Source organism: Rana temporaria, chromosome 1 (assembly GCF_905171775.1).
Source record: "Rana temporaria chromosome 1, aRanTem1.1, whole genome shotgun sequence".
Lineage (NCBI taxonomy): Eukaryota > Metazoa > Chordata > Amphibia > Anura > Ranidae > Rana > Rana temporaria.
In genome coordinates, this window is record NC_053489.1 from 533629100 (window position 1) to 533692010 (window position 62911).

At 42.5% G+C, this 62911-nt stretch overlaps 1 protein-coding gene and 1 non-coding gene across 2 annotated transcripts; both read left to right on the top strand.

Moving 5' to 3' along the window:
- Positions 1-2743: 2743 nt before the first annotated feature.
- On the top strand, positions 2744-42106 carry LOC120920312 (WAP four-disulfide core domain protein 3-like). The gene is made up of 5 exons (XM_040332323.1): positions 2744-2897; positions 9454-9594; positions 13544-13690; positions 37619-37738; positions 41885-42106. The coding sequence occupies exons 1-5, from the start codon at positions 2813-2815 to the stop codon at positions 41908-41910; spliced, it is 519 nt and encodes a 172-aa protein (XP_040188257.1). The 5' UTR covers positions 2744-2812; the 3' UTR covers positions 41911-42106.
- LOC120925130 lies at positions 37977-38169 on the top strand. Its single transcript, XR_005746550.1, has one exon. It is a non-coding gene; the product is annotated as a U2 spliceosomal RNA (small nuclear RNA).
- Positions 42107-62911: the final 20805 nt, after the last annotated feature.

Genomic DNA, 62911 nt, shown 5'->3' on the forward strand with positions numbered 1-62911 from the left:
AGTTAAAAGTGGAACTTCCACTTATCTGCTTCCTCCCTCCTGTCTTTGACAGGTATCCTTTCCCACTTCTGGGAGTCTGGGCCGCGGCCTGTGACGTCACCGCGGGGCTCCCTCCTCCTCCCCCGGCCGCGGGCCAATAGAGCAGTGGGGCCTCTGTCATGCGCAGTAGGGTTCCTGGCGTGAAGCTGAAAGGCAACACTGTCGGGTTCCCTTACCCGCAATGGCGGCGGCAGCTCCCGACAGCTGATGGAAGCCAGCAGCTGCTGGCTTTTAATTATTTTTTTAGGCAGGACAATGCAAGTTCCACTTTATTTATTTTTTACATTTATATATTTTTTTAATTAAGTAAAGAATTCAGGTTTGACAATGAAATACATATATGACTGCAGTGTGCACCATATCAGTATATGGAATTCATATTTTAAATAAAACTATTAAATAAACAAATAAAAATACCGTAACATAGAAAATCAGTAATAAGTTACATGAAATAGAAAGGAAAAACCAAATTCACTTCCTTTGCATTTGTTCCTAAAATGTGTAAATAAAGAAAACAAAAGGGAAAAAAGGGGAATGTAGGTTAGGGTATGGGGGTAAGGGACAAGAAATTAGTGAACAACCAGAATGTCATAAATCAACTGCTAGTTACGAGTAATGTTTTTCCCTCATCTGAATATTTAAAAGCATTCCATAGAAGCCATGTTTTATTGTAATTTCCCATGTAGATTGTGTAAGGAGAGGACTAGGTTTTCCATTTCATTAATATTTTCAATTTTGGAAAACCATTTTTTTGGGAAATCCTCTGTATTTCTCCCCAGAATTGTGTACGTTTTGAACAAGCCCAAAAAATATATGTAAAAGGTCTCCCCTGTTCTCCCGGGACCTCCAACATCGATCTGAAGTAGAAGCAATGAAAGTATGAAGAATTAATGGAGTTCGGTAGTTCCATTTTAACATTTTGCAGATTTATTTTGAAGAGAAAAGGCAATACATGACAGTATGCTGCCTTGGGAATGGCATAGATAGATAAATATATTTTTAACAGAGAGATTTAAGACATTTACTGCAAAGCGTGGCACGGCATCCAATAGTATTTGAGCAAAAAACATAAAAAATAAAATATGGGCCAGATTCACAGAAAAAGTACGCCGGAGTATCTGCTGATACTCCGGCGTACTTTCAAATTTGCCACGTTGTATCTTTATTTGTAATTCACAAAAAAGATACGACGGCTTTTGGCTAAGATCCGACAGGCGTACGGCTTCGGATCGTAGGTGTAATTTCCCGGCGGCCACTGGGTGGAGTTCGCGTTGTTTTCCAGCGTCGGGTATGCAAATTAGCTGATTACGGCGATCCACGAAGGTAAGCGCGTTCGCCGCATTCTCTTACGTCGTCGCTAGTCGGTTTTTCCCTTTTGCAAACTTAGGCCTGCTTTTTCATGGCTTAGATTTAGAACAGCCATGTTAAAGTATGGCCGTCGTTCCAGCGTCTAATTAAATGTTTTTTTTTTTTGCGTAAGACGTCCGGGAATACGAAAGGACGTAACGCACGTCGCCGTTCAAAAAATACGTTGGGGCGCCGTAATTTCACGCAAAGCACGGCAGGAAATTTTCACACGGAGCATGCGCAGAACGTTCGGCGCTGGAGCGCACCTAATTTAAATGACACATGCCCCATTTAAATTAGGCGGGCTTGCGCCGGACGGCTTTACGTTACACCGCCGTAAGTTTACACGCAAGTGCTTGGTGAATCAGGCACTTGCGCTAAAAACTTGCGGCGGTGTAACGTAAAGACGATATGTTACGCCGCCGCAGATCTCTGTGAATCTGGCCCTATATTTTTAAAGGGGTGTTAAAGGTTTGTTATTTATTTTCTAAATAGGTTCCTTTAAGCTAGTGCATTGTTGGTTCACTTACCTTTTCCTTCAATTTCCCTTCTAAATGTTTTTTTTTCATGCTGACTAACCCCCAGTCAGAACGGCTCGGATGATGGGGGAAAGCTTACTGAGGAGGAACATGATGTGAGAAATTCAGACAAAGAAAACAAAACATTTAGAAGGGAAATTGAAGGAAAGGGTGAGGCCCCGTACACACGAGTGGATCCATCCGCTGGAATTGATCCACGGACCGGCTCCAGCGGATAGATCCCCTGGTGTGTACAATCCAGCGGATCTGTTTCCGCAGATTTTTATCCCCTGGGATGGATTTCCAGCGGATAAAAATTTGAAGACAAGCTTTCAAATCTATCCGCTTGAATCCATCCCAACGGATTGATCCGCTGGTCTGTACAGACTCACCGGATCAATCATCGCGATGGGATTTCGGCGCGGATTTCGATCCGATGGTGAGTACACTCCATCGGATCAAAATCCTCGCAAATCCTCGAGAGGATTTATCCGTGGAAACGGTCCGGTGGACCGTATCCGCGGATAAATCCTCTCGTGTGTACGGGGGCTTAAGTGAACCAACAATGCACTAGCTTAAAGGAACCTATTTAGAAAATAAAAAAACAAACCTTTGCAACCCCTTTAACTCTAGCATTTATATTATATATATTATAATATACAATATATTAATATAGTATATTACTCAAGCATACAGTATGTACTATGACTGTAAATGTGTGCAATTATTCCCAGCCTTCTTTAGGATGGGAGGGATAACATGTATATGCTGAATTATAGGTTGTAAATCTAGAAATATGGGATGTGTCTCTATAATATATAAGGTGTGTTTATCCCTTCCTGAAAGCTGACATTGTTTCATCTTACTGGAAAGCAGTTCTTACAGAAAGTCCAGTGCGGGAAACCAAAATGAGACCATATCATTGTCTTTTCATGTTTGCTTTGTTGCTTCTTTGGGTGGAAGTGAAATGTATGACTACAAAAAGCAAGATGAGTAAGTAAAATGACAAACTACTTTTTAGATTATGAAACTGGGATGAGTATCAGATTTAACATTTATTTTAGTAAGGTTTTTTAATTTGTCATCTCTGTAAAGGTTTCTTCTATTTATATGCACATCAATGATAAATAAACATTGTTTTAGAAATAAAAAAAATAATATAATAATAATAATAATAATAATATTAAATTAATCTTAGACGCATTCTAAATACATATAATGTCATAAAAAAGCTTCTATTTCTAGCTCTGCAATATTAGCATTGCTGTTGCTTTTATGACAAAGATATATGAAGCAGCCTAACGTGAGGTTTATAAATTTATAAATAGAAATAATAAAAAAAAAACAATCATTCTGTTAACTGATTTAAAATAAAGTTACCATATTGAAACGTCAGTGATAAAGCAATGTTGTGATAAGAGGATTGAAACATCTGCAGTTGGTAGGAACCATTGACCTGTAATTTGTTGCTTTTCAGAAGACGTTCATAGTTTAGAATTTCAAGACGGATGGCAGAAGCATAACAACAAGGATCATTTTACATATATACTGTATGTTTGATTTGTACATCCAGCAATATACATTAGCAGAGAGGTTATGCATCACCACCATTTCTAAGAATAGGTTTTGTAAACAGGAGCTTGGTGGAAGTAATGTAGAGAGAGTTATCAGCTGGGGCCTTTGTGACACTGGAAGTCTTTTTTTCCAGAATTATTATTACTTTAAAAGGATTGCATTAGTCTGTTGTTGCTTTTACATACGGTAAAAAAATGATAAATGCAATTACTATATAAGAGAAACATCCATCTTTATACAGTAAGTAGAAAAATAACAAAGAACAAATGAAGAATATAATGTTTTAACAGCTATTTTCTGTGTGTAAATAATCATGTACACAATGCAAACTACAGCTAAAGCGATATTAATCCCAAAACAAAACATGTAATATATTGTAGCTTACCAATCCTATATCCATGTATGTGTGGTGGCTGCATTCGTTTTCTGTTTTAAGGCTTATTCCCCTCTTGTTTTTACCTTGTGATCTGGCCACCTCCTGTATTAGAGTGCAACACTGTTGGACAGCAGCATTGTCAGTCTGAGGAGAGGGATGTGTTATCTGTACTAGAAGATTTAAATACACTAACAAATTGAAGGAAAACTTTAGGCCACACTGCAGTTACAGCACCATTTTTTTTTCTTTTAGGATAAGGGTTTTTTGCATGAATAAATAAAAGCTGGTCATTTTAAGCACCCCTGTCAGTGGTAAATGGTTTCGTCTGAACTCTGTAACTGATACATTTGCATGAGAGCTTGTTCTGCTAAAAAAACAACAGACTTACTGGTAGACATGTGCGGTTCGTTTTGTACGACTTTCTGAAAATTCGTACATTCTGAAGCATCCGAAATCCGAATTGCTATTCTTCCGAATTTTTAGAAATATACGAAATTTCGTTGACGAATTTCGGATCCGAATTTCTTACAGAAAGGGTCAAATGTTTGTTAACTTTTCATAACAATTGCGAACATTCATTATGATGAATAAGCAAACCCAGGAAGTCAGCACAGCACAGGAATGGTGGGAGCCCCTCATAATGAGCACAGCACAGGAATGGTGGGAGCCCCTCATAATGAGCACAGCCCAGGAATGGTGGGAGCCCCTCATAATGAGCACAGCACAGGGATGGTGGGAGCCCCTCATAATGAGCACAGCACAGGGATGGTGGGAGCCCCTCATAATGAGCACAGCACAGGAATGGTGGGAGTCCTTCATAATGAGCACAGCACAGGGATGGTGGGAGCCCCTCATAATAAGCACAGCAGGGGCACAGCCTCAGGAGGAAGTCAGCAAAGCACAGGGATGGTGGGAGCCCCTCATAATGAGCATAATAAGTCAACGACAGCCATTGGATTGAATACGAATTTTCGTTTAATGTTCGTTAACTTTATTATGAGGGGCTACCACCATCCCTGTGCTGTACTGACTTTCTGGGTTTGCTTATTCATCATAACGAATGTTCGTAATTGTTATGAAAAGTTAACGAACATTCGTTTTGATGAATAAGCAAACCCAGGAAGTCAGCACAGCACAAGTTAACGAACATTCGATGAAAGTTTGCATTCAATCCAATGGCTGTCGTTGACTCATTATGCTCATTATGAGGGGCTCCCACCATCCCTGTGTTGTGCTGACTTCATCCTGGGGCTGTGCCCCTGCTGTGCCTATTATGAGGGGCTCCCACTATCCCTGTGCTGTGATCATTTTTAGGGGCACCCACTATTCCTGTGCTGTGCTCATTGTGAGGGGCTCCCACCATACCTGTGCTGTGCTCATTATGAGGGGCTCCCACCATCCCTGTGCTGTGCTCATTGTGAGGGGCTCCCATCATACCTGTGCTGTGCTCATTATGAGGGGCTCCCACCATACCTGTGCTGTGCTCATTATGAGGGGCTCCCACCATCCCTGTGCTGTGTTAACTTCCTCCTGGGGCTGTGCCCCTCTTTGCTCATTATGAGAGGCTCCCACCATCCCTGTGCTGTGCCAATTATGAGGGGCTCCCACCATCCCTGTGCTGTGCTCATTATGAGGGGCTCCCACATCCCTGTCCTGTGCTCATTATGAGGGGCTTCCACCATCCCTGTGCTGTGCTCATTATGAGGGGCTCCTACCATCCCTGTCCTGTGCTCATTATGAGGGGATCCCACCATCCCTGTGATGTGCTGACTTCCTCCAGTGGGCTTTACCACTGCTGTAATCATTATGAGGGGCTCCCACCATCCCTGTTCTGTGCTGAGTTCCTGCTGGGTTTGTTTGTAGCCCGTTAGTTCAAAATTCATGTCTAAAATTCAATTTGGATTAAATACGAATTTTCGTTAGGTTTGTTAACTTTTCCTAACAATTACAAACATTCGTTATGATGAATTTAAAAAGCAAACCCAGGAAGTCAGCAGCACTGTTGATTTCTTGGGTTTGCTTTTTAAATTCATCATAACGAATGTTCGTAATTTTAAGTTCTAACGAAAATGCAAAAATGCGAAAATGCAAAAATACGAATTTTCGACCAATACGAAACGGAACGGAACGAAACAAAACAAATTTATTGACGGCGCACATGTCTACTCACTGGGTGGATTACCAGATGAAAGGGAACGAAAACATAAAAAAGAAAACAAATTCAGCCACCAAATCTAAAATTTGTTTAAGATGCAATATAATGCATTTTTTCTTTTGGGTTTAATACCACTTTCTTGTTCAAATTGTTAGTATAACACAGGTAAAAAAATAAATGGTTCAGGTATAGGCCCTTATGTAAGACATGAAATATTATCATATAACTGTACAGGGTTGGATGAACAGCCATGAAGCAAACATACCTAGTAACATCACAAGTCCCTCACAGCAGTCAGCGGAGGGCTGAGGGTAATGTATGCCTTTAGGTGAGTTTAGGTCAGTAGTTTGCCTAGAGATTTAAGGACTGGACAATTGTTCACTCTCAACTGATAAAGCAATGTAACGAGAAGAGTATAGGAGAGAAGGGGGAGACCAGAATGTCTACCCATGGCTGTACCTGTAGAAGGGCCAAATTGGTATCAAGGAAATAGCTTCAGCATAGATCAGAAGGGTATCATCAAATTGAAGGAGAAGAAAATGGTGCACCCAGGGTTGTCATAATTTGGTATAATGTTCGACTCTGTCTCATATAGCCTCCTCCAGTTTAGCATGCATTATAGCCTTAGTGCCGGTTCACACTACCACGACTTGGGATCCGACTTGTGTCACCTCAAGTCGCGCGACATGAGAAATTCAATTGAAGTGAATGAGAGCGTCTTAATGTACACTACTGAAGTCGCTCTGACTTCAGAAAAGGTTCCTGTACTACTTCAAGGCGACTTCTAGGCAACTTGTAGGCAACTTGTACCCATAGATTTCAGTGGAATTTGCCTCCAAAGTCGGATCACTGTCTTAACTGAAGCAACTTTACAGGAAGAGAAAATAGTTTACTCAGGCAAACCCCTCCCTCCCACAGAGCTGATTATTCTGTGATTGGCCACAGCCAAAGTTGCCTGTCCTGGAGGCAACTTTAAGTCACTTTGTAAGTTGCTCCAAGTGACACTGAAGTCGCACTGAAGTCGCGCTGAAGTTGCCTTGCAAAGTCGGGTTGCCCCTGTGTGAACCGGCTCTTAGTGACTTTGTTTTTTTGTTTTCCTTATGTTAAGAGTACTAGTCTTCCAGGCTTTTGCAATAGTTTTTTTGGCAGCTGTGGTCACTTGGAGAAGTAGTTTGTGATCAACTTGTGCTAAACTAAAAGGTTGTATGTTCAATAGGGCTGAGAGAGGATCTGGGGGCAGCTTAGCTGTCATTAACATGGAGTTGTTCCTGTACACATCAGCCTAGAAGTGCTGTACTCTGGGACAGGTTCACCATATGTGAAGGTGGGTGCATATTTCATCGCAGCCTTGAAAGCATTTGGAAGAATCGTTTGGTACATATTTAGCAAGCCTAGGGGGGAATAGATACCAATAGGTAAAGATTTTGTAGTTAGCTTCTAGTGCTGCTATGTTCCGAACTGAAGACTTGGTGGCCGCCTAAACCTCTGGCCATGCTATGTGTTCTGAGAAGATCTCCAGGTCTCCCTCCCAGTGGGATGTATATGAGGGTGGACGGAAATCTGGCTTGTTCAGCAATTGGTGATAGAGTTGGGAGATGAGGCCTGGGGCATGGGGGTCCTTCTTACAGGCCCTTTTGAAGAAAGTGAGGTGAAGGTAGAGAGTAGACAGGGCAAAAAGGGGGAGGAAGTGTCTTATTTGTAAGTAACGGAATATAACCAAGTTAGACAGGCCATGTATTTCCTGCAGGGTGAAAAAGGTTTTGAAGGCAGAGTTAGTAGTCAAATGGTAGAAACGCAGAAGACCAGCAGAGCACAAGGCCTGAAACCAGGAAGGGGTGGCAATGGATGGGTAAAAATGCTCCATGCAGCTGAGAACAGAGGGAATGTGATCGCATATAAAAAAGGGAAAAAGGGAATTTATAATGTTTTTTTTATATCTATATAAAAATGTTTTGTGTTTCATTTCTATTTTAAGCTGAATGGGTTGTTTTACAAGTTGATCGTTTACAGTCACTTTAAAAAATCACCTTTAGTTCCTGGCACAGGGTATGCCAGTATCTTTAAATCAATGTAGCTTTTGGCTGTGGACTGGAAATTGAAAAACAGGTTGCCAAGACTTTGAAAGCCAAGTACTACTATTTTCAATAACAGCAATTTGGACTAAATATTTTCAATAACAGTATTTGGACTAAAAGTACATTTTTCAGGACCCCGTTGTACTGTTAGCCCAAATACAGCCCGTGTCACTGAAATTTGCAGTACTTAATGTTTTGTTATATACCACTGCTCTGTTTCTAATGCCTTGTACACACGATTGGTAAACCGAGAACAGTAGCTTTTTCCCCCTACACACGGCTGGGTTTCCCGACAGGAAAACTGCCATGAGAGCTTTTGGTTAAGAAACCCTGCTGTGTGTATGCTCCACCACAGGTTTTTCCCATAGGCAAACTGCTGGCTTAAAAACCGCTGGGAATCCCGGCGGGAAAAAAGAGAACATGTTTTGTTTTTTCCTGCCACTATTCCTGGTGGTTTTCCTGTCAGGAAAACTGCAATGGAGCATACACACGGCCAGGATTCCTGGCCAAAAGCTCTCATGGCAGTTTTCCTGCCAGGAAAACGGGTCGTTTCTACGAGGTACTAGCCCCATACACACTATCAGTTTTCCTACAGGTTTTTCTCTTCAGGTTTACCAAAACCATTTAATATGAGGTCAAACCTTAAGAGTTTTAATTCGTATGAAATCAGGCAGGCCTTTGCACTACATGGTTTTGGTAAACCTGAAGAGAAAAACCTGCAGGAAAACTGATAGGCCTCAGAGTTTCTCGGCAGAATTCGGCGAGAAACTCGGTCAGAGCCTGATTCTGCCGAGAAACTCTGTCGTGTGTACACTTTCGGCCCGATGGAGCCGCCGAGGAACTCGTCGAAAAAATAGAGAACATGTTCTCTATTTTCTCGTTGTTCTATGGGAGCTCTCGGCCCGCCGAGCTCCTCGGCGGCTTCAGGGCTGAACTGGCCGAGGAACTCGATGTGTTTGGCACGTCGAGTTCCTCGGCCGTGTGTACGAGGCCATAGTGTGTATGGGGCTTGAGACTTTTCTGTTTCTACTGATTACTTAGAAACAAAGCAGCATGGATCTTTTAAAGATTTCCAGATTACTTCTGACTTTTTTACAACACTGTGGTCTAGTCTCACGTGTGACAAGATTTGTTTTAAATGTTTTCTACAAACTATTAAACTCAGGAGATAACACAATATTACTACACATCGGAGGAAGCAAAAACACAGCTTCATAAAATAATAAATTGTACAAAGTTATTATTCCTGTCTTGCCTCTCCTGGTACAAATGTGATGTATTATCCTGTACACTGAGTGCTGATTTATAACAATTGTAAAAAAAAAATCTGAATTTGAGTATGTTTTCTCTCTTTATTTTTATCTGCAGATAAACAAGGCTTATGTCCAAAGCCAGCTGCAATAAGAGATTTTACAACACCCTGTAATAATAATTGTTCCAGTGATAGTGATTGCCCAGGGAAATTGAGATGCTGTGATACAGGATGTGGACACCAATGTGTCTATGGAGGTACAGTCCCAGTCACTTACCGTACTGTTTCTCCCAGTGTTAGCAATTATGTGTGTCTCATTTAAGAGTAATGTTTTGTTTATGCGTGTAACAAGTAATACTAGAAGGTTCACTGTGCTAATTAATAGTAACAAGAAATACTTGTATTTCTACATGAGCCAACATGATGCAAAGAGATAATAATGAACTGAATGGAGGGTTGATTTTATTGTTTCCTTCTTTGTTTCACATATAATAAATATCAAGTAGATTAGTAGGTCAGTACATATACCAGTTGTATCTCAAACTAAAAATTGTGAGCTTGGTAATAACGTGAAATTACGTGAGCTTATCCATATTTTAAATCAAGCAGTAATAAATACATTAGTACTGTATAGTATATAAGTACTGTGTAAAAGTGACAATTAAAAAATACTATTATTCTGCTTGTGTATGGTGTGGCATTGAGGAAAATAAAAACCCAAGTGGTAGATGCATTTACAATGAGTTGCACTAGTCAAAAACTGTATTTTAGGGCATGGCAGCCCTCTTTTTTTAAAGGGATATTAAAGGCAATGTTTTTTGTTTGAAAGTAACAAACATGTCCAACTTACCTGCTCTGTGCATTGGTTTTGTACAGAGCAGCCCTGATACTCCTCTTCTTGGGTCTCTCATTAGCGCTCCTGGCCCCTCCCTCCTGCCTAGTATCCCCATAGCAAGCAGCTTTCTATGAGGGCCCCCGAGCCGCTGCTCTGTGTGTCCATTAACCACTTGCTTACTGGGCACATATACCCCCTTCCTGCCCAGTCGAAATTTCAGCTTTCAGCACTGCGCCGCTTTAACTGACAATTGCACAGTCGTGCGACATGGCTCCCAAACAAGTTGGCGTCCTTTTTTTCCCACAAATGGAGCTTTCTTTTGGTGGTATTTGATCACCTCTGTGGTTTTTATTGTTTGCGTTATAAACAAAAAAAGAGCGACAATTTTGAAAAAAACACAATATTTTTTACTTTTTGCTATAATAAATATCCAATAAAAAAAATTATAATTTTGGGAAAAAAGGACGTCAATTTTGTTTGGGAGCCACGTCGCACGACCGCGCAATTGTCTATTCAAAGCGTGACAGTGCTGAAAGCTTAAATTTCACCTGGGTAGGAAGGTGGTATATGTGCCCAGTAAGCAAGTGGTTAAGACAGCCCTGGAACACAAACTCCTGCGCACGGGTGGGATGTTCAACACTCGGTCAATAGTCTGCATGCAGATTTCCTCAAAAGTCAAAAGTAGTGGTAACACAAGCCTTGCTGCCCTTCATGGATGGGGAAATCCTGGCAGAAAACACAAAGGGAGAAAGAAAGGCACACCAGCCTCGTGTACTACCATTTGACAATTTATTGAATAAAAAATGATATTAAAAACTACTCGCAAACAAATGGTGATAAAAGGCTTGTCACAAACAATGAAATAAAATACCCCTCGAACACACTCCGGAATGTAGGGGGGGTTTCGAGGTACGTCACTGCTGGCTTACGCGTTTCGAGGCGTCAAGGGCCTCTTCCTCAGAGCCCAGCAGTACAGACCCTTCCACAGACACAGCTTAAATACAAGTGCACATAGGCACAGGTACAGCCCACCACAGGGACCCTCCCAGGGGCCATCCAGACTCCTCCCAACTTAATGAATGGTCAATAATTAGGGTACTAGATGTTATATGTTAATTGTTGATGATAATACTAATACTGCTCAAAATGATGGTACTAATAGTGATGAAAAAAAAAATTGTCTTAAACCATCACTGATGAAAATAGTTCTAAAATTAAACATAAAAATAATAATAATAAAAATAATAATAATAAAAATAATAATGATGATAGTATCACGGATTGGGGAAGGTGTACTGCAGAACCAAACATATGAGTTGCAGTGGTAATCACAGTGTCCCCTACATGCCTTAACCCATCCATGCAAATGTATATATGCATCCATGGATGGCAAGAAGGATGGATGGCCAGCAGTGACGTACCTCAAAACCCCCCCCCCCCCTACATTCCGGAGTGTGTTCGAGGGGTATTTTATTTCATCGTTTGTGACAAGCCTTTTATCACCATTTGTTTGTGAGTAGTTTTTAATATCATTTTTTATTCAATAAATTGTCAAATGGTAGTACACGAGGCTGGTGCGCCTTTCTTTCTCCCTTTGTGTTAAGACAGCCCTGCCTAAGGTCACTTATGGGTTTGTGTTGCTGGATACAGTCACTAATATCACAACATTTATGTTTTAAAGTATGAACCAATATTTTTTATAGTTAATTTTATTGCGTATGCTATTGTTGTGCTTATAGTCACTTATCACATCACTATTGCTAGCACTTTCTGTGTCAACATTTGTGACCTTATTTGCGACTTCATATCACATGAGGTCCTCCTCATACAATCATTGTGTGATATGTATAGATTGTACTCTTTATTATGAGAGATAGATTTTTTCACATCTTATTATTTTAATTATTCTACCTTGTTTAAGGTCTTGCTAGGTTGACTTACCTTGTACACTTTCAGCGCTACACTTTTTATTTATACACTTGTTCAGAATTAGTCTTATTGTTGTGTTGGCTGCTCACATTTGGGGTTGGCGCAGTATTTTACTATATTTATTCCTTTCAATGTCTATAGCAGTGTGTAGCTTTTGGGAGACATGTAGGGGTGAAGGTATTGTATCCACAGGGTCCAGGTTTTTAGGAAATTCGTGTGTGTGTGTCTAGGAGAATGCTAGTAAGGTTTTATTTGAAAAATTGTCTATGGGACAATGAACTTTCGTCTTCCGTGAAGGAAACAAACTGTGGTTTACAATCTTTTGCGATAGTTTGTTTTGCTGCTAGTATAACATAGGTGGCCAACTTAAATTGGGATCTCATGAGGTCTGGAGGTTTTAAATGAAAAGAGGCCTATCAAGGGTCTCTGGGAAAGGGGCAGATTAGCCACGTTTGTAACATTTTTAGGACATTCATGCTAAATCTTGAGGTAGTTAAAGTGCATGTAAAACCAAAACTTTTTTTGGATAGTGTAGGAAATGTTTTTTAAAGGGCATTTTTATCAGAAAACATCTCTTCATCTGCTGGATCTCTAACAACTCTGTTTTCCCCATGACTTTTTGTATAACATAAAGTTGCTAGCAGGACAACAGTAGGAAGAGGGGGCAGGGGGATTCTCCCAGTGGGGACACAACAACAAAATAAATCTAACAGAGGTTTTTCCTCACTGTAGCCAACATTTAAAAGTTTTGGTTTTCCATAGACTTTCATCTTCTGCTGTATTTTTTAGCACCACCTAGAAGACTGCTCTTAGAGTTGCCTCTGATCATTGTGTATTAAAATATAGTATTGGATATAAGCAGCACTCACTTTGCGTATTTCTACAAGGCCATGTCTTGATTAAGACAAGCACAAAAATAAATAAAATCAAAAGCCTTTTTTTCATTCAACCCAGCTGGCTGAAGGAAAATAAAAACCTGAAAGATGGCTGTACTAACACAAGCGATGTTAGTGTGGAAATCTACCTCACTGTGCCTTTGTGTTCTGACAGAGGGGCTACCCCCCTGCCAGAACACACTGATCACACAGCCATTGTCTGCCAGAGCTTATAGGATGCGCGTCGGATGCTGGTGTTCCAGCATGCCTGTTTGTCAGAAGCCGGTCGTGAGACCAGCTTCTGTAGAACAGACAGCTGTACGCACTGGCCAAAAGTGAGTTGGAAATTGACCAATTCCGGACGATTTCTGGAACGTCTGTACAAAGCTTTCATTCCATAATTGTCCTCAACTACTAGAATAAGACCCTACCTAATAGCTACATAACAAAAAAAACAGACAAACACTTAATTTTACTGTGAAGGCAAGTAAACAATGAATTCTGTACAAAAAAAAATATTTGGATATATTCTGTGAAATATTAAAATTTTAATATACTTAATTTTAGTACGAACAGGCTTCTGTCCAAACAGTGATATACCAGATAAAGGAGATAAAGAAGAACAACCAAAATGTGCTAGTGACTTTGATTGCATTAAACCTGCTAAGTGCTGTGATCGAGGCTCATCAAAAGACTGCCTGCCTGCATCAAGAGGTTAGTATAATTTTGTATATTTGACTCTTTTCATTAAGTAGCTTTTTTCTTGATTTTTTACATTAATTTAATGCCTTATATAATTTTTACTTTTATATCATTATAATTTTATATACAATTCTTTAAACATGAAGTTCAAAGAAATGCTGCAACCCATAGCAGCCAACCACAAATTAGATTTCATAATAATAACTACTAAATTAATGCAAGCTGAAATTTGTTTAATCGTAACAGCAGAGTTATAGCGTTTGAAGCTCTTTGCATTGCCTAAACCCTGGGTTGTAGTTACAGTTGTATTCAAAATTATTCAACCCCCACTGAAATTGATTGTTTTGCCCAGTTTGACACTGATTTTGATCATCCTGTCATCCTGCTTACAATTAAATCAAAGAGGCACGTGTAGGTCAGACAAATATAACATAACATTTATAATGAAATAACCACAAATGTCTTTTCTGTGCTCACATCATTATCAGTTTTATTCAACCCCCAATTGACATTCAATCTTAGTACTTAGTACAACATCCTTTTACAGTTATAACAGCTTTTAAACTTGAAGCATAGCTTGACACAAGTGTCTTGCAGCGATCTACGGGTATCTTCGCCCATTCGTCATGGGCAAAAGCCTCCAGTTCAGTCACATTCTTAGGCTTGCGCACTGCAACTGCTTTCTTTAAGTCCCACCAGAGGTTCTCAATCGGATTTAAGTCTGGTGACTGCGATGGCCACTCCCAAATATTCCAGCCTTTAATCTGCAACCATGCTCTAGTGGACTTGGAGGTATGCTTGGGATCATTGTCCTGTTGAAAGGTCCAACGTCTCCCAAGCCTCAGGTTTGTGACGGACTGCATCACATTGTTATCCACTATCTCCTGTTACTGAAGAGAATTCATGGTACCTTGCAGACGCTGAAGCTTCCCTGTACCTGCAGAAGCAAAACAGCCCCAAAGCATGATTGACCCCCCGCCATGCTTCACAGTAGGCAGGTGTTCTTTTCATCATAGGCCTTGTTCTTCCTCCTCCAAACATAGCGTTGATCCATGGGCCCAAACACTTCTAATTTTGTTTCATCAGTCCAGAGAACACAATCCCAAAACTTCTGTGGTTTGTCCACATGATTTTTGCATACTGCAGTCGAATCTTCTTATTCTTTGGAGACAGCAAGGGGGTGCGCCTGGGAGTTCTGGCATGGAGGCCTTCATTACGCAGTGTGCGCCGTATTGTCTTAGCAGAAACTTCAGTACCCACATCTGACAAATCTTTTCTCAGTTCCTCAGCAGTCACAAGGGGACTTTTCTCCACTCTACGCTTCAGGTAGCGCACAGCAGTCGAAGTCAGCATCTTCTTTCTGCCACGACCAGGTAGCGTTTCAACAGTGCCCTTTGCCTTTAATTTGCGAATGATGCGTCCTATGGTGTCTCTTGGTATGTTTAACATCTTTGCAATCTTCTTATAGCCATTGCCCTTCCTGTGAAGAGTAATCACCTCTTCTCTTGTCTTCCCGGACCATTCCCTTGACTTCACCATGTTTGTAACCACACTAGTAAATGTCTAGAAGGAGCCGAGTATCAAAGTCATTTGAAAGCTGCCTGATTGGTGCTTATTAGGCTTTATTGCTGCTCCCTGACATCCACAGGTGTTTTCAATACCTGATTGAAAACACTTCAATGAACCTCTGTTCTTCAGAGTAGTAGTCTTTAAGGGGTTGAATAATTGTGTAAATGAAGAATTCACAAAAGAAACATTTACTACTGTATTACAAAACCAATTGATGTCATGTTAGTTGCATATGGTTCTTTAAGAAGTCCTTGTAGGATTTCATTCTGAATACAATTACAAATGTACACTAAATTCACTAAAACCCTTTACAGCATTGGGGGGTTGAATAATTTTCAACACAACTGTATGTTGTAGTTAAAATAGTCATGAGGCCCATGTTTGAAATAGTCAATCCAAAAAGAGTGACTAATTAAAAACATGATTAACTGGCCAATAATCTCTTGGAGGTCCATAGATATAAGAATTCTTTATTGAAACCTCTGTAGTACAGTATATGCTTGCTGGAATAATAGACCTTATTGTCTTTAGTCTATTTGTCTTATTGTGTGGTTTAAAGATCCACACAATATCTCAAATCTGGGGATCTCCTTTCTTATCTCAAATCTGGGGATCCTATATTATACCTGCTGGTGTGATGCCACAACACCCTCCTTGCTTTCACACGCCGAAAACCTGGTCCAAGTATTACCAAATGCTTCTAAGGCCTCGTACACACGATAGGTTAACAAGAGGACAACGGTCTGGCAGACCGTTTTCATCGGTTAAAACCGATCGTGTGTGGGCCCCATAGGTTATTTAACCATTGGTTAAAAAAAAAAAACGTATGTTTATGTTTTATGTCATTGATTTGTTCAATCTCTATGATTGTTCTGGAGAGCTTATAGGCTATCTAAGGATGTTTTTCTATTTTGAGTTTTCTGTTATCTTTGGACAAGTATTATGTTATGAATTGCTACACTGTACTGTACACCCTTTTGTTTTCTATTTTACTTCAATAAAACTATTTCAAGTAAAAAAAAAAAAAAGCAAACTTGCTTTAAAATTTAACCGATGGATTGCTAACCGATAGGTCAAAATCGATCGTTAGTATGCAAAACCATTGGTTAAAAACCCACGCATGCTCAGAATCAAGTCGACGCATGCTTGGAAGCATTGAACTTCGTTTTTTTCAGCACGTCGTTGTGTTTTACGTCACCGCGTTCTGACACGATCGGTTATTTAACCTATGGTGTGTAGGCATGACGAACCATCAGTCAGCTTCATCGGTTGCTTTTTTTTAACCGAAGGTTAAATAACCTATGGGGCCCACAAACGATCGGTTTTGACCGATGAAAACGGTCCGTCAGACCGTTGTCCTCTGGTGAACCTATCGTGTGTACGAGGCTTTACTGTCTTCAGGCTAAGTTCACTTTTTCAGACAGAATTTCACTTTTTAGAAAAAATTGAATCCTTTTGTAAATGATAATGATATCGTGATATAATTTCTGCCCCAGACATTCCATTTTTCTTATCTCTCACTTACCTTGTCCACAGAATGTTTGAAATGTAAATGTTTCTGTCTTAGTTGTAAAAAATAATTTTTACTTGCATCACTTCCTGTAGTTAATCTCCCATTATTCACCGTATTGTTGCATCATAAAAAAGGGTGTACTGGGGCATGTATTATCCATCTGGACTACACCTCTCTCGTTACTATACCACCACCACTTGTTTAATGTCTACTACCTAATTTCACTTTCTGGTGGGTGGGTTTTTGGTGGGTTGCACTGTGCATTTTGCTGAGTTTGTCGCTTGTTTATTTCATTTGCCAAATTGTGTTTTTCGGATATAAATAACAATTAATGCAAATAAATGATGTGGCGCTTACTCAATATCAATAAGAATGAACTTCCAAAGTACTAATCCGATAATGTGCAATAAGTGCAAATAGCATTCCATATCTGGTAACCCAAAAATTCCAAAAATATGAAAAAGTCACAGAATGTTAATAAACGTGCTGGTGCAGAAAACAATCAATTACTAATAACCAGAAGAAGTGCAAATATATCAAAAAACATTCATGAAAGTGCCTGTGCAAAAAAACTCTGTACAAAAAAATTGTTCATACAGTGAAGTCACCATCCATAGTGCAAATACATTTTGGTTCTTTCAAGTGATGACCTTTCACCATCCGTGACAATAGTGTGCCCAGGCTCTCACATCAAGTAAAGACCCATGCAGGTCTAATTGCGCTTCTGGTATAGATCTCTTGGATATCCACAGTAGCATGTTTTTTTTCCTTGAAGGATCCAGCCAGATAAAACAAATCTCAATATGGGAAAGGAAACTCCACTGAACGTGTTATTCTCCTCAATCTCCTCCACTCCTCCAATAATTAACTCACATCTAAAAACGAAGTGTTCCACCTCACATAAATCAAGGACTTCTGATCTCGGCCGCGACCGGAAGTGACGTCACCCCGGCTCCTCCAGACACAGTGTATCACAGTAAAAATATTTACCAGCACACCATGGAATGATGAAAATAGCGTCCAAATGGATGATTTATTGCATGATCACAACACAAAGAGAGTGCAACGTTTCGGAGCCACGCAGGGCCCCTTCATCAGGCAGTATCCAGCTGGTTGTTGCTACGAGCACCCAAACCCAAGAGTGTATCCAGGAATATGTGCGATGGGAATATGAAGTATGACGTATCACAGATCACATGACTTTATCAAGTGGAACACTTCATTTTTAGATGTGAGTTACTACTTTTTTAATAAATATTTTTACTGGAGTGGAAAAGATTGAGGAGAATAACTCGTTCAGTGGAGTTTCCTTTTCCACATTGAGATTTGTTTGATCTGGCTGGACCCTTCAAGGAAAAAGAGCCTTCTACTGTGGATATTCAAGAGATCTATACCAGAAGCATGACTAGACCTGCAGGGGTCTTTACTTGAGGTGAGAGGCTGGGGCACACTATTGTCATGGATGGTGAAAGTTCCTCACTTGAAAGAACCAAAATGTATTTGCACTATGGACTTTTCGCACAGGTACTTTTATGAACGTTTTCTGATATATTTGCCCCTTTCCTGATTATTATTTATTTATTTATTCATATTTTTTGAGTTTTTTGGTTACCAGATATTGAATGCTATTTGCCCTTATTGCACATTATCGCATTAGCATTTTGGAAGTTCATTCTTATCGAATTTGAGTAAGCACCACATCATTTACTTGTATTTATATATTTATATTGTCACTGTGTGGGAACACGTATTCATGTTGGCTGCCACTCTTTGATCCTTACTTATTTGGTTTGTGCATTAGTATTTAAAACAAGAGGTGATGTTCCAGAATGTATGGGATATAAGCATTAGTCAAACCACATCCCTAAATACAGAATATAGATATACACCCCGAAGAGTGTGTTTTCTCAGTGGGACTTTAATTGGAATGACTAAGTGGCTGAGTAACCAGGTAGAAATCACTAAAGTTCAAAAAGCATAATTTATTAGAAAAAGGACTAGATTGATATATATATGAACGGCCAATCTCATAATCCAAAACACATCCGAACAAATGTGGGAAACAAAATGAGAAAAAGCATCGGCAAGGAAGATGACAAAAAAACAGATAGCAAACATAAAATGACAATAATAATGCAGGACCCAATACTGTCTATGGGGTGAGACAGAAAAACCCAATGTTTCAAAGGCTTATTTTGTTTGTAGAACCTCATCTTTAGGAGTGGGATATTGTATATAGAAAACTGTATAAAAATATCTACATATATATCCATTAGCTATCAGAAATACTGACCATTCCACATAAATAGAAAATATATGGGGTAACCCGCGCTTAGGATGAAGATGTTAAAATTATAATAAATACATAAGACTGCAGACCCCCCTATTATGTATCCCCAAAGGGGATACAGAAAATTAGGAAAATTGGGGTGTGGGGGTGGTGGCGCTGTCTCTACAATTCCCTATTTATATAAGGAAGGGGAATGAATACATAGATCAAATCCCTACTATGTAAATATATGTTGCCAACAAAATGGTGTAAATGTGTATTAGACCACCAAAGCCTAGATACTAGGTATATACCTCGACGGGGAGTGCTAATAACCTTTAAAGGAGAATGAGACAAAACTAAATACGTTTAAGAAAAAACTGGTGAACAGCATATAAGTATATGTGAACCACTAGGTTATGACACTAATGTGAAAACTGTGCTACTCATACCCGTACAATACTAAATAAATATGAATATGCGCACATATATATGCAATAAAAGGTACAAAATAAACCACCAAGGTGAAAAAATGATGAAGTAAAAAATAAAAAATCCACTAGAAAATCCAATAAAGAATCCAATGAAAAATCCGACTCAATAAAGTCCAGTGTTGAATACTAAATACCCAACTGAAATGGTTAATATAAAGTGCAAAGGTAATCAAAAAATCAAAAGTATATAATAAGATGACAATAATGTAAAAATTAGGTGATGAATCCACACCAGTTATTTAAACTTCAACGTGAGTGCAGTAGTCCATTCCAAAGTGCTTCTTGCTGTGCTGAGTGATCACACTATGCAGTATGTGTTAGCACAGTGGTTCCGGTGCTCCCCCACTTAGGTCCCCACTCACAAGAAGCGCTCACCCCTGCAGGGGTAAAGTGCATAAACGTGTACGTTGTGATGCCTCTCCGCTACGATTCTCCCTTCCTTGAGCTTTCTGGGATCGATCTCCAGCAAATGACAGGAATCCTCCTAGATGTCCAGGCTCTATGGCTGTAAACCAGATAAGGGATGTCGACTATGCTTGAAAACAGGCTCAATAGCGTATGATGAAGTAGGAACCGAGGGATAATGACGAGATGTGCATTAGTATACAACCACTGTTTACAATAATAATTAATGGACCTGAAAGTCCAACTTTTAGGTGTATAATGGTGGCCATACAATATACAATTTGATTTGTACAATGTCTGTGTGATCTACTTTTGAGTTACCAAAACTATATAATTGGAGGGCACACCATCTATCCAATCACTCTCTATCCATCTCTTCCACAATCAGATTGTAGAGTGTATGGTGGGATTTATAGAACCCAGGACGTACTTCTCCTGTTTTCAATACTACAGCTCTATCCCCATAGGCTATCATCTGATCACTTAGCTCCTGCACACTCTGCCAAATGAACAATCACTGCCTGTTTATTTAGTGAGGACAGTATTCACTGATTGCATTGAAAAAACATGCACCTGAGGAGGTGAGTGGTAGTGGTCTGGGGGGTGGAAAGGCAGATGCAGGGTATGTGTTCATCAGGTCAGCTGGTGAACTCCCAAGGTCTGTCCAGGAAGTACTGGAGAAGTGATGGAAAAGTTTTTTTTATACAGTCATTTGGACACTGAGGTAAGGGCTGCGTAGGATAAATTAAAAGCTTTTCTATTTCTGAAAAAATAAGTACATTAATGGTATATTGGTATATAGGGGAGCCGACGTTTAGGGGAAAAAAGGGGATTTTTAATAACAGCTTACCTGAAAAAACCTTTTCTTGTAGTACATCACGGGACACAGAGCAGCATAGCCATTACATATGGGTTATATAGTGTACCTTCAGGTGATGGACACTGGCACTCTCCGACAGGAAGTTCCCTCCCTATATAACCCCCACCCATAGTGGGAGTACCTCAGTTTTGTAGCAAGCAATATGCATCCCAAAATTCCCCATAAGAGGGGTGGGAGCTCTGTGTCCCCTGATGTACTACAAGAAAAGGATTTTTCAGGTAAGCTGTTATTAAAAATCCCCTTTTCTTTATCGTACATCACGGGACACAGAGCAGCATAGCCATTACATATGGGATGTCCCCAAGCAATGCTTCATGAGGGGAGGGAAACAACCAGAAAAAAACAAACAGGAGGTGCCACCGGACAGGAGGAGGTTAAATTGCGGCCTGGAGGACCGCCTGCCCAAAAGCTGAATCAGCGTTCCTCCTAACGTCCATTTGATAAAACTTTGCAAATGTGTGGACAGACGACCAGGTCGCTGCCCTGCAGACCTGAGCCATAGGGACCTGGTGATACGCTGCCCAAGAGGCACTCACAGCTCTAGTGGAATGAGCCTTAACCGATAAGGGTGGACTTTTCCCCTTCAGGCCATAGGCCTGTATAATTGTCTGCCTAATCCACTTAGAAATAGTGGCTTTAGACGCTGCCTGGCCCTTCTTGGGCCCTTCTGGCAGAATGAATAAGACGTCAGTCTTACGAATCTGGGCTGTAGCTTCCAAGTAAATCTTTACAGCTCTAACTACATCCAAGGAATGTAGTAACCTCTCTTCCTTAGAAGAAGGCTTTGGAAAAAATTATGGAAGAATCACATCTTGATTAAGGTGAAAATTAGACACCACCTTAGGCAGGAAGGACGGAAGCGGCCGCAAAACGACCCTGTCCTTATGCAGTAATAAATAAGGTGCCTTACATGACAAGGCTGCCAACTCCGACACTCTTCTGGCGGATGCCATGGCCACCAGAAACACTAGTTTCCTAGTCAAAAGGACCAAAGGGATCGCGGACAAGGGCTCAAAAGGCTGCCTTTGCAAGGCCGATAGAACCAAATTTAGATCCCAAGGATACAGGGGAGCTTTAATCGGGGGATTCACCCGAATGACACCTTGTAAAAAGGATTTCATTAAAGAATGGGCAGCCAAAGGTCTCTGGAAGAAGACCGACAAGGCAGACACCTGCCCCTTGATTGTGCTGACCGCCAAACCTTTTTCCACTCCCAATTGTAAAAACTCCAGGATTCTCCCAATGCTATATTTGCGGGGATCCCATTTCCTGGTCTCACACCAGGTAATATAGGCCTTCCACACCCTATAGTATATTAACCTGGAAACTGGTTTCCTTGCGCTTATAAGGGTGGAAATGACCTGCCCTGAAAGGCCTCTGTTTCTGAGAATCAGGGACTCAGCCGCCAGGCCGTTAAATTTAGGGCCTGTAAGGCAGGATGGTAGAATGGCCCTTGTGAGAGGAGGTCCGGACGTAGAGGGAGGACCCAAGGCTCCTCTACCGTCATCCTTTTTATCAAGGAGTACCAAGGTCTTCGGGGCCACGCTGGGGCCACTAGAATCGCTGGCTTGCGTTCCCTTTGAATTCTGTGAAGAAGACGGGGTAGCATCCGTATTGGAGGGAAGGCATAGATTAGCGCAAACTGATGCCAAGGGCACACCAAGGCATCCGTCCCGCAGGCCAATGGATCCCTCGTTCGAGAGACAAACTTTGCTACTTTGGCATTGAATCTGGACGCCATAACGTCCACCTCCGGAGTACCCCACTTCCGGCAAATGTCCTGGAACACTTCGGGGTGGAGGGACCATTCCCCTGGGGACATCTGTTGGCGGCTGAGGAAGTCCGCCTGCCAATTGTCCACCCCGGGGATAAAGATAGCTGAGATGCAGGGGACATGGGCTTCTGCCCATGAAAAAATCCGATCTACCTCCCTCTGGGCTGCCTGACTCCTGGTGCCGCCCTGGTGGTTTATATAAGCCACGGCAGTGGCATTGTCGGATTGTACCCTTACTGGGGAGCCCTGCAGAATCTCCGTCCAGCCCAAAAGAGCCAACCGAGCTGCTCGGATCTCTAAGACATTTATGGGTAGGGCTGATTCTGCCCTTGACCATTTCCCCTGTAGGGTTAAATCGTCTAGGACTGCACCCCAGCCCGATAGGCTGGCATTCGTGGTTATTATCCTCCAAGAGGGGGGACTGAACGATCTTCCTTTCAGAAGATTTTTTGTGACTAGCCACCAACACAGACTCTGCCTTACCGCATAGGGAAGGGAAATGGGAAGATCCAAGGCCTGGAGTCTTTTGTCCCAGGCCGTGAGAATTGCTCTCTGTAGCCTTCGAGAATGGATCTGGGCATAGGGCACTGCCTCGAAGGTGGCCACTAGCTTTCCCAACAGGCGCATGCAGAGGCGTATAGATGGCCTTGTGCTGCTTAAGACTACCTGGATTAATTCCCTTATCGAGTCTACTTTGGACTGGGGCAGGAAGATCCGTTGTCGTCTTGTATCTAAAATTAGACCTAGATACTCCAACCTTCTTGTGGGCTGTAAGGCCGATTTGTCTCGGTTTAGAACCCAACCCAGGGACTCTAGGCAGTTTACTACTAGCAACACTGCCTGATTTAAGCCGGCCGCTGAGTGGTCGACTACCAGAAGATCGTCTAAGTAGGCCATGACCAGAATGCCCTGTTCCCTTAGGATGGCCAACACAGGGGCCAGGATTTTCGTAAAAACCCGAGGGGCCGTGGCTAGTCCGAACGGAAGGGCCACGAACTGATAATGCCGATAGTTTAGGGCAAAACGCAGAAACCTGTAATGGCCTGGGAAAATCGGAGCGTGCAGGTACGCGTCCTTTATATCGATGGAGGCCAAGAACTCCCTTCCTTGAAGGGCGGCCACCACCGAGCGAATGGACTCCATTCGAAAGGACCGGACTCTTAAAAAGCGGTTTAATGACTTTAGGTCCAGTATAGGCCTGACGTCGCCGTTTGGCTTTGGGACAATGAAGAGGTTTGAGTAAAACCCTTGTCCTTGCTCCCCTGCTGGTACTTCCATAATCACTCCTTGAGATAGGAGTCGCTCTAGGGCGGACAGAAGTGATGCCTGCTTTTGAGGGTCGCCTGGAAGTCTTGACGCTTGAAAGTGAGGAGGGGGGAACTCCCGAAACTCCAGCTTGTACCCCTGAGTCACTGAGGACAGAACCCATTGGTCGGTAACTTTGGCCCCCCACAACTCCGAGAAGAACCGGAGTCTTCCCCCCACCCGAGAGAGTGGGGGCGCCCCTTCACAAGGCTGCCTTAGGGGCAGCCTTAACCGGCTTACGGTTCCATGGTCTCTTGTTCCCTGCAGCTTGCCCCTGTGGCCTGTTTGCAGCTGCGCGTCCAGGAGGCCGTCGATACTGTCTAGAGAATGAGAGCCCTGGGACTGGAGAGGTTGGACGCTTAAAAGAGGGACCCCGGAACCTTTTCTTAACCGGCAAGAGGGTGCTCTTACCACTAGAGATCTTTTGTATATATTTGTCAAGATCTTCTCCAAACAATCTTTCTCCCTGAAAGGAGAATCCAGTAAGGAGTTTCTTGCAGGGGGTTTCTGCAGACCAGTTTTTCAACCAAAGCAATCTCCTCATATGAACCAAAAATAGGGATAAGCGAGAAGCTTGTTGGATCGAATCCTTGATTGCGTCTACCGCGAAACATAAGGCCCTAGGTAGGTCAGCCAGATCCTGAGCTTGTTGGGCTGGGAGGTCCTTTAGGGCCTGCTTTGCTTGGTCTTTTAAAGCCTGGCAGACGCCAATGGCGGCTACAGCCGGCTGGACCACTGCCCCCGCTGTGGCAAAGGATGCCTTCAATAAGGTCTCAAGCCTTTTATCCACAGGGTCTTTAAACATGTGGATATTGTCTACTGGACACGTTAAAGACTTATTGACACATGAGATGGCTGCGTCCACAGTAGGGACAGCCCATTTCTTTAAAAAATCTTCCTCTAAGGGGTACATGACTGCGAACCTTTTGGGAGGCAGAAAAATCCTGTCCGGCTTAGCCCAGTCCTGAAAAATCAGGTCCTTTAACAAAGGATGTACCGGGAATACCAAATTGGCTTGGGGCGCTTTCAGGGAGCCCAATGAGGATACCGCGGAGGCCAGAGGCTGAGGCACAGGTATCTTAAAAGCCAACCGCACCATATCCGTTAGGGACTGAACCCACAGTCTTTCTGCGTGAGAAGCTGAAAAAGGTTCCTCTATTGTAGAATCCTCAGAACCTAAATGGTCAAGGTGATCCTGAGTCTGGTCTCCTTGATCTTCCAATTCGTCAGCGGAGAGGATATCCTCCTCCAGAGACTCAGACCTGAGAGACGGGGATCTAACCCGCTTCTTCCCTGCCAAAGATGCCGTAATTAGAGCGGCCATCCTCCTTTCCAATCCACCCAAGGTGGAGGCTAACATCTCTTCCGTCACATAGGAAGGAGCTGGTTGAGTAGGGCCAGCCGTAGCACCTAGCAACCCTGATGGCTCACCTAGGACAACAACTTCCGGGCATTCCGGAGTAGTAGGGGCCGCTGGATTTTGGATATCCTCAGAGCCTGATGGAGAACCCTTTGGTTTTTTAACCGTCTTAGCGTTTTTAGCGCCACCTGCACCCTTAGGAGCCATAATATACAAATTCTGAGGCACTCCGCTAGTATATAACTGACTGTAATAGCTGGAGGAAATACACATATAATCAAATAAATGTGAAAAAATAGGATAGGGTAATGTTAGAGGGACTCCAAACCTCCCATAACCTATAAAAAAGGAAAATCAATACTGAGCCCCAAGGGCTTCAACTACCAGTCTGGTATTGACCCCCTAATGCTGGGCTAGGTGAGCACCCCTAAGTGTTCAAAGGCGCTGCTTAGTACACAGGCTTTGAATGCAAACTTTTAAGCCAGAGGCTCCTTTAGTAAGGTGTACTTCCAACAACTGCCACCGGGTGTCACTGTGCCAGAAAGCTCTGTCAAACCTTCCTATGCTGTAGCCAGCATCGCTGCTCCGTGTCCCTTCACAGCCTTCACAGACTGAACAGCCCTCCAGGATTTATCCTCCCTGTGTGCAGGGAGGAGGAGCCGTCCGGCGTCAACCGCCCCCTCCCCGCGTCGTCGCGCACAGATAAGTAAAGCGCGCGCATGCGCGCCAAACGCCAAACGCCATCGGGGGAAGCAGGAAGCCATGTGGAGAGGAGCATCAGGACCTGAAACGCTGGAGCAGCAGACACAGGTAAAAGGAAGCTTTCAACTGTCTCCCTAATGGTATGGTTCCCTCTCTGTGGAACACCCTGCCCAAAAAAAGGCCCTCCTTGTGACAGAAGCAGCAGCAGCCTACTAGCCCAGCCAGGGGAACTATACCTGGGTGCTTTGAGCCATCCCGTTTGAAAACTTTGTGGTTCTCCTTTGCCCATGCACAGAGGCATAAATAGGCTGCCCAAGAATCCCCTGTAGGAAGCCTACTGACAAACCAAGTTCCGTAGGCCCCCTGCTTACCTTTCCACGCCGCAGGGTATTGCTCTGCAAGAGGCCCAATCTTCCCCCTTCACCGTGGGTATGGTCATAGACCTTCAGGGACCGGGGTCTTAAAAGAACACCACACACCTGGACCTATACAGCACCACTGGCAACAGGTATTCTCTAGGTATAGAAACCAGACCTGGAACCCAGGGTCCAGCCCTCCATGGAGAGGCATTATAGGCAAAACCCCATCCACGAATTGGGGCCCGGGTACCGTCCACTTTGGCTATGAAGCACCTTGGACGGATCCGGTCAGCTGGCCCTGGTCCCAAGGACTACTACAGGCACAGCCTCAACGTGCACCAACACCTAAGACACTGGCAAAAAAACTGAGGTACTCCCACTATGGGTGGGGGTTATATAGGGAGGGAACTTCCTGTCGGAGAGTGCCAGTGTCCATCACCTGAAGGTACACTATATAACCCATATGTAATGGCTATGCTGCTCTGTGTCCCGTGATGTACGATAAAGAAAAAGGTAAACTTAGCCTTTTAACCCAATTCAAACCTGCCTTGAGTATTTCACTGTGAAAGTGAGAGAGAGTAAATTACGCAAGGCAGGCTTCAGAAAGTGCATATCTATTATCAGTGCTGGGACAAGGTCATCTAGAGCCCAGGGTGAACATGCCAAACTGTGCCCCCCCTTTCAAGATGTAAGAGCATTATGCGTCAACAAAAGTCCCCCACAAAAACTCAATGCATTAATCTACATGTTTACCCCTAAGCATAAATTCTCTCTCCTCCCAGTACAAATCTGCCCCTACTCAACCCCCCTCTCAGCACAAATCTCCCCCCCCCAATTTCCCAAATCCCTCCAGCTCAAATCCCCCCCCCAAAAAAACACACCCCTTCTAGCACGAATGCTCTACCACTATAATTTCCCCTCCTAGCACACATCTTCTCTCCCCACTTCAAATCCTCCCCTCCCAGCACAAAGTCCTCCTTAATCTCCCCTCCTAGCACAAATCTTTTATCCTTCCCCTTTCCCCCTCTCAACATAAAATCCCCCTAAATCACCTCTCTTGGCACATCCCCTCCCCAGAAATGTCCCCTCCTAAAGCCATACATACCCCCTACCACCACCCAATTCCCCCTTCCAACACAAATCTCCTCCCCTCAATCTGCGTGTGCCCCCCCCCCCCCGACCTCACATGATGTCACAGTGCCTAGGTCAACGGCCCCTTCTGCCTACCCCTTGGAACCTTGTCCCGGCCCTGCCTATTACCCTCCAGTAAACTTGGTCTGGGTGCGTCAACTATTCTGCAAGGAGATACACAGTGTGCATATTAAAGCTTTAGGACATACTGTACATTGAATATACTAGAGCCTTTCCATGCAGAGCCCACATAGATTTGACAGCTGAGTTTCTTTTCCCATGTACAAGAACTGCTATCACCAGCTCTTTTAGCATTGGTCCTCAGAAACAATTCTACTTAGTGCTTTTAAAATTGAAACAAACATTGATAAATTGTAGCAGTCCAGTTTTTTCATTGGAGAGTCTGAAGCGAATCATATAAAATAATAATGTTTTTCACACTAAGTACTTTTCAATAAAAACTCTTCTTGTTCAATCTAATAACCCCCCGTTTATCCGCAGCTCTAATTTCCCACTTCCCCTTAGCTTTGTACATTGAGGGGTCCCAGGGATTCCCCACGGTTCCCGAGGCTCCCACAGAGAGAGATGGGCAGGGAGGACTATACCGGTACGGTAAAAATTTGGTTGTGAAACAACCAGGATAAGTCACATTAGTTAAATTGTAAAAAATAAATATTCACATAAATACATTGAACAGAATAAAAAAACAAAACATTAAAACAACAATACAGACATGTTTGACCACAATCCGGTCACCGGTTGTGCAATCCCTTATGAACAGGCAAGAGGGGGTCACCGTGACCCCCTCTTGCCTGTTCATAAGGGATTGCACAACCGGTGACCGGATTGTGGGAGCCTCGGGAACCGTGGGGAACCGTGGGGAATCCCTGGGACCCCTCATTCTTTATTTGAATATTTAGGACGATGGTACATCCCTTATCCAATTATATTATTCTAATGATAAAAGGTTAAATTATATTTTAGCTTTGTACATTGTTCATATGAATTTATTTTGTGTTTTTAATAATTTAGTTTGTTCTTTTTGTTTAGCACAAGCATTAAGGAAACAAATACTGCAATTTAAAAAAAATGCAGAAAACCACTTTAATTTAATTTGTAAATAATGCTTTTTTCTAGAATCATAATTTTGGTGCCATGATAAAATGGGTAAAATTCAGAAAAAAATAAGAACTTTAATATCTATATTATAATGTGTTATTGAATATATACAATCTATAATATCATAAGATTATCACAAGCTAAACTGGTTAATATTGTGTATTTTTTATATATAAATTTAAATGGGACTTTGCATACAATTCCACTAAAAGAAAGCCCCCCCCAAGAAAACAATTTATGCCTTATTTGTCACACATATGTTAAATCTAAGATATAACATTAGCAGCGCTTAATGAATATTTAACCCTATGTGTCTATATTCTCATATGTTACAAATGTCCATAGTTCAATTAGAGAACATAAAACAGTCCATCCATCCATTCTGCTGGGGAGTTTTCCCAAAACCAGGATCTCTGTTTTATTAGGAGGACAACATTGGCCAGCGTGGATTAATGACTTCAACCGCACAAGACCCCCTCCATGGATAACAACAGGCTCCCCATTATTCATGATAGAAAGAATTGTCAAGCCTACATACCTCTCATGCCCCCTTCTCTGACCCTTAGCCTTTCATATACACAAGAAGCTCTACAAGTTTAAAAGCCATTAATAATTGTGTTTGGGAAATGCTGATTTGTAATTTCTAAGTTATAATCTCTCATGTTGCAGTCTTGACTCTAACCTTAGGCTTCAATGAAATGTACTAGTAAATATGCCACCCAATTGTATTGTACTGTTCAGTGTTATCAGTTACATCAGAAAGGACCGACTGCCCATTACTCATTTGTTGCAAGAATTTCTGTTCATGAGATGGTTGTAATGTTCACTTTGTATGAACTGTTTACCCATCTACCAAGCCAAATAAAATTAGTTTTTGGGAAAAAAAACAAAACAAAAGAACAGTCCATCCATGTGGTTCATTTACAGCATAAATCCAATTAGGGTTCCCATCACCACACCTTGTGAGACCTCTCCCCTATGGCAGTGAACTCACCATAAATCCTAAGACAATGCGCCTGTATTACAATCTGTGCTTTGCATCGGGAGGCGTCCTTCCATCTAATTGTCGCTCATAAATGAAGATGATAAAACAGGCATTTCACAGGAGAAATTATATCCAGGAGATGTCAGTGGGTGTAGGGGCTTCATAAGCCTGAGCTTCACCTCCACTTGTAGGGCTCTTCCAGCCGAATGTATGGTCAGGTATGGGAAAAGATCAAAGCGAGGGCTAGAGTTCCATCTTGTTATGGAGTTGTAACTGTCATCTAAATATGCTTCTGTGTTGTCATCTTATTACATGCACTGCTAGCTGAGACTAAAGCTGGCCCTAGACACGTAGCTGGCTGAACAAAACAAACAGATTCCTCCTTCTACACAAACAGGGTGAATGGAGGAACTCCCTTTGCCAAGATATAGTATTCTGACAGTAGAACCTGCTGATCAGCAGCTGTGACCACTGATCGACAAATGTTTTCCAGCATGTTTGATTGACATCTGTTGAGCAGGGAATTCTGAGATGGGAATGAGGGAAACCTATTAGCAGTGCATTATATATACAACTATATAGATCGGAAATTAGGGATAAATGAGGAGAGAGAGACAGAGGGACTTTGTTCCAAATCAGGGACAGTCCCTAGAAATCAGGAACAGTTGGGAGCTATGTCCATTTTAATATTCATAACAATCATTTAAACATTTTAATAGCAAATATTTCTGCATTTAAGAACTATACTGGAAACAGGTATTAAAACTATTTCATCAACCGCTTAGACCTTTTTATGTAAAGGTGTCTTTCAGAACAATATGAAAAAAGAGGGGTGTACTGCGCTAATTGGTAAAGCGGCAACTAAAAATGTTATACAACACTAATAATAATGTTCAAAGGAAGAGCTACGCTGTTGTAGGCTAAAATGTGACACTAGTGACAATGAAGTGCTAGATAAATATTAATTCGAGATTTTCCTAGCTTGTGACGGAAAATATTAATTATATGAAGACAGGAGGCGAGTATCTTATGCATTATCTTTCTTTAATAATGCCCATAGCAGAAATACAGTAAACATTTATTGTAACTTAAAAAATTCAAAGAACTACCCTTCCCAGCAGTCCCTGGGCCAGTGTAGCCCCTCCCAGACCGTAGCCTATATAAGGGACTGTCTGAGGTAACCTATTCCTCTTTCTTCATGCAAATTAGTGTAAACAGGAACCGAAAGTCCAATTAGACATCTCCGCGGCTGCCGGGAACCTTCCAACCGGAACACAACATCCGAAATCTGGAGGAAACGAAAGGGCAAGGCCAACACGGACCAACTTCATCCGGACCAACTTCATCCCAACGGGGACTATAGGAAACCCAAACCATTCGGAGCCGACCGGTCAGTTGTCCTCAGGAACATGGACCAACGGATTCAGTCAACGGCATCCCGACTCCGGATCTGGAACGCAGTAGGAACCTCCATCTGCGGTGAACTAAACCCATGGATCGAAACGGACAGCAATCCCAACGGGGATAGTGAAAACGAACTCCCGGGGCGTACCAGCCTCCGACTTGCAGGGTGCGTAGTTCATCAGTCTAGAACGAGAGAGAGACAACCTCGTGACAGGGTTGGGTTGGGAGGGAAGATACTCGCCTCCTGTCTTCATATAATTAATATTTTCCGTCACAAGCTAGGAAAATCTCGAATTATACATCAGACAGGAGGCTCATATCTTATGCAAGTTCAAAGCTATAACAATGCATATGACCAATAACAATCAAAATAATCCACAACACTGACATAGATATGTGTACCTCCTGTTCGAAGCGGGATTGGCGGAAAAGCGGTCGCTGACAACAGTCCGCCGCTATAGTAAGTCACAGAGGAAACCGGGAAGAGAGGATTAACGTAGGAAACGAGGAGTTGAAAGACTTGCGAAGATCGCAGCGAGGCTGTCAAGGACATATAAGTCTGTAGACAGCGGACCACATACAGTTGTGGATGTGCGGGGAAGAACGGGTAGAAAACCGATCGAAGTACCGTCTGGTCCAACGCACGACGGAAAAAGACTTGAGTCTCTGAGGCGAGGAATGACGCCTGGATATGTCCAAAGCCTTGACGTCTGACCCACGATGATGGAAATCAGACACAAGAAGACAGTAAGCTCGAAAGACAGTAACCTCAAAACAGAGTGTCAACGTCCCCCAGCCCGAGAACATGATCATGACCTTGGAAAAATACCAAGTGTGCTGGTACATTGGGCGATTTAAACTTAACGCCTTCAAAATTGACACACCAACGGATCCAAAGAGTCCGCCAGATAATTGGCTATTACAGACCCTGGCGCTTGAACGGGGTCGACCCGTCGTTGATCACACCAAGTAACCCAGAGTCCCCAGGTAGATCGAGATGCCGATCTAGTCCCGGGGCCCAGTCCAAGGCAGGGAATCCCTAGCTGTTCCCGAAAGGTCGTAGTCTGCGACCGGAACCCCGATACTAACCATGTGAGGAGAGGTAGGATGTGCTTCGTGAGTAGAGGGTGCAGATCCCCGTTCGGACCAGCGAGGAGGTGGGGGGAATGAGGAAACAACCTGGGGAGTTCCACCGTCATCCTCAGAAGGAGGGGAAACCATGGCTGCGTCGGCCACCACGGAGTGAACCGCACGACTGATGCCCTCCGGCTCGCTAAGTGAAGGAGGACCCTGAGGGTCACCGGGAACAGGGGAACACGTAATGTGTCCCCTGTGACCACGTTTGGTGGAGGGCGTCCACATGGTGCGCCTCCGGATCCGGCCTCCGGTTGTAAGAGCGCGGAAACTGGTGGTTGATACGGGGAACGAACAGGTCCATAGAGAAGGATCCGCGAAGTGAGCGAGGATCAGGGACCCTGACCGGTGTGGTCGCCAATCGTTGGAATCGGTCAGGTAACGAGAATCCAATCTGCCACCCTATAGGGATAGTCTGTGGCATATCCCGCAATCGGGACGATGTTGCATTCCAGGCAGAAGTGCCCGAAGTCTTACTAGATCCGCTAGGATTCTGGATCAGGGGCCCACCAAGCGATCGACGTACCGGACTGCGGGTACGTTGTCCGAACGCAATAGCACACAGCAGATGGACGTGCGTGGCAACAGACTTCCGATGGCAAAAAAGGCCGTCGGGGGTGTACGTGTTGATGTGCAGCCGAGGGTTCTCTGCGGACCACATCCTACCGGAGGACGAGGGACTGCACCGAGCACCCCAGCCGAGGCGGCTGGTATCCGACCCTATGACGAAATCCGTTGAGGAGTTGAAAATGTCTCGCCGTTCCATTTGACGGCATGACGTAACCACTACCGTAGGACCACCATGGCTTCACTTAGTTTGTATAGCGAAGCCCCTAGCGAAGATGTAGAGTCTCGAGTCTCTGGAGGGTTCGACAGTGAAGAGGGGCTGGAGAGTGGCCTGGATTGACACCGGGAACAGGCCGACTAAGCGAGTCAGTCCGCGTAAGGACACCCGCTGCTGCCCAGCATGATACTGATGTCTTTGCGGATGGCGGCTAATTGGGTATGGGTAGCCGAAGGATCGCTCGATTGGTGTCCACCAAGAACCCCAAAAACTCTATCACCTGAAATGGGGAGATAATAGGTGTTTGTGATCTATGAGGAGTCCCAGATCGCGAAGCGATCCGACCATCCAGGAGGCGTGTTCGCTCGCTAGGCGAGGGGCACCAGCCATTAGAAGTAGGTCGTTCAAGTAGATGTTCAACCTTACCCTTGTTCCACAGGGCAGTAAGTTGGTGAGATTTCTCAAGCTCCCACCGGACGAAAAACCGCCTTTCTTCTTCCTGATCGGGAAGATGTTGTTGAGGAAGTTCAAAGAGAGCGGGTCCATCTCTACTATCGGCTGTTTGGTCCAAGGTCTAGGAACCTGTTGTCCATTAGGACGGTGTTTAGGTTTGAAAAACCGAATGGGATGGTGAACCAGGTATACGCCTGGTAATATAACTCCATTTGTCCTACCGTCTTAAAGATATCATCAATTAGCGTGATCCCATTGTGTTAGGTCAACCGGCTTACAGAGGCGGTAGCCTGCTCACTAAGGCATAGGGTTAGGTGATAGGTCCAGAGATCTAAGACCCAGTACTGTGAGGTCCCAAAGGCCCTCTCTATTCCCTTCCTGGAATACTGAATGATTATGGGATCCACCTCTGGAGTGAGCACCACCGTATTTGGTAATGGAAGGGTGAGTATTCCACCCTCAACTTGTCCGGTTAGCGTACCGATCGATCTCCGGGTCCAGCATTCGATCTATTGGATCACCTCAGGTAGAGGTGCCCAGTCACCGGAGTGTGGGTGGCCAATCACCTCCTGATCGAAAAATGGTACTCCACAAGAGTCCAATAAGGTTTTACCCTGGGACCTAGGGTTGGCGTCGTCATGGAGCGCCATGTGCCCACTGCTCACATAATCATCATCATTATCATCATCATTTTCATCCTCAGACTCAAAGGTGTTAGCCGCCTCGTACTCCGCGGACGACTCTGGAAGAGTCCACGAGGAGTCTGGCTCAGTCCATCTAGCGGATCGCTGCCTCTGCATGTGCATCTCCCCGAGGCTCGGGGGTCGATTGGAGTCTGGGAAGGCAGTGGGTCGGCAGGCCCGGGAGGGTACTGCCTGGGGCATGTTATTTACTTCCCCTCCCGGGGAGTCCGTATGTCGGCAGTCCTGGGAAGGTACTGCCTGGGGCATGTTATGTACTTCCCCTGCCGGGGAGTCAGAGGGTCGGCAGTCCTGGGAGGGTACTGTCTGGGGCATGTTATTTACTTCCCCTGTCGGGGAGTCAATGGGTCGGCAGTCCTGGGAGGGTACTGCCTGGGGCATGTTAATAACTTCCCCTGCCGGGGAGACGGAGGCCACATTAATGTGACGGCGCATACGGGACGCCATGCCCTACTCAGGGGCGTTATATCCTTGCCGGGAGATCCGGACATAGGGGTGCATGTGGGTTGGAACAACCGATGCCCTGGTAGTCTGGACGGACCTACCGACCAGCTCAGGAACCAGTGCAGCACTGAGGTAGGTAGGGCCTTCCAGGGCTGCGTCCACCACTTCAGTGGCACCAGTAGGGAGTAAAGGATCTGTCGCCAGCCACAGGAGAGGAGTCAGCTGTCTGCGGACAGCACGGCCGTGCAGCACAGGAAGATACGGAAGTTATGTACTATAACTTGTATAGTAATTTCTATAATTCATTCAATTAGTGTTATAATTTGTTTATTTATTTATATATATGTATTTATTTATTCAATTATATATAAAGTATAGTTTAATAGTTTATATTTTAAAATTTGTTTATTATATATATTTATATATTTATTTATTTATTCAATCATATAGATTGTATAAATTATTTATTTATAGACATTTATGTTCATTGATTTATTTATATTTATTTAATAAGTCAATAATTTATTCATTCGTATAATTATTTAAATTTATTATTTATTTACATGTATTAATATATTCATTATATGTAGAATAGACTACAGGGGAATAAATTCCCAGAACAAGAACTGATGTTTAATGTAACTGAAGGTGAAGGAGTGACAGAAGCAGGGGAGGGGAGGAATTCCCCACCAGCTAGGTGTGAGTGACAGAAGTTAGATGAGGGGAGATATTCCCCACCACAAGGGGAGCTAGACGTTAGGCTCGGGGCCGTAGTCTCGCGAGACTACGGCCTAACGTGATTCGCATAGATCAGTGAGATCTACACAGAGTTCCAACCATACAGCCGCCCGCACCCTGGCGTGGCGGCGATGGGGAGAGACGGCCTAGCACACGGAGGATGGGGTCCCCAGGACAGGTCCGCAGCAATGGCGCCGTCGATTCGCGACAATAGCGCGATTGGTGCAGGGAGATCCTCACCGCCACGCCCCCCTCAGAGATGAGACGCTCTGAGGAGAAGAAGGGAGGTAGGAAAAAAGGCGCCGAGATGTTAAAATGGCGCCGTCCTACCTCCAGTCAGAAAACGAGCAGTGTGCAGAGCGCACCGTGGGGAAACAAAAGAAGCAAAGCAGCGGTATATTGTAAAATAAACAAATAAAGAAGCCCAATGACTGTAAGATGTACACATCAGAGGAAACCGCGTTCTCTACAAAACGGGTGGCACAGATAGAAAAGTGGGAAAAGCATACAGCAAAAACTAAACGTTTATCATTTTTAGAAATATCAGTTGTGCTTCATAAGACAGAAGGTTGATAGAACAACACACAGATGAAGGTCTGAGGGGATCAGAGGGTATATACAGATACAGGTGGAAGTTGAAGGGAATAGCGGAGGAGGGAAAAACCTCCGTAGCTGTAATAAAAGCCGGGGTGGGAGGGGGGGGGGCATCCCCAGCACCCTGTGGAAAGACGATGTGACATTAGGATCTACACAAATTAAAAAAAAAAAAAAAAGGCTGCTGATAACCAAATAACAAGCAAGCCTACATAAAAATTATAAACATAGAGTAATGTACTTATCTGAGTTCTGGCTATGAGCAGAAAGAAAGAGGAATAGGTTACCTCAGACAGTCCCTTATATAGGCTACGGTCTGGGAGGGGCTACACTGGCCTAGGGACTGCTGGGAAGGGTAGTTCTTTGAATTTTTTAAGTTACAATAAATGTTTACTGTATTTCTGCTATGGTCATTATTAAAGAAAGATAATGCATAAGATATGAGCCTCCTGTCTGATGTATAATTAAAATTATGAAACACCGACTGAGTGAAAAAAAATATATCTGTAAATAGGTCTGTGAGACCCCAATAAGATAACAAGAAGGGGTTAATTCCTAAATTAGGTAGAAACCTGAAAATTATCAAGTGAATAAATAGTAGTCCATGTGAACAAACCAAAAAAATCCTTAGGAATACCATTAACAAAGTGTCAAAGGTAAAAAATGTGAATATAATAAAAAATATTAATGCAGAGTGTCCATATAAACTTAAATAACCCCAGTGTTCAACAAATCCAATAGTCCAGGAAAAGGTGCTGACAGGATAGTACCTCCACCAAACAATAACACTGCCGCTTACCAGATGGATGTGATCTCTAATTATAGGAGATCAATATGCGCATATGGTTGATATCCCAGCCTGGGGTCTCTATTGGTAGCATGAATCCCTCAGTGTGGTTTAATATTGCATAGAAGATGTCTCAAACAATGTAGCAATTCAAAATGTAATACGTAACATAAAAGTGCACACATACATCGAAGAAGTGAGATAAGGCATATAAAATACAATCGAGCTGGTCGGCTCTTCGATTCAGCAGCCCATATCTTCTGGGTCTGGCGCACAACACGGTGACGTCAGAACGTTGTTCCTCCCAATGTTTTGTCACTAGAGGGACGTGGTCACGGGATAGCCTATGTAGCCTCACAGCCACCGAATGTTAAATTATTATGTGATCCTTCTTTAACTTACTAGTAATGCACATTTGATTTTAGTTGAGTTTTCATTCTGATTTTGCACAACCTAGGGCATATATTTTGTACTATACTTTCTTTAATATTTGTACTGAGAAACCTTATGACTTACTTCTCTGCTCACTCAACATAAATAAAACATGTTTTTTTTTTTTTTTTGTCAAATTAGTTTATTGAAAACATGTTTTATCCTTTAAACATTCAAACAATGAATATGCTACTCTCACCTGCATAATGGGTTCATATTTACATAGTAAATCAGACAGAAGGTGATCCTTGTACAGTAAATAATAATTGCTTTACGTTTATGCATACAAAATGTTGATTATAAATCTGTGAAGTGTGTCTAATTGTAAATACGAAGATGCACTATTATAATCTCTAGCCACAATTATATATTCATTAATAATTACAATAATTTAATATTGTTGAAAACAACTTGTAGATGCATTAAGTTCCTCAACTAATTATTATATTAATGCATAATGATTGTAAAATGAATATGGAAAAACAAAAAAGTATATTTTGCAACATTTCATGGCCACTTTAGTCTGTAGATACTTAAGATTACTGTGGGTTTTGCATAGTGATAATATATAATATAATAATTTTTTATTTTATTTTTTATTTAGAGAAGCCAGGAAAATGCCCAGGTGTCTGTGAAACAAAATCAGATATTCCATGCACTAGTGATCACGATTGTCCAAAAAGTCTGAAGTGCTGCTCTAACTGGTGTGAAAAACCTCTAAAAGGTAATAATCTCAATTTTTTTTTCTGTATACTGGTCATGCAGTCAAGATTAGGACTAAGCCAAACGTGCCAGGGTTCTGAAAAAATTACTGAAGTTCGGGTGCCAAATCTGAACTCCACTGCAGTCAATGGTAGCCAAATGTTAAAAAAAAAGCAATGGCCATTTTCTAGGCTAATAGGCAAGAAATTGTCAAACAAATAGAATGGGGGGGCTGGACACTGCTCTCAGGAACATGTTCCAAAGCTAAAATTAAGGTGGACCTATTGCTCAGGTGAAGTATCTTTTCTTATTAATTTAATACCTGATACATCCCCTATTTGAGGACCATGTATTGAATGGATTTTTGAAACGAGGAGATCGAAGGGGAACTTGCTCTGCCCACTCCACGCAACAACCTGATATTGCAGTACCTACAGGACCGGTGCACCAAAAAATAAATAAGGGGGCCCCAGATACCTGCTCCCCATGTGATGAGTAAGGGATACATTGCACCTTTACTCATTCATAATAAGTGTAATAAGACACACTTTTTGGCAAGTTCTCACAATGTCTCACAATGTAAAAACATTGGGAGAATCTTTAAAAGGCTACACCTTCTTCTAATGTAAGCTTGACATCTATTGTAGACAACCTTATCTTAATGCCAGTATATCTATAAAACTTTTCTAAAACTATTACAAAATTCACACTTTTTTACTGTAAGCTAATCATCATGGCAAGGAGTTTTAGCTTTATTCCCTTCTATGACATTATGGGATATTGCATTTTGATAGTTTAGTATTAAACAATTTATAAAGTTGCAAAATCCTTTATTTAGGAATGCATGTACTGTAACATTAACTTTTTGATTCTTACATAAGTAGTGCAAACAGCAGGCACAATGTGTAGTCACACATTATGATCAAAAAGTCTTGCATCTTACATAAGTTAGGCTAGTGCAATAAAGACCTCATGCACCCTGGGCACTTAGAATCAGATTCCAGAGTTTTCACATGGGTGCAAGGGACAGGCGCATCATCTATCCCCACTGTCACCAACCTGTAAAACTCTTTGAAAGGCTGAAAGCTAGTGGTATTAGTGTTTCAGGCAGAATGTGTCCAGCGATGAATACTTGCAATGAAGCCATAGATTCTGAGTAAAATGAATAGTGCACATTGCAGTTTATTTCTTGCATTATTTTCATAAATCAGCAAAGGTACAGTATTTTGTGGGCTGTTTTATGTAAAAATTTGAATTATGGCTATAGTTAGCAGTCACTGGATTTCAGAAAAACAAATCATGCTAATTTACCTTTAATGTTTAGTGTCTACTTGGGATACTGCATTTAAAGGCAATTTTCACATGTAAATTGAATTTTCATATATTTTTCTTTGAATGATTTTAACTTGCTAGTCTGCCTAAATATTCATTGCATGGATTAAGTGACAAAAACCATCATGGGCAGCACAGCTTGGTTTGAATCCCAACCAGGACACTGCCTTCATGGAGTCTGCATGTTCTCCCTGTGCTTGCATGAGTTTCCATTTAGGTACTCCAGTTTCCCCTTACATTCCAAAGACATTCTGATGGTTTATTTGGCTCCTGTCTAAAAATGAACCCTAGTATATGCAGTGGCCTCACTAGGGGGGCCAGAGGGGGCCATGACCCCCCAACATTATACTGTGCTCCCCCAATTAAAATGCCTTTTTGTTTGTATTTATGGTGGGTGCCCCGCATCTTGCTCAGGCCGCAGCTGAGTTGACACAGGCTCTCCTGAGAGGGAGAGCCTCCCTGAAAGATCCTGCGGGGGATTTCTCCCCCTCCCTCTCCTCATTGACATTGTGCATGATGTGAGCGGCGCTCGCACAGCCATGGCCACCCAATCTGCTCTACAGGTGGGGGGGGGGGGTCCCGGATGCCCAAGCCTCCCATTATCTTAGTGACAGGAGAATCAGCCTGTAAATTTTGAGACTGGTGACTGCAGCTGAGCCGAGTGTCTATGACACTCTTACACAGCCCAGTGAGCACACCCTCCTCCCCTCATAGAAGGAAGAGCAGAGAGGAATACTGCTCCTCCTCCTCCGACCTCTGTTCCTCCGGTGTGCTGTGTATACCTATCCTGCCCACTCTGCTATCCCCAGCATGCAGCAATGCTGGCAATACAAAAATCAGCAGCTGCAGATTCCTCTGTGTGACAATGATATCTCCTGCCTGAGTTTCCAGCCCGGACCCATGGGTGAGTGTGTACACTGCAGTACACTGTGATCACTGAACTGTCCCTATCTCCATCCCTCTCCCTTCTCTCCCCCATTTGTCTCCCTCCCCTCCCTCCTGTTCTTTCCAGACCTTCACAAACTTTCAGTTCTAGTTAGGCAGCCCATAGCCACATAACCACAGAGTGCAGGAAAGAAATTTGATTACCTCATCAACACAGGCAGTGCTGACACGGGAATCCCTTCCACTGGGCAATTGTATTATCCCAACAAACTGTGATTATCACTAGCAGCTATAGCAGCCGCTAGCAATAATCATAAGAGTATCCGGCAGGCTGATTGTACCCAATTTAATCGATCAACTCGGTACATTCAGCCTGACATTAATGGTTCAAGTCTCTGGCCAGTTCCTGCTGAACCAGCCAAGATTTAAACTGTCTAAGGCTGGTCTTAGCTGTTAGGCAGACCATACATTGATCACTTTTACATTCAACTATTAGGTTGAATGAATAAAAAATATGATCCAATTTCCCCATCTACACATTCCAGGTGAATGGGGAAATCCTCCCACTGTGGACCAGTGGCAGAACTACCAGGGTTGCTGTCCTGTCACGGCTATTGACAGCGCAGGCCTATGTTTCCACGGCAGCGGAAGCAGCGCATTAGGACCCAGTGCTGGTTACTTTATGTGGCTGATGGGGTCATGCACAGGAGGGTCAGCACAATTGGTTGTTAGAAATGGGCTCTGATGTGTTCAGAATCCCATATGCCCGATCCCGCCAGGAAGCCCACACTGCACACAGCTAATCACAGGCAGTGAGACATTTCCCAGTCCGCAGCTGCACAGATCGGGAAATGTCTCACTGCATGTGATTAGCGTGTGCAGTGTCAACTTCCTGGCAGGATCGGGCATATGGAATTTCGAACACGCCTGAGCCTATCTCTAATGGTTGTAGACAGTTGAACTCCCTGCAGGTTTCTTATCAGTAGTGGAGCCTTCTCTTAAATGCTGATTGGGATGCAATCCAGGTGATGCGCCTAGTCAAATCTAATGTTAAATATGATAGTGATTTTATTGAACAAAGCCCACACCTTACAGGCATGGAGCCCACATACGGTTGATTATATATATATATATTTATATTTATATATATATATATATATATATATATATATATATACACTGTGGATATGTATGTGGTTGTACTCTTGATTCTAATAACTACTGTGTTTATTAAATCTGACTGGGAACATCACCTGGATCATATCCCAATCGGCATGTCCACAGAGAAGGTTTTACAGTATTACTGCTGCTACAATAGGTGTCCAGCTGGGGGCTCAGCTCTCTACAACCAATAGTGCCAGCCTTCCCCTGCATGCACCTACAATGTCACCAGCACTAGGTCCTAATATACTGCCGCTGCTGCCAAGGAGACAGATGCCAGACCAGCGCTGTTAATAGCAGGGGCAGGACAGCAAGAGGAGGCTGGGGAACCCCACAGTGGCAGAACACCAGGGCCCCCGGTCACAAGTGCAACCTTTGCAATCCTGGTAGTTCTCCCACTGCTTTGTTGACATATTTCTTGTTTTCTGCGACCCTTGTAAGCCCCAATACAGTAGGAAGGGGGATCACTGCAGAACATTTGAAATGGTCCCATTGCATGATCGTAATAAAGGGCCCCAGGACATATATACAGTATATATATATTTATAAAATTGCATTTTATAGTTGGCGCCCTTACATTTGTCCCTGTCCCCCCATGTGCTCCCCCTAAATATGGAAGCTGGAGCCGCCACTGAGTATGTGTATGTATGCTTGTGAGGCAGGGAACCTGGATTGTAAGCTCCTAGTGGACATGGACTGACATAAATGTACAAATGTAAAGCACTGTGTAAGTTGTCTGTAACTATAAAAATACCTGTAATAAATAAAATATTTTTATTTTTCATTCCAGTGACACATGCTGTTCCATTAAATTAAATAAGAAGATACCACAATTAAGGGATTGCTACTGTTTTAATTTATGTGTCTTCAATTGTATTGTTAATTATGATCCACTGAAAAAATATTTTTATTACACTGTACAATTTATTCTTAGTAAAACACAAATGATGGAAGACAAGAGAATGTGGTGCATGCCAAGGCAGTATGCCTTGAGAATAAAACATAAAGGTGCTAATAGCAATATATGGGGCAGAAACTCTGGGCCAGATTCACGAACAATTGCGGCGGTGTAACGTATCCCCTTTACGTTACTCCGCCGCAAGTGCTTGATTCACAAAGCACTTGCGTGTAAACTTGCGGCGGCGCAGCGTAAAGCCGTCCAGCGCAAGCCCGCCTAATTCAAATGGGGCGTGTACCATTTAAATTAGGCACGTTCCCGTGCCGAACGTTCTGCGCATGCTCCGTTAGGAAATTTCCGGCCGTGCTTTGCGCGAAATTACGGCGCGCCAACGTATTTTTTGAACGGCGACGTGCGTTACGTCGTTTCGTATTCCCGGACGTCTTACGCAAAAAAAAAAAAAATTAAAATTCGACGCGGGAACGACGGCCATACTTTAACATGGATGGTGTAATTTTACACCACCTAAAGAGGACTCGTAACTTTGCGACAGAAAAAAATGACGTAAGAGAATGCGACGAACGCGCGTACCTTCGTGGATCTCCATAAACAGCTAATTAGCATACCCGACGCTGGAAAACGACGCGAACTCCACCCAGCGGCCGCCGGAGAATTACACCTACGATCCGAAGGCGTACGAAGCCGTACGCCTGTCGGATCTATGCCAAAAGCCGTCGTATCTTGGTTTGAGGATTCCAAATCAAGATACGACGCGGCAAATTTGAAAATACGCCGGCGTATCAGTAGATACGCCGGCGTATTACTGCTGTGAATCTGGCCCCCTATGCTTTAGGTAATGGAGAACAGTAGGCTTAGCAAACCAACAACCAATAATCCATGTGTTATCTGTGATAGATCTTGCATAAGGAATGTTTTTGAAAAAGCAGAGAAACTAAGAGAAGTGTAAAACGAGATTTGACAGGCCAATCTGGCATAGTCCTTCTACTTTACTAAGAATAAGGGATGCTGAGACAAATGAATAGTGTCTGAAAAAGAGACATATCCAAATCTGAGCAAGAAGAGTTGATCTAAACTGCCCCATTATCACCAGTTGGGCTTGTTTGTCTCACCTAGCCCTGACACTTGGCAAGCCAGCAAAGCCAATTGCAGTGCCTTTAAATTGGTTTCTCTATAACTGCTTGGATTTTGACACATCTGTTTCCCATCCTTTTCATCAGTGTAAGTCAGCTTGAGAATTCTCAATAAAGTATCAGTTCTATACTAGGTCAGTACAATCTAGTTTTTTATGCCTACCATATTTTCAATCTGAACCAAAACACTATTATGGTATTTTGGTATATTATGGTATTATAGTATTTTGCATGCAGCAGCTTTGATCGATATAGAAAAAAAAATACATATATTTACGTAGCAACATTATCATGTGTTGGTGGTGAATTCAGCCAGGCACATTTCTAGTGTGGTTCACTAGCCACTATTGTAGACCAGGGGTCTCAAACTGGCGGACCTCCTGTTGTTGCAAAACTACAAGTTCCAAGAGGCATTGCAAGGCTGACAGTCAGGCCCCGTACACACGTCCGAGAAACTCGACGGGCAAAACACATCGTTTTGCTCGTCGAGTTCCTTGTGAAGCCGCCTAGGATCTCGGCGAGCCAAGTTTCCTCATTGACTAATGAGGAAATAGAGAACATGTTCTCTATTTGGCCCGACGAGATCCTCGTCGGTTTCCTCGGCCAAAAGTGTACACACGACCGGGTTTCTCGGCAGAATACGGCTCCGATCGAGTTTCTGGCTGAATTCTGCCGAGAAACTCGGTCGTGTGTACGGGGCCTCACAAGCATGACTCCCACAGTCTGAGGCATGATGGGGCTTGTAGTTCCGCAACAGCTGGGGGCCCACCAGTTTGAGATCCCTGTTGTAGACAGTATACAGTATATTAAAAAATTCATACTAATAACAAACATTTATCACAGCAAGGATTTAGGATTGCATCATTTTGCTTGTCTTTTTACCATTCCTTGTTACAAAATATATCTGTGCTACCCTACTAGCAAACTAGCAACAGCAAAGCATTTATACCTAAACTGAAAATACCTTGCTATAAAATAATGGAATATTACCCATCTTAAGAGATGCTAAAGACTTGTTTAGATGTCACAATTACATATGTGTTCAGAGTTAAAATGTTAAATACTGGTTGAATGAACATTACTATGTAATACAAAATGGTACTCCTGCTCTGTAAAATATATGTACAGTACATTAAATATGTAAAACATATTTTGCTTTGGTTGTGAATCATATTCAAAAAAGGAATGAATAAAGTTTACCCACTTGTATTCTGAGTTATTTGGTTTGTGATTTAAGCAATTCAATAACTGTAGTTACTGTTGGAGAAAACCTGGTTTGAACTTTTCTGAAAAAACTTTTAAAATTAAAAAAATACACAAAAACAAACATGTTATACTTACCTACTCTGTGCAGTGGTTTTGCACAGAGCAGCCATGGATGGTGCTCCTGGCTCCTCCCCCTGCCGAGTACCCCTACAGGAAGCCTCTTGCTATGGAGGCACTTGTGCATGCTCGCTCCTGAGCTGGGTCTGTGTGCCAATAGACACACAGAGCATTGCATGATTGTGAGTAATGGGACCAATGTGGAGGGAGAGAACTGAGAGGGCCTCTACTCTCATGCACATCGCTGGATCAAGACCAGGCTCAGGTAAGTATGCAGGGGGCTGGGGGGAGCTGCATACTGACGTTTATTTACCTTAATGCAGAGAATGCATTAAGGTTGAAAAAAAGAAAAAATACAAAATAAAAATAAAAACAACCACTTTAATTACCTGTGTAACAGTTGTTAAACCCTGGAAAACATTTATTCATAAGAATCAGTTCAAACAGAACCACATAATTGGCATTTTATTAAAGTATATTGTAGCCAAAATCTAAAACCAAAGGTTTATTTTTAATAAAAAATAGGTATATTCCTATGGGTAGGTTTTCTTTCATTCCGTGTTGCATAGACACAACAGGTAGTGAATATAAAGGGTATGCAAACGCAAACAATTATCTTATTTGTTTCTTTTTGGTCTGTTAAATGTACCATTTTGTTTATTATTACATCCAGTTCTATCCTGGGTATTCAAGCACTGTGTTATCTCAAGCACTATTATCCTCCTATGTTATAGAGATGAGGAAATGGGGATATGTTCTCTAGTCCTAATATACCTCCTGTACTTGTGTGACAACACTGCCCCTCCATAGATACAGTAGAGTGAAAATACATTTTCATCTTAGAACATATGTAGTGCCTTACAAACAGGATAACTAAATGAAAAAAAGATAGAAGCCTGCAAATCTAATGCAGCCACCACAACTAAGGCCCCATACACACCATAGAATCCATCCGCAGATAAATCCCAGCAAATGGGTTTCAGCGGATAGATCCTATGGTGTGTACACGCCAACGGATCTTTATCCGCGGATATATCTCCCTTGGGATGGATTCCAGCATATCGGATATTCGCTGACATGCAGAACAAATCCATCTGCTGGAATCCATCCCAACGGATGGATCCGCTGGTCTGTACAGACTCACCGAATCCATCCGTCCGAAGGGATCCCCCGCATGCGTCGCAATGATTCAACGCATGCGTGGAATTCCTTATATGACAGCGTCGCGCACGTCGCCGCGTCATAATCGCGGCGACGGCGCGACACGTCATCGCCAGAGGATTTCGGCGCGGATTTCAATGCGATGGTGAGTACACGCCATCGCATAGAAATCTGCTGAAATCCTCGAGAGGATTTATCCGCAGAAACGGTCCGCTGGACCGTATCCGCGGATAAATACTCCCGTGTGTATGGGGCCTAAGGATAGGTATGCAGATATATTACATTTTCTGTTCTTGGATTTAGAGAATGCTAATGTACTTACCTGAAACATTTACCTAAAATGTTGCTCCAGTGAGATTTCTGCTGCCCTGGTTAGCTTTTCACAGTCTCTTTAACCGCTTCCCGACCGCCGCACGCATATATACGTCGACACAATGGCACTCCTGGGCAGAAGGACGTATATATAAGTCCCCTTTAAGGAAGCACTTTTGTGCATGCGCGCACGCTGTCGGCGGCGCACGGGCGTACCCACGCGAGCTTCGTCTCACGGAGAGATAGAGCGGGGAGATGCTAATGTAAACAAGCATCTTGTCACCTAGTGACAATGACAGTGATCACCCCCTACAGTAAGAAACACTCACTAGGGCACACTTAACCCCTACAGTGCCACCTAGTGGTTAACCCTTCTAATGCCAGTGTAATTTTCACAGTAATCAGTGCATTTTTATGGTCCCAAAAATGTGTCAAAAGTGTCCGATGTGTCCACCATAATGTTGCTTGATAAAAGTAGTAGTCATGATAAAAGTAGTAGTCATGATAAAAGTCGCTGATCACCGCCATTAGTAGTAAAAAAAAAAAAAACGCTTATTGCAATTTAAAAAAAAAATAATAATTAGAAGAATTCGTATCGGCATAAACTGAGGAAAATATTTTTTGGGGATATTTATTATAGCAAAAAGTAAAAAATATAGAATTTTTCTAAAAAATTTCGCTCTATGTTTGTTTATAGCGCAAAAAATAAAAAAACACAGAGGTGATCAAATACCACCAAAAGAAAGCTCTATTTGTGGGAAAAAAAGGACCTCAATTTTGTTTGGGAGACACGTCGCACGACCGCGCAATTGTCAGTTTAAGCGATGCAGTGCCAAATCGCAAAAAGTGGCCCAGTCATTTAGCAACAAAATGATCTGGTGCTTAAGTGGTTAAAATCTTTCTAGTTCAGTGCATGCATGGCCTGAGCTTTATTGACGTATAGCTAGATTCATGTAGGGCGTCCTAACGTTGCGGCGGCGTAGCGTATCGTGTTTACACTACGCCGCCGTAAGTTAGCGAGGCAAGTACATGATTCACAAAGTACTTGCCTGCTAAGTTACGGCAGCGTAGCATAAATCGGGCGGACGTAATGGCGCCTAATTCAAATTTAGCTGAGGGGGCGTGTTTTATGTTAATGGGGCTTGACCTGACGTGATTGACGTTTTTTTGGAAAGGCACATGCGCCGTCCACCTACATAACCCAGTGTGCATTGCGGCAACGTACGCCGCGCGGGCCTATTGGTTTCGACGTGGACGTAAATTATGTAAATCCCTATTCACGGACGACTTACGCAAACAACGTAAAATTTTCGAATTTCGAAGCGGGAACGGCGGCCATACTTTAACATTACTATTCCAACTATTTGATGGAATATCTTTAGGCCTGATAATGCGTTACGTAAACGGCGTATCTGTACTTGCTTTGGCCGGGCGTACGTTCGTGAATAGGCGTATCTAGTGATTTACATATTCTACGCTGACCGCAAGCGCCACCTAGCGGCCAGCCTAAATATTGCACCCTAAGATAGGACGGCGCAAGCCGTCGTATCTTAGATAGGTTTAAGTGTATCTCTGTTTGAGAATACACTTAAACTTAGGTCGACGCAGATTCCGAGTTAGGTCGGCGTATCTACTGATACGCCGTCCTAACTCTATGTGAATCTAGCTAATCCATGCAAATTGACCTATGACATATCAACCTGTTGACATGCTTTCTAAGTCTGGGTTCTGCTAGACTGTGTATATACAAAAGAGGGCCATGAAAAGGAATGTTTTATTATTGATTTTTTTTTTCTTTTCATACTTTTTTTAATATATATATTTGACTTAAAATATCTATAAAATGCAGTAAAAGCTTGTGCTAAGACTTAAAAAAAAAAAGAACATACCGTACTTTTCGATCAAGCGGACAGAATTTGGCGACATAGATGTATTTGAATGCTCCCCTTAGGCAAAGCAACACAACGCTGCTAATCTGCCATATCAGGAATAGTATTCAAGAGCTCCGTTATCACACTTCTTCTAAATAACCTGAACAATTTTATCACTATCCATTTTTAGACGCATCAGCCCAAATACAGAGCTTGAGTAGAGATTTGGAAAAATTGTAAGATGTAAAAATGTATCTTAGTTTTGTGTACATCATATTCAATTACTGAGAAAATGTCACAGGCACTTCCGATAAAAAATATTTCTTCATGTCCAGATATTTATTCACGTATAAAAATGAAATACGCATAATTAAAGGAAGTCTAAAGGTAACATGCAAGAAGCTTTTTTGGCAAATGCAAAGAAATGTATGGCTGTGTGTAAAAAAAAATATAAGAATTGCAAGATCTAGCAGCTCATATCAGACAATCCACGGACCATCCCTCTGATGTTGTTTACCTGTCCACATACAGTGCCTTGCAAATGTATTCACACCCCTTGGCATTTTTTGTGTTTTGTTGCCTCACAACCTGGAATTAAAATGGATTGTTTGAGGATTTGCATCATTTAATTTACAGAACATGCCCACAACTTTGAAGATTATTTTTTTTTTTTATTGTGAAGCAAACAACAAATAGGACAAAATAACAGAAAATGTAAATGTGCATAACTATTCACCCCCCTAAAGTCAATACTTTGTAGAGCCACCTTTTGCGGCTATCACAGCTCCAAGTCGCTTTGGATAAGTCTTTATAAGCTTGCCACATCTTACCATTGGGATTTTTGCCCATTCCTCCTTGCAAAACTGCTCCAGCTCCTTCAAGTTGGATGGTTTGCGCTTGTGAACAGCAAACTTTAGGTCTGACCACAGATTTTCTATTGAATTGAGGTCTGGGCTTTGACTAGGCCATTCCAACACATTTACATGTTTCCCCTTAAACCACTCAAGTGTTGCTTTAGCAATAAGGACCTGCGATGTCACTAGACCAGTCCAAAAATACCTGGTAAAAATTATGTATACACATTTTTAAAGAAAACAAAAAACATATAAAACTGTGCTAATGTGCTAAATAGTATATACCATCAAAAAACAGCCACAAACTCTACCCTGAGATATAGTACAGTCCCAAAGCAAAAGATTCATACACAGAGTTGTGCTAAGAAGTGTTGAGTCAGACACTAAGGCCGGGTACACACGAACAAACATGTACGGTGAAAGCGGTCCGTCGGACCGTTTTCACCGTACATGTCTGCCAGAGGGCTTCTGTACGATGGTTGTACACACCATCGTACAGAAGTCCGCGCGTAAACAATACGCAGGGCGTGTCCGCGTCGTCGCCGCGACGATGACGCGGCGATGACGCGGAGACGTGGGCGGGCCTGCCATTTAAAGGCTTCCACGCATGCGTCGAAGTCATTCGACGCATGCGAGGGACGGCGGGCGCCTGGACATGTACGGTAGGTCTGTACTGACGACCGTACATGTCCGAGCGGGCAGGATTCCAGCGGACGGTTTTAAAACACGTCCAGGAATATTTGTCTGCTGGGAAAAGGCCTGGCGGGCAAATGTTTGCTGGAATTCAGCCCGCTCGCGCCCACACACGACCGAACATGTATGCTGAAACTGGCCCGCGGACCAGTTTCAGCATACATGTTTGGTCGTGTGTACGGGGCCTAAAAGGGAAAATGCAGACCCAAAAATGAAGTGAAAAAAAAGTTCTGCGATAGCATCATCCGTCACCGTTAAATGTATGATCCCATGACAGTGACCACCACCATAGACAAAATGGTCACTTACCAGATTGCACGTAACTTCTATCAGAGAAGGTCAGTGACACTTTTGGCTCTAAACCCAGCCAGGGCCTTTAAACTTCCCAGGAGCCTCTTTGGGCATGTGAAACTACCATCCAGGTACCCACCCTCACAGCAGACGCTACTAAGACTTGTCACTGAGGCTACAGCAAAATGGCCGCCATCCAACTTCCTGTGAAACTCTCACAAGTGAGAGACACAGGATCAGACTATAATCTTATGGTTTATGGTTTTTCTTCTTTGGCTTTTGATAAAGAGGGTGCGCTGAGTGCACCCCGCGGTTTAATGCCCTAATACCCCCTTAATGGAAGCCCAATTGTTTACTTCACCTATTAGGCCACAACAAAATGGCCGCTGCCCTACTTCCCGTTTTTTCGGAAGTAGCTCACTGCCCCACTTCCAGTCCCACTAATAGGTCACCCTATATAACAGTACCCTTATTTTCCCTCTAATTACTCCTGAAGAAGTTACGAGAAGTGACGAATACGCGTAAGAGTATTACATAGAGTCCACCAAGAGGTACCGGAGGTGACGTTGGCGAACGCCCTGTTTTTATATGCCTGTTTTTATCACAACAATGTGAGTACCTAGTGTATTATTTTGTTTGAATAAACCCAATTTTAAAACGATACTGCACTATTGGCACTTTCATCTCCCTGGGTGCGAGTCACTGTCACTGTTTGGACGTGACTACCGAGAGGGATCTATTTTTTCCAATTACAGTCCATTTTGATGACACCTTATGTGGACAAGACCAGAAAAGTGTACCTGAGTTTTTATGCTGTTACCTTACAGCAGTAAGGTAAGGGGACATCCTCACTTACTCTGAAAAAAACACCGGAAATCAACCCCTTTTTTCACGTCACTTTGGCATCTACACCAGCACTTTTATTTTGGATATTGCCTGCTGCTATGTTTATAGTTATCTGCTGCATGGACATTTAACCTAGTTTATTACAGTCACTGGTGTGCTTCGCACGCTGTACACTTTATTGTGTATCAGTACGTTTGTTATTATTTATTTCACTATATGACACCAGCACTGTCACTCTGTATTTCACATTTCTTCAGCTAGCTTTGGCTGCATTGTAGCACGTTTATTTTGATGATATTTATTTGTATAGTATACCAGTATCATTTTTTATTATTGCTACTCATGATTAGTAGCCAGACTATATTTTCCATTTTTTCCATTTTTTTCCATATATAAGGATTGGCTACACTTCCTCTGCACGTTATCCCACTCCCTATTCACAGCGCAGCACTACCCCTTTATTCTTCATTTGTTCCTGGTTTGATACACTATTTAGTGCAGCAGCTATACCCCTTCCTTTTCCCTTCCCCCCCACTCTTGTGGTAAGCGCGGTAATACCCACCCCATCACCATCCAGGTATCAATGTCACAGATGGTCCCGAAAACGTAAAAGACTTGCCACAGTGTATTAATCCTTAAAACATTTTTTTTAAATGTTGCCTATGGTGCAGGTGACTGTCACAGGATCATACATTTAACTGTGACAGTGCGGATGCTATCACAGAACTTCTTTTCTCTTCACTTTTGGGACTGCATTTTCCTCATTTGTGTCTGACTTAACATTTTTAAAGGGTGCAGGGGTCTTCAAAGAAGGAGGTTCTTGAGCCAGTACAAACTTACACTAATAGAAAAATCATACTGAAAATTCCTAGAAATATATAATGCCAAAAAATAACTTAAAGGGGTTGTAAAGGTTTGTGTTTTTTTTTACCTTAATGCACCCTATGCATTAAGATGAAAAAACACCTGGCAAACACCCCCAGTCCCACCGTTTTACTTTCCTGAGCCCATTCACCTGCTCTGCGCATTCTCCGGTGTCCTCTTCTCCATTGGCTCTCGCTGCTGTCAATCAAATCGAATGACGCAGCCACCGGGGGGCAGGGCTGAGTCATACACTCACTATGTATGCCGAGTGTATGACACGGGAGTGCGCCCGCAGGGTAACCCCCTCGGAAGAGAGCTTCCCAGAGGGTGTTAGCTATTGCGGGGAGGAGCCGCCGTGGGACCACAGAACAGGAGGATCAGTGCCACTCTGTGTTTTTTATTTAAAAAAAAAAAATTAACCTTTACAACCCCTTCAAATTGCCATCCTCAAGTAATGAAGATTATCATAAAGTGACTGTGATAAACTAGTTCTATACCATACAAGTACCACTTCAAATGACAGGTCATTGCTTCACCTGCAATAAACTCCCAAAATAATAAGATTTGAGGATTGTTCTGTTAAGTAAACCCTCCAGAAAAAGAAGGATTTTAGACATTAAATTATCTTTTTAATGTAAAGTAATTCAAGTGTAAACGTTCAAGTGGAACTAATTATTTCAGCTAAATTATTCAGCTAAATATTTCAGTTAAACTTATCAAAAATTAATATTCTTGCTTCATTGACTCTATAATTAGGCTGTTAAAATGTAAGTTACTCTTGCAAGGAATACAGACTACTACATCACAATATAGCAAAGAAAAGTTTAATGGAATGATGCTCTGCCATGTGACCAAATTTTACCTTTCCTTATTAAATACAAATCAGTCTGCAACTGTATTACATGTAAGGTTTCATTGGTGTTGAAATAGCAAATACAGGTAACAATTCAGATAACTACTTTCTGTCCACTTTAGAAAAGTATCTATATAGATCTAGTCTGTTGTATTTACTTTCCTAAAGAGCAATCAGAAGATCAAGGATTACAAATTCTGCTATACCCAGTGAAAATAAGGTGGAACTTGAGCAATGATTCAGTGATCCATTACTGTGTCATCATAAGGAGAGGGTCCCACTACCATTCACTCTCCGCTCTTACCTGGAAACATGGACCTATTTGATTTTATTGGGGCAATCACCCCCTTTCCCATTCACTGAAGGTTAAATAAAGTAGTTGACCACGGATTAAGCAGATGCCTCTGCAATGATCCACAAGCTTCTCCCATATAGTAAGGGGCAGAACCAGTCTCATTCAAGGCAAAGAGAAAAATCCACATAGTGTAATAAAGTTAAAATAAGGATCACATTTTATTAAACAAAATAAAACTACTCAAAAATAGAGTGTACCAAGAAAACAGTGGAAAACATCAAGCACTTTGTGGCAGTCAATCACATGTAGTTTAAAAACGCCTCAGACTCCTACCTCCATACACCAGCAGGATAGCCCAATGGCGTCATTATGCTCTATCCCTTTAAACATTTCTCAACGCCTATGCGGCTGCTTTAAAAGAATAAGGGCGCGTATAATGCTCAGTAAGCTTATATAATTGTTATAGATGCCATGTACCATTTTCCCTGAGACCATTATTCCATCTCAACAATAAACTTAGCAACAATACTAGCTGCTGTCTTCAATATAGGTGCCATATTGGAGACCAAGGGCCAGATTCACAAAGAGATACGACGGTGTATCTACAGATACACCATCGTATCTCTGACGTAAACTGGTCCTATCTATGCGCCTGATTCATAGAATCAGATACGCATAGATAGGGCTAGATCCGACAGTGTTACACTGTGTTACACTGTCGGATCTTTTTTTAAATTTAAAAATGGCGCCGGGGGCGTTCCCGCTGATTTACGATAAATAATATGTAAATCAGCGAGATACGCAAATTCACGAACGTACGCGGACCAGTCGCATTGTTTTTACGTCGTTTCCGTAGCGGTTTTCCGTCGTATACTTACCCCTGCTTTCATCAGGCGCAGCCAATGTTAAGTATAGCCGGCGTTCCCGCGTCGAATTTGAAATTTCCTACGTCGTTTGCATATGCCGATTCACGAACACGCACGTCGCAAGTCCCGCTCACGTCGCAACCACTGACGTCCTATTGACGTCAGTGGGATCAATGCACGCCGGGAAATTCCCCGGACGACGCATGCATATTTAAATCGGCGCGGGAACGCGCCTGATTTAAATATGACACTCCCCTAGCCGCGGAATTTGAATTCCGCTGGGGGATTTAGGATCCGCCGTCGCAAGTTTGGAGGTAAGTGGTTTGTGAATTAGCCACTTGCCTCCTAAACTTGCGGGAGCGGATCTTAATTCACGTAGATCGAGCGCTAAGCTACGTGAATCTGGCCCCAAGTCTATGGAGAGTAGGGTATATATAAAAGCCAGCAAGGCAAAAAAAAAACAACATAAAAAATATAATAAAAGACAACCATACAAGCCATGGTATGGAGTTGGGCAAGTCCTCACAATCTAAAAGTACCAACAAAGTATATATAAACAATCCCATAGATTATAATTATGAAATACTGCATATTCAATTTAGTACTATTTCTTAAATAGCAACATCCAGTGGTGAAAATTGAGAAAAGCACCCATATGTTCCAAATAGTAGAAGAGTGGTAAAATAATTCAACAAATGATAAAAATGCACCCATTAAATACAAAAGAATTCTTATTGGATACCCAGTAGTATACTCATATTTAAGAGATGGCCTCTCATTAATCATTTATTCCAAAACCACTGTATATAAAGGCAGCCAGGTGATATTCTACAGTACTTCACCAACACAGATTATAAACCCCTTACCAGAGGATAAAACCCCTAATTACAGGTATAATTCACTTCCCCAAAAACAAGCTCCACCAACAAACTCATTCACTACTCATGGACTCCAGAGCAATGATTTAAAGTATAACCATATTAAAGAGAAAACAATGCCCACATACCATAAAAATAATCCAAATGTATTAATGGAATGAAAAAGGGGGCACACATTTAGGGCCCACCTGCGTGAGATTGTGGCCAGCACAACTACTGTTTGTGTCAGGTTTGTTAAATGTATTGGTTAAGGTTAGGCAGGATTTTGGTTACTGTCTCTTAAAAATTATAATTACAGGTCCAGAAGATCCAATAGGATTATTGGGAATTTCTGGAAGTCTGGATTTGTCTACAAAGAGAAGCTGCTGTGGGCAATTTTCTTTTCCCCCCTGGACTGGAACAGCAGTGGAAGAACTGCCTCCCTCCCTCCCTAGTTGTATGCACCTTTTATCAGTTGGTGACTTGCTGCTTGAGTTCTGATAACTGGGATGTTTAATAATTTTGTGTGCATTAAAGTTATGATAACGTTATTATTTGACAATAAATGAAAATACATTCTTATGTTTATATGTTAATCCAATAAAGGTGCTGCGGACAAATATTTTTGCCAAAATGGTGTGGACTTTTGTTTATTTTAGTAGTAACTGGGGAATCAGTTACAGTTGGGGGGAGGTGGCCTACAAACTCATAATACTTACAAAAATAAACAGCAACATGGTATGTACAGAGAGACATGCAGCTTAGCCCCCGTGCGCGATGACATCAGATTGCATACTCTGCTCAATGCATTTCATCAGATGTTACATCATCATGCCCTCAACATGGGGAGGGTTTCTTGCCAGGGTGGACCAGTGGGGCAAGTTATGTAAAACACACCAACTGGACGTCACATTTGATCTCGTCCTTCATTTATGCAATGACTGCCTCCAGTCTTTGCAGCAGAATGTAAACAAGGGAGTGGTGTATCCTGGGTGACATCATAGACCAAATATGGATATGATTTCTAAGGAGATATAGAGCTGTCATTCATGGCAAGTGAGCAACAAGATCGTGTGTGTCACTGGACTGGCAGGTTTTTTCTTTCAGTGGGTCAGCAGGAATTGTTCATTATGGTTTATGACAATCTTGCCAACCTACCAGATTGAAATTTACTGGCACGACACCCGAAATTTACTGGCGCAGCCACGTTTTTACTGGCATTTCACAAAAGTTACTAAATTACATTTTTAGGTGCACATTTCAGTATTTAGGCTACAAACAAGTACGCTAGGCAAATAGCAATGTGATTTAAGGTAGATATTGAGGTAAAAAATAATAGTAAGGGCAAATTATTTAGTCACATCACCCCCTGCCTCCATCCCCCTCTGCCACCAACACCCCCTGCCTTCACCCCCCTCTGCGGTGCCACAATCTCCCCCTGCCTCCAATCTCCCTCTGCCTCCAATCTCCCTCTGCCTCCAATCACCCCCAGTCCCCCTGCCTCCAATCACCCCCAGTCCCCCTGCCTCCAATCACCCCCAGTCCCCCTGCCTCCAATCACCCCCTGCCTCCATCGTCCCCTGCCTCCATCCCCCTCTGCGGTGCCACCAACAACTCCTGTCTCCATCTCCACCCTCTGCGATGCCACCCTCCCCCTCTGCAGTGCCACCAACACCCCCTGCCCCCAATCACCCCCTGCCACTAACACCCCCTGCCTCCATTGCCCCCTGCCTCCACCCCCCTCTGCTGTGCCACCGCAGCCACCATCACCCCCTTCCTCCAATCATCCCCTGCCTTCAATCTCCATGCACAGTTCCAAGCCAAACTGATCTCGTCTATTTTTACTGGCACATTCCCGCAACCACGGACATTTACGAACGGGGAGAAAAAGTGCCCGTTTTTACAGACTGTCCGTAAAAATACGGACGGTTTGCAGCACTGGTTTATGATTATCCGCATTGCTGACTGACATGATCTGCAATGGATTTACTTGTTGATTTAATTTTTTTAATAAAGGACTTGTCGAGAAGTGTGAACAAGTAGGTGAACTTTCTGGGGTGGGGCCAGCAACTGGGGGTCCCATTATTTTTAAAGATGGGCTTGTGATATGCCTCCCAGCATGCAGACCTACACAACCATTGGGATAGAGCTGTGGGGAAGAGGTCCTTGTCCTCATCAACAAGGAGACAGTGCTTGCCAAGGGGACCTTTTTGGAAAGGTAACCTCTGCACGTTAAAGGCATATGGACTAATATGGTTCTGGGGGGATGCTCATTTTTTGACCTCCCAGACTGCATACTCACATAAGGGTCTGGTATAGATTGTTTTCTTGTTCTTTGATGGAACTGTAATTAAGAAAGAGAGTTGAGGCAGCTTTTATGGAGAAAAAAATAATAACTTTTGCTTACAATGCAAGAGGGAGAGACAATGCAATTATTGTGAAGTGAAAATTACAGATTACTATGTCAGAGAGACAACACCCAAAATATTGAACAGACTTTCACATCGTGTAATCAGTTTTGCTAGGCTGCAATTAAAGAATGAGAGACAAAGTTATTTTATTAAATAAAATAGAGTGCATAATGTTAAAGGCAACAGCCAGACAAATCGTGTAAGGACTTGTATTATGCTGTAATATTATAGGGTGTAACAAGGCATAATTTATCAGGAAATTAAAATTATAGTATTGTAAAAAATATTGTACAGACTCCATAGTCAGCATTGAAGCAGTTAGAGTAGGCTGCATTTTGAAAATATTGCTTTTTATCCCCTAAATCCACATTTAAATGTACAGTGTGTGTATATATATATATATATATATATATATATATATATATATAAAAAGTAACATGCTATGAACAACATATGTGTAATTTCTACAATTTCCTGTAAGTCTCATTGGTAAACCACTTTGGGGAGGAAAACAATGTGAAGTGTATATTTTTTTGAATAATATAGAAGTATAATGCAACACACCTCATACGTCGTATTTTTACAATATCTCTTTAGACCACATTGATTTGGCTGCCAAATGACCGGGTCACTTTTTGCGATTCGGCACTGCATTATTTTGGTGGTACTTGATCACCTATGCGTTTTTTTTTTTGCTATAAACAAAAATAGAGAGACAATTTTGAAGAAAAAGGTAATATTTTTTACTTTTTGCTATAATAAATATACCCCAAAAATACATAAAAAAAAATATTTTCATGATCTCCTATTGGGGAAATGCACATACTGTATTATGCCTTATTATAACCCCTCTATGTATTGGGTCTCTAAATTGTATACAGTGTGCTAAATTATTAAATATATTTATAACTATTAGTGTTCCCATGCACCATGGCTGTTGGTGTTTGGAAGACAAATACCAAAATTAAAATAAATCTATTAGGTCCCCCATACCTAACTAATTACTAGCTCCTCCCCGTATTAAATCAATGATTGCTAGTAAAAAGCCTTCCTGGAGGCTTTTCTTTATTTTTGTGGATTTTGGCACCGTGTACATGACTGACACCTTTGGGGCATGTAAAACTATGAATTCACTTTTTTGGAATTAAGAATTTGTTTTCCCACTCCTTCATCTACCCAGTTTTGCAAGATCCCTTTTAATCGTGTTGTAGGGTCTCCTTTCATTAGCTGATATGTACTGTCATCATCAAGTTGTTTCTGCATTTCCGTATAGTAATTCTTAAGAGTGAGTATCACTAAACCTCCCCCTGTGTCAGCTGGTCTGACAACTATCTGTTTATTATCCTCTAGTCATTTGATCCCTTGCCAAATTTGCGAATTAGAGAAAGATTTAACAATTTGCAGGTCACGTACTTCATCTTGCACCTGATTTCTAAACATTTCTATGTGATGGTGCATCCCTTTGTTGGGATTAAACACGGACTGGTTCCTCAACCCACTGTGTACAAAGGTAGATGTTTCACTAGTGGATGGAACTGTACTCTGACCCGCAAAATATACTGCAAAACTGAGGGCCAATGCAGAATTTTATCTGCAGAAAAAATACCAACATTTTTCAAATGGGGAACAGCTGCAGAAACAACTTGTGTGGCATCTTGCCAGCGCCTGATTACCAGAATGTACCACAAAGTTTGGGTTGCAATGGCAGATTGACCCTGATGGGAAAAATGTACCCATTTTGCAGCTATGGTCCAGCTGCATAAACATTATGTGTGACACCTTGACAGTGCAATAGCACCAGAATAGGGCATTAGAGGTAATGGTAATGCTGTCAGGCTAGAAGTGGTGGCATGAGGTGGTTATGGTATCAGACCAACAGTAGAAGGAGCTAGTAACGCTGACAGGGGTTGGTGGTGGTGTCAGGCCAGCAATTGAAGCAGGAGAAGGTAATACTGTAAGGCACTAATGTTTTGGGTTCAGATTCAAAGAAAAAAATAATTTTTGACATCAGTTACAGAGGTTTGGAACTCATTGCTGATCCGAGTCAACTGTGTCAGGGGACAGGCAGATACCATTACCCACCATTACTTAAATTTACCGTATTTATCAGCGTATAACACGCACAGGCGTATAACATGCACCCTAACTTTAAGAGGGAAGTTTCAGGAAAGAAACTTTCCACAGCCCCTGCGTATTCCACCTTATTTTGTGGTGAACAGTCATGTGTTTCCTCAAACATGTCATACGAGAATGACTGGTAGATTTACCATGCTTGATACACTGCAGGCAGGCGGTTACACATGTGTTAAAAAAGCCCAGATTGTTGAGTTCTTTGGAATAAAACTCTGGATATCAGTTGCCTACACTTGTAGTGTAATACCATCCAGTGGAATAGGATGCCTTTCTCTCCACTGGTCTGCAAGCTGCTGCTGGATGACATCCTGCCTTGCTGATGTTGTGTTTCTCCCTCACTTTTATTTTCCAAAATCTCTAGCACCCATGTACAATTTGCCACCTCATCATCGTCAGCCTCTTTATGACTTGAACTCACTTGGAAGTTAGCTGCCGCTGCAGGAAAATGCTATATGCTTCTCCATGCTTATTGTCTGCTCCCTGGATGCTCCTTCTTCATCGGCATTAGGGATAAGTTCTTGGTTCAGTATACAGTAAACCTGTGTTTGGACCAAACAAAGAGCATATGCCTAATGTTGCAGAAGAATTATATATTATATGCACCAAATTGTCTTCTTTTTTATTGTAGAAGAAAAATTGTTAGCTGCACACTGATGGCATTACCATATCAAGAAATTTCACTCCAAAAACAATCATGATGGTATTATTTTCCTGAAGTCCAGAAGCTAAGAAACAGAATGAGAAATGGGAGGAGGAGGGAATGGGTTAAAACAAGAGAAAGAAAAAGGGAAGAGAATCACTCATAGAAAATTTGTCACATCCCACTGGAAATTCATCCCTCTGGGGTTTCTGTTCTTCACCTTGAAGATTCAATAAATCTCTCTCTTGCTCAAGTGAGCAATACAATCCCCCATTTAACAAGGTTATCCAGACTTTCCATTATCTGAACACTACACAAGGCTGTGCACTATTATGGTAATGTAGAAAATGTCTAGCTATATTTGTAATGGTATTTGTCTTAATATTATTATATTTTCTCTAATGCAATCATATAAACATCACATCTTCCCATGTAATGTTTACAACAAGCCCTACAGGAGATGACACACCGCATACCTAATTTGACAATTTACCGATTGCTTTATTTCAACTGATAATCTTTTGGCATAAGACGTGACTGTTGAGATATTTCCTAAAAGTGCACAGCTTAAGCATCGAAAATGACCACATTTGTAAATGCCTACTATGCTCAAACATGTATCTCTCTCCCTTTTTGAAATAAATAAAAGAGGGGATAATATATTTTTAATAGTAGGTGCTGTTCTGGCTAAAAACTGAACCTCCAAGGATAACAACTCTCTCTGTAATATTGGCAAATATCTACAATGCGCACAATCTCTTCAGATGTAGAGGAAATAGTGGACCATGAATCCCTCTTTTTATACTTTTCACACTTTCTCTTTCTTCGCTCTTCAATATTTTTGAAAAGGATTTCTCAGGAGGTATCCCTGGCATACAGTATATGCTTTTTTTATAACTGACTGATCATAGCCATGCTACAGGGATCACTTCTTCATCTCCTTTACTTCATTCTCAAAGCACTGTAATGTAGAACAATTCTGCCAGACCCTGAAGAAGAGAATTCAACCCCCCCCCCCCACAACCCCCTTTTCTATCATTTTCCCATCCTCTCGTTTCACGATTTCTACCACCGTTTCCCACCTCCACCCCATTTCCCATCCCCCTTCTTCTATTTCTGCTACAGTGCATTCAGAATGTGTATGGCTTTATTCTGGGCCTGACACCAGATTCAGGAGACACTGTAACGTTATGCTTCAGAGCAATGAAAACATTTTTTCTTCCCTTTTTTGTTATTGAAATATTTATTGTTTATTGAGTTTTACCAGCATTCGTTTTAATGTCCCTGCTGTTGTAATAAAAGGCAAACTCATATTTTATAGCCAGTGAACATACCAATCTATTTTGGACTGTGGAAGGAAACCAGAGTTCCCAAATAAAAGAAACAGAAACACAGGGAACAAATTAAAAAAATCTACGTAGGTATCATCCATGGTGGTAGTCAAATCTAGGACCCTAGTTAGTATGGGTGTACCAAAAATACAGAAAAGCACATGAACCAAAGTCTGCAATTCACATCAACAGAAATGTATAATTATCTATAATTATTACAGCTTTCATATATTGAATATTAAACTGTTCCAATAAATAATTTTATTGATTTTTGTAGTATAATTTGTAGTCATTTATTTTAAAATGCAATTGATTTAATCAATAATTAACAACAATACTCACCTAGATGGCTGCAGCACCAATCCCAGTTGCAGCTGTTCCTCAGCTCCTCTAGCGCAGAGAACTGATTGATCAAACACTGCTTATCGCTCAGCTCTTGGTATTCAGCCTGCAGGGAGCTGGTAACTGTCAGCTCTCTGCTCTGCCCCCCCAGGGCTCACTGGAGCAATGGAATGTGCAGGGGAGTGGAGGCGCTCAGCGGCTCGCTGAGAGGCTGATTCAGTTGCCGGTCCAGGTATCTGGGTGGATCCCAGCCATATGGTTTGGACTTTTTCAGAGCTAGAAGCGGCTCTGTGACATCAGCCAATTGTAAGTCACTGTCTGATACCGCACTGCACTCCTGTGATCCATAGGAGAAGTACACCAAAATTGCTTTGGCTATACTTCTCCTTTATTAAAACTAATTACACACAAACTAAGTCAATAGCCAAGGTAGGTGAAATGATTTGAATGCCCTTGATTACCATCATGGTAAATGGGAAATCGTGGTGCTGTCATGTACCTGGTTATTGAGGCTGACATGAAGAAGGCCACTCTTACCACTCTGACTCAGGAGTCACTGGTAGTGGAACAGTGGCTGCGAGAGCATGGTGAGGTATGAGCACCTGTAATGAGTTCCATAGTCTGTCCGGATAGTTGCCGACACTTCACTGTCAGAAGACAGATGCAGCAGGCAAGGGAGGTTGATAGCAGGCTGGCAGGTAAAGAGCTGGCTGATGATGGGCTGCAGATGCTTGGTAAAAAGCAGAAGCCAGATGAGAACGTGCTGGACTGAAGAGCTGTAGCAGGCTGAGTGAAGTAGATGCAGGGTTAGACAAGTCAGGTTGGTAATAGACAGTCACTTTAGGCATAAGCAGTAGGCAGAAGAGCAATTTGTTCACAGATCAAGGTCAGCAAAGAAGAAGCAGATCAGTCAAGAGCAGGAGGCAGAAGCAGGATCCGGGAACAAGCCGATGTCAGGCAGGTAACATACAAGCATGGTCAGTACCAAGCCGGGTCAGGATCAAGGATAAAGGACAGGAATCGAGCAACAAAGCACAGGGAATGCTGTAGGCCAAACAGCAATGAGCCAGTTTTATAGCCCTGTGTAAACAGACCATTTGGTGCCAGTATTGGTGACAGGTGCACACCTGGGAACATCTGCCCGGCCAGTTGCCGGTCTGCACATGCTCACACGTATGCACCTGGAAACATCATCTTCACTATGGGGAATTCCATCGGTGCCTAGGTGTGAATGGAGCCTAAGGCCTGAATCACACTAGTGCGTTGCGTTTTGGCGCTCCGTTGTCTTTGCGAATTTCTCTATAAGGTGTTCTGCAGATCAACTGCGTTTTAGCTGCAGATCAGGTGCGAATTTGGAGACCTGGGAGAGGGGAGGGGGAGGGGGGAAGTGTATTGAACTGAATGAGACAAATACTGAAGAGAAATGAACACATCTGCGAATTCAGCTGCGTACCCATAGAAGATAATGGGACTGAATTCGCACCTGAGCCGCACCGCAAGACATAAAAACCGCACACGGTTTGGAGGCAATGCGCAGTGCGGATGCATCGCACATATGTGAACCAGCCTCATTGAAAACAATGTATTTTGAAATGTCCTGCGAATTAGATGCGGTTTAAGCCGCACTCAATTCGCATAGGTGTGAACCTGGCCTAAAAGGTTTGACTCAATCTGGTCACCATGGCTAGACCATATGAGTTTGGGTTCAAGCTAGGGATAGGCCTGCTTAGACATAGGTCTGCTTTCAAAATAGGTTCCATCTGCAATGCTTCATGTGTGTTAATGGTGTTTTTTTTTGTGTAGGTTTGATAAGATTTGCTGTGAT

What these genes read in the sequence shown, in the direction of transcription:
- LOC120920312 (XM_040332323.1), top strand. Translation starts at nt 2,813, where the DNA reads ATGAGACCATATCATTGTCTTTTCATGTTTGCTTTGTTGCTTCTTTGG. An exon ending in ACACCAATGTGTCTATGGAG is followed by an intron (nt 9,595 to 13,543) that starts GTACAGTCCCAG and finishes ACTTAATTTTAG; the next exon opens with TACGAACAGGCTTCTGTCCA. An exon ending in GTGTGAAAAACCTCTAAAAG is followed by an intron (nt 37,739 to 41,884) that starts GTAATAATCTCA and finishes TTTTCATTCCAG; the next exon opens with TGACACATGCTGTTCCATTA.